Source organism: Quercus lobata, chromosome 3 (assembly GCF_001633185.2).
Source record: "Quercus lobata isolate SW786 chromosome 3, ValleyOak3.0 Primary Assembly, whole genome shotgun sequence".
In the NCBI taxonomy this organism is placed as follows: domain Eukaryota; kingdom Viridiplantae; phylum Streptophyta; class Magnoliopsida; order Fagales; family Fagaceae; genus Quercus; species Quercus lobata.
In genome coordinates, this window is record NC_044906.1 from 18,600,076 (window position 1) to 18,672,164 (window position 72,089).

At 32.8% G+C, this 72,089-nt stretch overlaps 5 protein-coding genes and 1 long non-coding RNA gene across 9 annotated transcripts; 5 read left to right on the top strand and 1 right to left on the bottom strand.

Moving 5' to 3' along the window:
• Positions 1–1,875: 1,875 nt before the first annotated feature.
• LOC115980062 (calreticulin) lies at positions 1,876–5,686 on the bottom strand. Its single transcript, XM_031102267.1, has 14 exons — positions 5,523–5,686; positions 4,492–4,599; positions 4,181–4,373; positions 3,819–4,077; positions 3,668–3,724; positions 3,543–3,590; positions 3,345–3,431; positions 3,205–3,262; positions 3,024–3,091; positions 2,818–2,913; positions 2,680–2,727; positions 2,487–2,516; positions 2,285–2,398; positions 1,876–2,192 (listed from the first exon to the last, which is right to left on the bottom strand). Exons 1-14 carry the CDS (start codon positions 5,626–5,628, stop codon positions 2,181–2,183), a joined length of 1,284 nt encoding a protein of 427 aa, XP_030958127.1. The 5' UTR covers positions 5,629–5,686; the 3' UTR covers positions 1,876–2,180.
• Positions 5,687–15,640: 9,954 nt separating this feature from the next.
• LOC115980480 (zinc finger BED domain-containing protein RICESLEEPER 2-like) lies at positions 15,641–17,083 on the top strand. Its single transcript, XM_031102721.1, has 2 exons — positions 15,641–15,915; positions 16,051–17,083. Exons 1-2 carry the CDS (start codon positions 15,641–15,643, stop codon positions 17,081–17,083), a joined length of 1,308 nt encoding a protein of 435 aa, XP_030958581.1.
• A 7,681-nt stretch (positions 17,084–24,764) lies between these two features.
• On the top strand, positions 24,765–26,615 carry LOC115979855 (pentatricopeptide repeat-containing protein At1g12775, mitochondrial-like). The gene has a single exon (XM_031101923.1). It carries the CDS (start codon positions 24,996–24,998, stop codon positions 26,331–26,333), a length of 1,338 nt encoding a protein of 445 aa, XP_030957783.1. The 5' UTR covers positions 24,765–24,995; the 3' UTR covers positions 26,334–26,615.
• A 4,398-nt stretch (positions 26,616–31,013) lies between these two features.
• On the top strand, positions 31,014–34,082 carry LOC115979856. The gene is made up of 3 exons (XR_004089208.1): positions 31,014–31,237; positions 31,601–31,842; positions 33,297–34,082. It is a non-coding gene; the product is annotated as an uncharacterized LOC115979856 (long non-coding RNA).
• Positions 34,083–41,402: 7,320 nt separating this feature from the next.
• On the top strand, positions 41,403–47,853 carry LOC115979853 (putative pentatricopeptide repeat-containing protein At1g12700, mitochondrial). 4 transcript variants are annotated; one of them, XR_004089207.1, is made up of 5 exons: positions 41,403–41,620; positions 44,391–44,658; positions 44,757–44,769; positions 46,344–46,406; positions 47,353–47,847. XR_004089207.1 is itself a non-coding variant. In XM_031101921.1 (5 exons), the coding sequence occupies exon 1, from the start codon at positions 41,617–41,619 to the stop codon at positions 43,480–43,482; it is 1,866 nt and encodes a 621-aa protein (XP_030957781.1). In that variant the 5' UTR covers positions 41,403–41,616; the 3' UTR covers positions 43,483–43,545; positions 44,391–44,658; positions 44,757–44,769; positions 46,344–46,397; positions 47,353–47,853. The 4 variants fall into 4 exon arrangements, 3 of the variants coding, with proteins under 3 accessions (XP_030957781.1, XP_030957780.1, XP_030957782.1); XM_031101921.1 differs by having other exon boundaries at positions 41,403–43,545; positions 46,344–46,397; positions 47,353–47,853; XM_031101920.1 differs by having other exon boundaries at positions 41,403–43,545; positions 47,353–47,852.
• A 1,938-nt stretch (positions 47,854–49,791) lies between these two features.
• Positions 49,792–52,029, top strand: LOC115978959 (putative F-box protein At3g10430). The gene is made up of 2 exons (XM_031100889.1): positions 49,792–49,958; positions 50,847–52,029. The coding sequence occupies exons 1-2, from the start codon at positions 49,889–49,891 to the stop codon at positions 51,968–51,970; spliced, it is 1,194 nt and encodes a 397-aa protein (XP_030956749.1). The 5' UTR covers positions 49,792–49,888; the 3' UTR covers positions 51,971–52,029.
• Positions 52,030–72,089: the final 20,060 nt, after the last annotated feature.

A 72,089-nucleotide genomic window follows, 5' to 3' on the forward strand; every position in this document is an offset into this window, starting at 1 on the left:
TATCATTTCAATTACCTAAATATGATTGGTCATTTATTTATTTATTTTAGGAAATTAAAATAATAGAAGGCATAAATTTAGCACTTAATAAAATAGATAGACATATGACATGTTTTTATTTGTGAAGTATATAGTGGAACAGAAAGAGTGGAACAGAAGATTTGAACTCAGCACAAAGTTAGTTGTTCTTTTCTTTTTCTTTTTTACCCTTACAATCAATGGGAAGAGGGATTTGAAACTAAAGTTATTTACATGGGATACATTGAGATACAGGATTCTTTGGTGCGTTGTTAATTATATTAGTCGCAAACTTGCGTGATGCGTAGAAAAGTTTGACAATTTGTTTTTTTGTTAATTGAAAAATGAAAATAATAAATGAGACTTATAAGTATTAGTCTCAAAACCTTCTTAAAATGATGTGATTATTTTCTAACAAAATGTAGTTGATACAATAAATTAGATTATCAAAATTAAGCTATCTATATTTGTTATTTGAAAGTGGTTTAAATTTAGTAAGTTTTTTTTTTTTTTTCCTTCCTTCAAGGAAACATAATGCATTTTAACTTCAATTATTATATAAGGGGAGGTATTTTTTAAATAATGTAATGTGTGGTTAGAATTTGTTTTTCGTACTCTTTACAACGATTTATCATCTATATGTATTGAATGGCCTAAAGATGAAGCAGATATAAGTAAATATATCATTTAGATTAGGAAAAAAATACAAGAATTTAATAACATTTAAAAAAAAATTTATCAAGAATCTACTAACATTACGTTGAGAATATGAAATAATTGTCAATGAAGTAATTTCTCTTTTTACATAAACCCCTCCTCTCAAAACAACATTGAAGTGGATCGAATGGATTAAAGTAGACTGAAATGAACCAATCTAAACCTAAAAAGATCAAATGAACCAAAATGGACCCAATAGACCGAATTGAAACAAAATGCTACACTGATGTAACTCAATAAGAACATGGACATAGTAACAATAAATGCTACACTTCAACTTTAGATAATTAACTATAGATTTGCCAAGAATGAGAGAGCAAAGTGCTATTTCATCTACTATTGTAAAGAAAGAATGTTCAATGGATCCCATTACTAATTTCCCTCAAAACATTAAGGCTGGCTATTGTCTATAGAATCGTCACACAACGTCTTTTGGAAAATTGTTTTGCTTTGTAAAAAGAACTCATTATAGTTTATTTCACTGCAGCAAACAGAATTTGTTTCAGCTATAATTTTTTTTTTTTTTTTTGGTGCAAATTGTTTCATTTGGGTGCAGTCAGAGCTGAAATTAGATCGTAACAAGGCCCCATTTCTTAAACCTACAGGCCTTGGCAGAAACTATTCCTTCACGGAGACTAGTGACGTACTATTTACCTCTGTTTATCATTGTATTCTCAACCGTAGATCATACGTTAAATAACTGTATTTGCAGGCTTTTTTGCTAACAATAGTTATCTACTTGGTTAAGATCTATTGATGTTTTGAGGTTGGAAATAAGAATGATTCATGTTTTCGGAATACCCATGATGGTCCAAATTCATCATGCGGTTGCCAGTGAACTCTTTAAGGCTAATGAAGCTTCACCACCCTCATGTAAATGTCTCAATTTTATAACAGTTCCACTTCCACTATTTGGGGCCATTAGCAGAAGTGATGGGGAAAAAAATATCAGTCCAGACTCCGGAGTTTATATTAATATAGTTTGAACCACATTGTCAAAAGACTCAAAACAACATCACAAAGCTTTTTTTCTTGAGAAAGAAAGGTATTTTATTCCAAGCAGGCAACAATTGGGTTCCCTGGTGGAATGGTTTGCCACATTACCAAAAATATAAAGCATTAAGTTCATTAGCAGGTTGATTCGTCTAAAGAAATTTAAATTTAATGGTAAATGTAACATAAATACTAGAAGCCAAAATCCAGTAGGACATTTTTGCCATCAAATGCCAAAACTACTTCATAATTGTGATGATAAAACACAGACATTATCCTCTTTGATCTAATGGCTCAAATAGTCTGAAAGAGTTAAAGCAATCAGCCATGAAGTTCTGCTTTAAGCCTTCAATCGTTTTCTAAGAAAAACCTCCTATTACTAAAAATAAACAAGGGAAAAAAATTTTGGACCACTTCATGGCCAACCTTTATGTCCAGAACCCTCAAGTCCCTTACAGTTCATCCTGCAAACATAGAGCACAAGAAAAAATATCAATACACAGTTTAAAACAAAACAAAAAATGGTACAATTTCATTAGGAGGAAAGAAACCCTACATGTTTCTCATCTTCCTTGGTTTCAACCTCAGCATCGTCTTTGCTTTCATCCTTGGATTCAACATCAGAATCTTCACCTGCTTCATCTTCGGCGTCATCATCGTCATCCTCAGCCTGAAAAAAAGATTGGCAGAATTAGGACCACAGTAAACATTGCAGTTTCATAATTTCCAAAAATCAGCTTGCTTGCGTGTAGACTTACATCAGAATCAGCTGGATCTTCCTTTGCTTCCTGGTAAAGAATTAAATTCAAGAGTTAGGAAGGAGCAAAGAAATAAGTACAAACACAAGTAGCATGGATGAAATACTCTTCTTCAGCATTTTGAACTGCCATGGGCAAATAAATTGAACTTTAAAAGCTTTCTTATGACAGAATATATGGGCAAAGAGTGTACCTCCTCCTCTCTCTTCTTCTCAGCCTCATCAAATGCTGCCTTCTCAGCCTGCAAAATCAATATATCTCAATCAAATTTCACCTTCAACAGAACAGATTCTAGTGTAGATTCAAAGATAAGAAGGAAGATGCAACTTACATCCTTGTACTTGCCCCAGGTGTCTTCTGCTAACTGCTTGGCATACTCTGCATCATCAGTAATCAAGACATTGCTGAACAAGGTACCAGATTTCACCTGCCAAGTTACACATCTTGCTTGTGAGAAAATAAGCTGGCGTGCAAACACAATAGTAACCCTCCCCTCCCCCGCCTTGCCCCAAAAAATATAATTTAAACATAAATTACCTGCCACAGTTCAATGCCAACATACTTCAACTTGGGGAAGACATATAGGTCTGGATCATCCTTGAAATCTGCTCAATAACAAAACTAATAAGTATTACTGAATGCCATTAACAACAACAAACTAATGGGCGTCACAGCACATCATTATGTGATTTGTAGATTTATATAATAAGTAACGAACCTGGGTTGTCAATCAATGGTGCCTTCCATTTCCCCTGGTAGTTGGGGTTCTTAATTTTCTGCATGGAGGAGGGCAAAGTTATCAATAAGCATGTTCTAAATCACAATACACATAAAAACTTGTACTAGAAATCTACAAACCTTTGCCTTCCATGGGCCCTTGTACTCAGGGTTGGCAATGGTTGGGGGTGTCCACTCACCATCTTCCTCATCATCCCAGTCTTCGGGCTGAAACAAACCATCTTGTTAGGAACTACACTTCTATTTCTTGCCCAGTAAAACGCAATCAATAACCACTACATCATAGATATTTTGAATAACAGGAAATTCAGTGTCTACCTTCTTGGCATCGGTATCAGGAATTTCCTTTGGGATGTCATCATAGCCCTATAAATGCAACAAATGAGTCAGATTGAATGTGATTTGTATAGAAATTAAGAGTTTTACGAATTTAGGATCAGTACCTCTGGCTTCTTGTCTTCAGGATCAGGAATGTACTCTTTGTCATCCCAATCTTCTGGCTGTCAACATTAATACAGTTGGGACAACATCAATATCTGAAACCAAAAGGAAAAGCTAAAGTAAAAGTCAGACTGAGCATGAATGAGTAATTACTTTCTTGGCCTCGGGATCCTTGATTTTCTTTGGAGGGAGAAGATCCCAATCAGAGTAGAGACTGCCGGTTTGCTTCTCCACATTGTCAATTAGGATGGTGTAGGTGGCATCTGGCTTGAGGATAAATGTATAGACATGAGTGAGTTGGTCGGTTTCACATGGAACATCCTTCTTGATCAAATGGTTTGTTTCATTGTAGTTGAGAATAGCATGCACTTTCTTGGTGCTGTAGCCACAGATATCTGGGCCAAACATGATACTGCAGAACAAACAATCATCGTATACCAAATCAGCAAATTTCAACAAAAATCACCAAGCCTTAGTCCAAAAGAAAATGCCAAAATGGGAATTTTATTATCGACCTGTATGGGGTGTCACCACCGAATTTCTTTTGATCAATTCCATCGCTGAGTAGTTTCATGTACCCACCACCACAGTCAAGCTTTTGTTCATGCTTGACGGCAAATTGGAAGACTAGAGTCTTATCCTTATTGCTGAATTCAGGGAACTCAGCTGAAATAGCAAAGAATCTATAGTCTTCGCTTGTCTGGATACCTGTAAAGATGTTTAGAAATCTTAAAATGTGACAGTATATTGAAAACGCTAAAGATCAACTTAACGCATCAAATTTTACTCCAACACACACAAACATCATTTGAATTTGAAAGGGTACCTTTGATATCAGGGTTTCCAGTCCACTTCCCGGAGGTGTAGTTCCATTCTCCAGCCATGTTCTCATCTTTCTTCCAATCAGATTTAACCCACCGACTTTCCCATCCGTCTTTAGTGTATACATTGCACATTCAACACATGGAAATCAGTAGCGAGAAATCTCAACATACAAGAGCAAAATGAAAACTCAACGACACCAAAGCAAATAGTTTTCATTAGTCATATTCCAAGTTTTCAGTATTGTCCCCACATATATGTGAATGAGAAAGAATATACAATTATACACAAGATACCAATCTTCTCATATCCCTAACAATGGAATAACTAAGATTCTTTATATCTTTTTTTTATCGACATTGACTAAGGCTTGATTCTTATGGTAGACACGATAATTGAGCTAGAGCTCATTGAAAAATATCAGAGATTCAATAGCTTCGTTCTCTTTTCTTGTAAATCTACCGATTATTTATTTATTTTTGGCAAATCACATATGCAACCTATGGATCTCGAACCCACATTTCATCAAAATGCAAGGCTTTTCTATGTTTATGAATTTTCTGCGTCTTATAATTCACTCGTACATACGCAATCTATATCTGTGTATTTATACATATAATTATCAATTAAGCACACTCAATTTTCAATTAAAACATATATATACACACACACTCAAAATCAATCTCATTCATTTCAAATATAAATATTAAGTTACAGAAAACAATGTACATGCAAATCTAGCTTAGATATACTCATAATCATTCTCAATCATTTCATTTCCAAGATCATGATCCTGATGTTGACCGAAATTACCGCATTTTGACCATTTCAAAATTAGAAAGCGAAAATGTGGAATTTTTTTTCACAGATCTAGTCCAAAATACTAATCTAAACAATCACATTTAAGCAAATTCGAATGCAAAACCACTAGATCGGATCGCACGGAAATTGAGAGCGAGTATCGAAATCTAGATAGAGAAAATATGAGCAGTGAAATGTATAGATAGAGCTAGAGAGAGAGAGAGAGAGAGGTACCGTCGAAGCGTTCTTCGAAGAAGACTTTAGCGGAGGCGATGGAGAGGAGAGAGAGGAGGAGGAGTAGAGAGAGAAAGCTAGGGTTTCTTCGGCCCTTAAACGCCATTGCTGTTGCACTCAGAGAGAGAGAGAGAGAGATACAGAGAAAGCTACAGAGAGAGAGGGCTCTGTGAGGGACTAATATAGGGGTTGAAATCCATGTTTTTGCCATCTCTGGCCGGGTTAAAATAGTAAGTTTCTATTTTGTAATTGCTGAGGTGGACACAAATTGATGACGTGGAAGAATATCTGTCTGACGCGTGGAAATGCTTGTCATTGCTTTGACGTGGCGGATTTGGATTGGTGGCTCCGCTAGGTGTGGAGGCTCTTATTGGATGAGACACGTAGGGAAAGTTGTTTTACTATGAGATTACGGAAATGCCCTTGGGTTTACGGGTGGCATATACTGCAACGGAATTTACACGTGGCGTGATTGTAGTGGTGGGTACGCAGCAATTGGACCCGATTTTATTGTGCGCTGTGACAACGGGTCACGCTTATTGGAATTTTTTTTTTTTAAAAGAAAAAGGTAAAACCATTATTTTAGTTCCTAAATTGAATTTTTTTTAATATTAGTACATAACTAGAAAAGGAAAAACCTTTATTTTACTTCCTAAATCATGTGGGGTTTAATTTTATCATTAAAGATTTAATTATGTCCATATAATTACTATTTAGCAAATAAATAAGAGTGATGAGTTTTTTGTAAAGAATTTATTATGTCCATATAATTCCTATTTAGCAAAGAAATAGGAATGATGGGTTTTTTTTCTCAAAAAAAAAAAAAATTGATTAAAAAAAAAAAAATTGTTTCTCTTTTATGCGGTGATTTTGGCTATTTTGAATGTGCCACACATAACATATGAATTGTGCCTCCTTCATTTTTTTTTTTTTTTTTTTTTGGTCTCAAACCTATATGATTAAAACAAATTACAAGTCAATTTACTTGGGTTTTTTCTTCTTCTTAAATATGCAATAAGATTTGAATTGTATTGGATCATTGAAGATTATTCTTTATCATTAGAGCAATTAATGACTCTTTCTCTTCCGCTGAAATTCAATTCCAATTCAATTATTTAATGAAAGTGACTTTGATACTTTAGCCACCAAATCAATTGACCTATAAATTCAATTTCACAAAAAGTACTCAACTTATAAAATAAAGTCAAACAAGGATAATTCTGAATCATTCTAAAACTTTTTGGACTAAATTGATAGATCCGATAATTTGATGACAAAATTGAAACTCTAATGCAAATTTGTAGGCTAAAATTGTAGCTTCATAATCTTGCTTGAGCTCATTTGTAATCCTAATAATATATCTATAAGAGTAGGTGATGTAGTTAGAAAAAGGAAATAATATATATATATATATATAAATATATATATATATATATAAATATATATATATATATATATATAAGTGGCTAATAGATTGTTAATCTTCTCCTAAGGACCAGGCTTATGACATGATCAGTACAACTATTTGATGATAATACAAATATGAAAAATTCTAGAATCATAAAAATTTTCACAACTTCTTGTCATAACTATACCGCGACAGAATGTGATTGTTAAATAAAAAATTGTGAGTTTATGTGTAAGTAATGATTAATTACTCATAGTTTGTCACGTTAGAGTTGTAACAAAAAAACTGTGAAATAATTTGTGATACTACTCAACAAATATTGAAATGATTCTGATCAAATAACTTGCTTTAACATATTATAATAAAATCAAACTTGAGATGTAATATTTTAAAAATGAAACAAGTTGAGTTGGTCTCAATTTAACCTTTGTAGAGTTTAAAACAATTTCAAGTTGCACCTAAATGTCAACCCATGATCGAATGGTTCAAACCTTAAACTCATCGTTTTCTCTCTTTTTCTTTCTTCTTTTTTATAAGAACCTTTGACGTTCACTCTTAATGATTGCTCTTTATTATCAGAGTAAGATACCAACCAGTTTTTGATGTATGCGAGAATTGAATCCCAAATCTCTTATACAACCATCAAAGACTTTACCAGTTTAACTAACTAAAACCCACACGTAGATAGAGATCTTTAAGTGTAAATTAGGTGTTCAATTAAATTCAAATACACAATTACATTAATGGATATATATATATATAGAGAGAGAGAGAGAGAGAGAGAGAGAGAGAGAGAGAGAGAGAGAGAGAGAGAGAGAGAGAGGTTATAAAAACAATGTTTAGGAAATGTTTTGCAATTTTGGTACTAATTGCCACGATAGAAAATGCAATTCTAATGAAGATATTTTATGTGATCTACAAAAAATAATGGTTTTCTCTACAAGTTAGATAGTAAAGATTATTTTCTTACTCATTTGCATAATAGCATTGCTCCTTTGTTTCACTATAAAATGTTATTTGAGTGATCCCTTCCAAATTATTTGGTCTGTATCCCATTTTGGGTTGTCTCAAAATTAAAACTTGTTTATTAACATTCTCTTTATGCTCTTATAGAATTTAGAGGTAATAGTATTAAAATTTGATTAGAAGATAAGGATTGAATTTGGATGAGGCTAGAGGCTATAAATTTTTAATTTGAAAATAAGTTTGTAATCTGTAGCCAATAAGGCTTGTAATTGTAGAAGTAGTAACCCAGTAGAGTTTGTAATTTACAATAACTTTGAAAATTGGTTGTAGTTGTCACCAATGTGGGGAAACTTTTTCTTTTTTTTATATACATAGGTGTTTAAATTTTTGATAAATTTGTTTAAAGGTAATTTAGGAAAATCATAAATTAAACTGAAAATAGTGAACCACATCGATTTTCCCAAACTTTTCTATCTCTTAAATTAGAGAGTTTATCCTTATTACAAAAAAAATTATCACATTTCAATTTTGAAGCTTATCATAAAAATAAATAAAAAAAGATAGTACATTAGTTTTATTCCCACACTTTAATTTTGAAACTTGTCATTATCCAAAACAAAAAATTAATCTACATGTTACTTTTGGTAGAATAAATAAATATAAATATATATATATATATATATTTTCTAAATCTCAAAGTAGAAATGGTCTCCCAAACATCATTTATATTTTGTTTTTAGTATTTTGAAAATTATTCTTAAAAGTAGAAGCCAAACACATATAATATAAAAATTATTCTCTAAAAACTAGTTTCACATTCAATTTTTTGAAAATTATTTTCATACTGTTTTGAAAACAAAAACAAAAATTCTCCTACCAAACATGCCCATAACAATATTCTTCTGAATAGTTGAGTTTTCTAAGGAGAAGTTATAGGTCCACAACATTTTCACAACAAATTATAGATGATAAATTATTATTGGTTCTAATTTTAACCTATCATTGAAATTACTTTTTTGCCTACTAATAACAATTTGCCATTTATGATTTGTTGTGAAAATATTGTAAACATAACTTTTTTTTTTTAAAGCAAGCTAAACAATTTGGGAGGAATTGAGTACAATTTTTCAAGCATAAACTACCAAAAATAATGTCTCCCAACTACCTCAAATTGGTGGTCTGGTCCACAAGTCTAGTGGCCTAGCAATCAAATGGGAGAGAGAACTACTGTGTTTTTTGTAAAATATTTTACTAATAAGGGTGTGTTTGGATACCGCTTATTTTGCTGAAAATTGAAAATATTGTATCAAAATAATTTTTAAATATGTGAATAGTGTCGTGGAACCCATTTTAAATGAAAGTTTTTTAAAAAAAAGAAGTTTGTGGGTCTCGTGAACAGTGCATGTGACCCACTGGAAAAACATGAAACACTCTTCTAAAAAAAAAAAAAAAAGGGCCAAAACGCAGAAGTTGCTTGAATCAGCTATATCCAAATGCTGCTTAAGACTTATTATTAACAACTTATTTTTACCCCCCCCCCCGCCCCCTTTGGAACTCATATTTTCATTAGCACCTCCGACCAAGATCCTTGACTCATCACTTTGATAAAAAACGGTCAAAGATGGAAATGTCAGTCATAGGATCTGTTTGGATAGAACTTATTTTACTGAAACTGAAAACTAAAAATACTGTAGCAAAATAATTTTTAAATGTGTAAATAGTATCGTGGGACCCATTTTTAATGAAAAAATTGTTGAAAAATGAAGTTTGTGGGTCCGTGAACAGTAAATGAGATCCACTGGTATGCATTTCACGGCTTATTTTGTTGTGAACAGTACATGAGTTGATGAAAAGTGTACAGTAAACCGGTTGAAAAGTCAAAAACAACGGTAGGGAAAAAAAGAAAAAAGAAAAAAAGAGAGACACAAAAACGCAAACGCAGAATAAGTTGAATCCAAACTCTGCCATAGTAAACAGTAGTAAATGCTAAGGGTGTGCTTGTATAAACTATTGTAAAACTGTGTTTTGAGGTTAAAATGAGCATTTGTAAAATATTATGAGAAGTTATTATTGCGAATTAGAGTTTTTGGTTATAAAACTACTCTTTCAGGCTTCTAAAATGTCTAAACAAACCGACCTTAAATAGTAAATAATACTTAGATCTCTCTCTTATTTCTTTCCTCTTCTTTTTATTTATTTTTTATTTTTAAGATTCAACACTTGGATCTTTCTATAATTCTAAAAAATGTGCAAAAGAATAGCACATATAAAGAATTAGACGGCCCAAATCAGATAAAGGGCAATCCTGATATTTTAGGTGTGCACGAAAAGTAAAAAAACGTGCCTTTTCGGCAACCATGCAGTAGTTGAAGAAGAGAGTGGAATCATGATATTGATATTTGATAATGATAGGCACTAACTCCATAGCACACGATAAACTCAAGAAGGCAATATTGTACTAGTACTTTTTTGATGTTATTCAAAGTGGGCCGGCAATATTATTTTTCTCTGTTTGGTTGTCTGCATGCTTAAATAGCAAGCCACTCGAGGCCTCATTACAATAAAGGAAAGTGTCAGCCAGCCTCTCTTTTTTTGTATGTTTCTATGGAGAAGGATTATTTCTAGAATTGTTATTATTATTATTATTATTATTTTAGATATCATTCAAACAATTGATATTGGGTGCTATGGACAGATTTGGTAGTAGATCAGTATTATGAAATTCTAAGGGGAAAAATTATTTTTAAACAGTTTTTTAATATGTTAATCACTTTATATCAATTAAGAATGGAAATAAATAGTCCAGAGTTATGTGACTTGCTGTTTGGGCCTTGTGGTAGAGAAATTGGATTCAGATTCCCTTTCCCACTCATTGTAAGAAGAAATAAAAATTGAGATTGGAAAAAAAAAAGTTATATGAAAATAAAGCTAAATTGTAAAGATCTTTCATGACAATTTTACTGGATCAAAAGTGCACTTTTGTTGAATGTAAGAATATGATGGATCAATTCTATTTAATTATCAATAATAATAATAATGGATCAATTTGGGAAGGCCGAAAAAAGGATTTTCAAAATGTAATTGTTGTGGTAATTATTTGTGTCGTTACGATAATGGTAGTCTTGATACACTTTCACGTAATGCAGAAATGAGCCTCGTAGTACGATGCCCTATGTTTGGATGGAGAGGAACACCTTTTCCAAATAATAATAAATATCAAAAAATTTAGTTAGTTGTCATGTTTCAAAACAATGTTGAAAAGTAGCATCTCGAGTGTCTAAAACTCGAGTTCCAAGAAAAAACTCGAGTTTTTAAGTCTCGATTTGTAAGCGGATGGGTCTGATATGGAAAAAATCCACGTCAAAATTGAGTTTTAAAAACTCGATTTCCATAAATTGCAGAAAAACGCCGCTATAGGATTTTAAAACGTCACTATAGGGCTTAAAAATGCCACTATAGGGCTGCATGAACCTGGTACGGGGTGATCATACTTATAAAAAAAATTTGCAAGAAACGTAGCTATAGAGATTTAAAACGTCACTATAGGGATTAAAAACGCCACTATAGGGCTCCCTGAAGTGTGGGGTGATTATATAAAAAATTTGCAGGGAAACACCGCTATAGGGCTTTAAAACGTCACTATAGGACTTAAAAACACCACTATAGGAACTCAAGTTTCTAAAACTCGAGATCTATGTGGCATTTTTCAGTCCAACTCATCCAACAAAACACTCGCAAAGCGAGTCTCTGGGACTCGAGTTTTAATATGGATCTCGAGTTTCTAAAACTCAAGATGCTACTTTCCATTATTCTTTCAAACCTTACCTAAATTACTTCATAGTTGCGCCTCACACTGCTAGTCTGCCCATTCCCCCGGATAGAGAGGGATGAGAGAGTAGAAAAACGGTGAATAAAATATGGCAAGAAGCTATTAAATATAAGTATATTTGGACCTATTCTCTTATACTCTTTTTTCTTTCTGAACATACAATAAATTCTACAAGCAACATTATACCGCCTCTATTTGATTCTATTGTGCCCCTTCTATAGACTATATTATTGAAGGAGCTTGAGCTAAGTAAACCTTCTCTCTAGGCTTCTCGCCCCACCAGCCTAGGCTAAGCCGCTGAGGTCCCTATGGACTACCAAACCAAGCCTATGGGGCATGATCCTTATTAAAAATAGCTCACTTGAGCAAAGCCACTACAATCATAGATGGATCAAGCAAAACACTACCATAAGAGCACTAGCAATAGTGAAACTAAATAGATATATTGCTATTTTAGTTTCACTAAAATACAAAAAGTGCTTTACAATAGTGAATGTATAGCTAAATATTTTAGCTTCAGAGCTATAGTACACAGCTACTTTTGGCTGCGTATTGTAGCTTGAAACTAAACAAAAATAATAATTTTTTATTCCCACTAGCATTAAAATAATATTTCTTCTTTTTCTTTATTTAATTCTTTTTCTATTTCCGTTTATCACACAAAGACAAAGCTCTCAACTCTTTTCTATTTCTTTTCTTTCTTCTCTTCTCAAGCTCTTAAAGCATAATCAGATTATCAGAATACAAACTCAAAAACACAATTTTAAAATTAATCCAATCATGATAATAAAAGCAAGAAAAAAAGAAGAAGAAGAAAGAAGCCATCTGATCCATCTGGACTGCGTTGGGGACAAAGATAAGTGACTGCACATTAAGCCATCTCTCTTGTTCTTTCTCTCTATACCTCTTTTCTTTCTTTTCTTATCGCAAATAGAGCTAGTGAATGTTTTGGAATCAAGTTAAAAAAGAAAAGAAAATGAGAGAGTTGGAGAAAGAAATAGAGAATGAGAGCTGGATTCGCTGGAATGTTCTTGAATGAGGGAGAAAAAGAAAATAAAAGGGGGGGGGGGGGATAGAGATAGGACATTGGACACGTATGGAGGAGAAAAACAAGAAAAAAGAAAAGAAAAATAGAAATGAAACGTATGGATGAAAATGAAATGAAAGAAAGAAAAAATAATATAAAGAATAAAATATCCTAATTGAGAAATGCTACCACAATATTTTCACAACAAATTATTTTCACAATAATTTGGTTTAAAAAAAAATAATGTTGTTATACTAGACGATAATAGGCTATCATGACGATTGAGAAATTTTGTTTAGTCAAAAGATAAATTTGTATATATATAATTTAGGGTTAAAGCAAAATATTATTGTTACACTAGATGATTATTTGCTATCATGATGATTGAGAAATTGTTTTAGTAAAGAAAAATGTATAAGTATAATTTGGGGTTAAAAAAATCACTTGTTAACAGTTAACACTAGACAATTATTTGCTATCATATGGTGGCGGCGGCGGTGGTGGTGGTAATAATAACGGTTACGGTGGTTGTGATTGTTGTTTATTGTAGTGGATATATTATTTTATTGTAGTAGATATATTATTTTATTGTGATGTTTATAGTATTTTATTATATTGAAAGCTAAATTAGATTCACTGCTGCTGGTAGGGATAGCAATTTTTGCCCGGTCCGGCCCGACCCTAATGGGCCGGATTTTACCCGATCAGATTAGAAATAGGGTCGGGTATGGGTTTCCAAAAAAAAAATCCGAAGCGGGTCCGAGTCAGGTCCGGGTTTTAATTAAAAAACCCGAAACCTAAAATTACAAAACCACCCCCCATATATATATACACCTTAATCTAACCCTAACTTTCTTCACTCTTTCACTCTTCAGCACTCAGTAGCCTCCCTCCCTACTCAGTCCGACAGTCCATCACCCTCACTCCCACACCCTCACGCCGCCGTCCCACACCACACTTCGACACTCCTTCACGCCTCCGTCCCTCAGTACCTCAGTCCCTCAGTCCCTCAGTCCGACCCTCAAAAGCCTCTGGCTTCGGCTACCCTCCCTCTACTCCTGGTTACGGCAGCCGTTCGCGTCTCTGGTACCGTCGGCGTCTCTGGAACCGATCTGAACATTGTCTCCTGCTTTAAGATCACCGATCAGGACGGGAGTGATCTTGGACTTTCGGTTTCATCACCTACTACAACCGCAATCACTGAGGATCTTGGATTTGAAGCAATCACCTGCAAGAAGGTTCGTCCTTCCACACAACAATGCCGCTCTATTTCCTTTCTTTCTATTCAAATTTTTTTTTTCCTCTTCTATTTTGCTTCGAATTGTGTTTGCATTTTGTAATTTCCATAATGTGTTTGTTGTGTATGATATTGATATGATCAGCCCTACGTTTCAACAACCTTGGTCTATGTTATGGTCTTGTTTGAACGCAGTTGAGGCTGCATTTGAAGCCATGAATGTTCTGTAGTGTAGTCATTTGCACTAATGGAAATTAATGGTTTCTGTTTAATCTTGCTAATTTTAGTTTAAACATTTAAAAAATGTTATTATGGACATTGCTATTGAATATTTTGTTGCTTTGGATTAACTTGTGATTTTTGATTTAGTAAAGCAAATGTTGAATTATCCAAAAAAATAGAATCAAATATTTAGTTTGTGGTTTTGGTTCCTTTGGATCAGAACTAATGCGTCATTCTTATTATTATGCTTTGGAGAGGTTGCGGTAGTTGGTGTTGATTATTGCTTTGTTTATGCAAATTGCGTGTATTTGATTTCATGGATTTGTAATAGTTGAGCTTGCTCTGTTTTCCGTGGCTGTTATAGTGATGCTTTAGATTGCATTGAAACTTTTGATACCATGCTACTTTAATTACCATTGGGTGAACATTTCTTTCCCCAAGTTGCTGAGAAACTTGGTAAGTATGGAAAGTTAGAACTTGCAACTAGACAAGAGAAACTGTGGTGCTTTGGGTAGACAATTGGATTATCGTGTGGTGACCAAGGTTGCATCAATTTGGGTGGTTTTAGTCTGGTACAAATCAAGGTTTCAACAAAGTTTATTTTCAAATTAACTTTGTTAACTTGCATTTCTTGTGAAACAAAGTGTGAAATATGGTAGTGAAATATTGTTTTTTGTGTTTGTTGGGAATGTAGAGCCTAAAACGGAGATGGAAGACACAAACATAAACACAAACAAATCTGATTCTTCCTCGCCAAGTGGCTCTCCTTTAAGAACCGGACATTGTCCCTTGCAAACTATGCGGTCTCCTTCGCCATTTTCACGATCACCCTCACCATTGTCGCCTGACAACTCACCTTCAGGATCACCATCACCTTTATGTCCATTAAACAACGAGTAAGTGTTTGAATTTGTTGTTAATCATGTTTAATTTGTGAATTTGTGTAATTATGAATTTGTGCCTATTAATTAATAAGTATGTGTAATAATAAATTTGTTTTGATTCTAACCTCCAAACTTCTGAACCAATTAGGAGTCCGAAATCCCCGATGGTGGACTTAGAGGTAGAGGAACAAGAAGGGAGTCGAGGAAGTCCAGGGACAGAGGAAGAGAGAGAGCAAGAGCCTACAAATGAGGACTTGGATATAAGTAAAAAAAGAAAGACCACTTCAGATGTTTGGGCTCATTTTACAAGGAAGAAATTTGAAGGAAAAGTTAAAGCCCAATGCCATCATTGTGGCAAACTTTACTTGGGTGATTCAAGCCAAGGTACAACCCATTTGCGTAATCATCTAGCAAGATGTCCATGGATGAAGTTTAAAGATATAAGAAAACAAGTCTTAATTAAACAACAAAATAAGGTGGATGGAACTATGAGTTTAAGTAATTATCAATTTGATCAAGTTAGAGTTAGGAATAAGCTTGCTCGAATGGTCATCCTACATGAATATCCCCTTTCAATGGTTGATCACATTGGGTTTAAAGAATTTGTGACGGATCTTCAACCGATGTTTAAACTTGTCACAAGAAATACTTTGAAGAGTGACATTTTTAAAATCTATGATAATGAGAAGGAGAAAGCTTTGAAGATCACGGACAAGAATGGAAGTAGGATGGCAATTACAACTGATATGTGGACTTCAAGTAACAAAAAGAGAGGGTTTATGGTCATTACCGCTCATTTCATTGATCATGCTTGGACGTTGTAAAGTCGGGTTTTAAAGTAATTTTTTTATCTATAAATTGAATGTTAAAGATTTTACATTTAGAATGTTTATTGAGTTATGTTAAATTGAATGTTTATTTAGTTATGTTATAATTATTCCTATTATTTTTCTAGGTTTGTTTATATTCCTTCTCCACACACGAAAGATGTTCTTGTCAATGTCCTTGTTGATTGCTTTTTAGAGTGGAATATTGATAGGAAGTTGTCCACAATAACCGTAGATAATTGTAGTACTAATGATGCCATGATAAGACTTCTCCTGAATAAGCTTGATACTAGTTCTCTTATGTTGGATGGGTCTATGTTGCATATGAGATGTGCTGCACATATTTTGAATTTGATTGTTCAAGATGGGTTGTCTCTTATTGGTGATGGTATTGAAAAGATTCATGATAGTGTGATTTATTGGACTGGATCACCAAAGAGGAGACAAAAATTTGAAGAAAATGCACGTCAATTGCGTGTTCAATGCACCAAAGAGTTAGTTTTAGATTGTAAAACTCGTTGGAATTCAACTTACTTAATGCTTTCTACTGCATTGATTTATAAAGATGTTTTCTCGCGTTTGGCTAAACGTGAAACATCTTATACTTGTTTGCCATATGATCATGATTGGGAGGTAGTCAAAGATATTTATGGGAGGTTGGAGTTGTTTTATAGTGTGACTGAGTTTTTCTCTAGTCGTAAGTACCCCACAACTAATATGTATTTTTCTTTGGTGTGTGAGTTGAAAATTGCATTGAATGAATGTAGTTTGTCTTCAAGTGAGATGATAAGTACGATGACTGAAAGCATGCTTGCTAAATTTAATTCTTATTGGGCTAATGTTAGTGTTGTTATGGCTGTTTCTGTTATCTTAGATCCAAGATATAAGATAAAGTTATTGGAGTTTTATTATCCTAGCATTTATGGTGTTAATTCTGATTTGGAGATTGAAAAAATTAAGAATCTTTGTTATGATTTGCTTAATGAGTATGGAGATGTAGATGAGTCTCCTGTAGATAATGAAGGAAGTTCTCATATGCCTGCAAGTACTTTAAATCAAGTGGCACAAATAAAATTTAGGTTGATTGGGTCAATGTCAAGGTTTGATGGGTTTGTGAACAATAGTTCAAGTAATTCAAAGTTATACTTGTTTGCCATATGATCATGATTGGGAGGTAGTCAAAGATATTTATGGGAGGTTGGAGTTGTTTTATAGTGTGACTGAGTTTTTCTCTAGTCGTAAGTACCCCACAACTAATATGTATTTTTCTTTGGTGTGTGAGTTGAAAATTGCATTGAATGAATGTAGTTTGTCTTCAAGTGAGATGATAAGTACGATGACTGAAAGCATGCTTGCTAAATTTAATTCTTATTGGGCTAATGTTAGTGTTGTTATGGCTGTTTCTGTTATCTTAGATCCAAGATATAAGATAAAGTTATTGGAGTTTTATTATCCTAGCATTTATGGTGTTAATTTTGATTTGGAGATTGAAAAAATTAAGAATCTTTGTTATGATTTGCTTAATGAGTATGGAGATGTAGATGAGTCTCCTGTAGATAATGAAGGAAGTTCTCATATGCCTGCAAGTACTTTAAATCAAGTGGCACAAATAAAATTTAGGTTGATTGGGTCAATGTCAAGGTTTGATGGGTTTGTGAACAATAGTTCAAGTAATTCAAAGAAACATGGAAGTGGTAGAATGGAATTTGATCATTTCATTGATGAGGGAGTGTTGAAGAGGAGTGAAGACTTCGATATTTTGGCATGGTGGAAAAGTAATGGTCTCAAGTATCCTACTTTACAAAGGATTACAAGAGATATTTTAGCCATTCCCGTCACAACTGTTGCTTCAGAAGTTGCCTTTAGCACTAGTGGGAGACTTTTAAGTCCACACCGCAGTAGGCTACATCTCAAGACTACAGAGGCAATGATGTGTGCTCAGAATTGGTTATGGAGTGAAATCAACAGTTAGCAATTGTCTAATTTTTATTTATAAAATCAAAATTGTGTTTTTATATTTGCTAGTTACAATTTGATGAGATTTATTACATTTTTTAATTCATTGTTGTTGTAGGTTTTTCAATTATACCTGGAGATAGTACATTTCAATCCATTCTTAATGATGGGGAGCCAAATGAAGATGATGGGAGTTGTGCCACAATTGATGAGAGTTGCATCACAATTGATGAAGATTAAATATTTTGTATTAATTTAGTAGTTTTTTTAATTGATGAAGATTAAATATTTTGTATTAATTTAGTAGTTTTTTTAATTTCTTGGACTTGTTGAATTAATTTGTTGGTTTGAAATTATTTTAAACTTGTGGCCTTAGGGGATTTATTTTGTAACTTTTTAATTTCTTGGACTCGTTGGACTTTTGATACTTATTTCTTAAACTTGTTGGATTTATTTTATTTTTATGTTTAGCTAGTGATTATGATTATGATATTAGTTATAGTTTATTGGTTTATTGATTTATAATTAACAGGTGATTTATTGATTTATTATTAGTAGCCTATGATTTGGCATTTGAGCCATGTTATTTATTGGCATTTGGGCCATATTATTTAGGCTTGAATTGCATTAGAACATGCAGGCTTAATGTAGGCAAAAATAAATTTGGGCTTAAATTTTTTTTTTTTTTTTTTTTTGGGATTGGGCCCAAAAATGCAGGCTTTATGTAGGCAAAAATAAATTTGGGCTTAATTTTTTTTTTTTGATTGGGCCCAAAAATGCAGGCTTAATGTAGGCAAAAATAAATTTGGCCTTAAATTTTTTTTTTGATTGGGCCACGAATTTAGCCCAATTCCTAAACGGGGCCTGCGGGGCCCGGCTGGGGCGGGTCTGGGCCCCTGGGAAAAAACCCGGTACCCTAAACGGGCCGGGTCCAAGTTACGGGCCTTGCCCTGCAGGTAGGGTCTGGGTATGGAAAAACCCGGCCTGAACCCGACCCGTTGCCATCCCTAACTGCTGGATGTTTTGTAAAGTGAGTAGGTAAAATAAATAAAATAACTTTTTGTGGTGCCAAATAGTTAAAAAAATAGCACCACTATTCTGGATGCTCTAAGAACTATACCCCCATATAAGAAACATTTTTGAGTTTGGACTTTGATATAAATTAAGAGTTTAATTTATTAATTTGCTACTTTTAAAATTATATAGTTTTTTTTTAAAAAAAAAGAAAAAGGTAAGTAAAAATTAGGCTAATGGCATGCCAAGTGGCAAGTAGGTCTTCCATAGGGTCGGACTCACATTTCAAGTATAAATACTTGTGGGGTGTGGGAGGTAAGGGCTAGGGTTCAAGTTTCCAAGAGAGAGCTTTACACATATATACACTTAAATTACTCTAGAGTAGAAGAGGACAATTTTTCTTTTTGAAATTTTTTGTGTTTGTTTCTCAAAAAAAAAAAAAAAGAACCAGCTTACGATTCTACCAATTTTTTAGTTTGAACCCTAGTTCACACGGTTCTCTCAAATTTCTTAAATGTCTAGTTCTTGGATATAAAAAAATTGGTTTCATAATCAATTCATAGTTAACCTAGTTAGATCGGTCGATCTGGTCCAAGTTTGAAAACCATGGGCTGAGGTCCATATGGGCTACCAATCCAAGCCTATGGGGCATGATCCTCATTAAAAATGGTTCACTTGAGCAAAGCCACTACAATCATAGATGGATTAAGCAAAACGCTAGCATAAGAATTGTACCCTCATATAATAAACGTTTTTAAGTTTGGAATTTGATATAAATTAAGAATTTAACTTATTAATTTATTAATTTGTTACTTTTAAAATTATATAGTTTTTTTAAAGAAAATAAGTACAAATTAGGCTAATGGCCTACCATTTGGCAAGTAGTCTCCCAACGAGTTGGACTCACACTTTATGAGATTTTCAATTTATTAGTTTGGAGCTAGTATTGGAGAGAAACCTTATACTACAAAAAAGGAATTTTCAGTGGATGATCATTTGTGATTTTTCATTTCTTTGGTTCTTTTTAGGCTTTTAGCTTTCTTGTTACCCATGTTAGCATTCTCACTTATGACACCTTTAGGTGTTGTCACCAAAAACCTCCTCGATTGACAAAACATTCATAATTCTATTTTTTACCTATTAATAAAACTAGCTTGTAATTTCATGTATATGCATGGATACACGTAAAGATATACAATAAGATACATAATATAATTCATATATATATAATTTAAATACTATTGATAGTCATTTTTATATTTTGTTAACTCTTTAAAAAAAAATTGTAAGGTTATTATTAGGTATAAAATGTAAATTATCTATTTTTTTTATTTATTTACTATGAAGTACTTTTTTTATTTTTTTTATTTTACGATTCATTTATTCTAGACTCTTTGGTTTTTGTACTTAATAACTTACTTGGATGAATATTTATGATGTGGTCCCACATTTGATTATAAAATTAAGAAATAAAACTCTTTTAGAATAAATAATTTAGGACACATGGCGCAAAATTGGAACTCTAATTTGAAATTTTAATTTAAGTTTCTCTCGACTTCACCTATTATATGTGTGTATATATATATATATATATATATATATAGATAGATAGATAGATAGATAGATAGATAGATAGATTATATAGTGGTCATTGGTCGGCCTTGGCCACCATCCAGGTTAATTGTCTTTGTCATATTTGATTGGGAACGTAACAATGTGATTGGTACTAAGAGAAATCACTTTCACGATAAGACCAAAGGCACTTTCTAAAAAGCTAAGCCTTTTAGACATTAAGTATGCGTTTGGATACCGCTTATTTTGCTAAAAACTGAAAACAATAAAAAAATAATTTTTGGTTACTATTTATTATTGTTCACTACTGTTCAGCACTGTTCATTGGCCTAAATACACTATTCATGTCCCATGAACAGTGCATTAAGCGTTGTTTTTTTTTTTTAAAAAAAAGCCTAAAACACGACGTGATCCAAACAAACACTAACAACCTCTCTCACATTAATGTTTAATGCGTCTCACACACCTCTAATGCCATTAATTATGCTATAAAATTTGTCCCCAACCTACGATGTAGTCGCCTAAGCGTGCCACCATGAAGATAAATTATTCACTCCTCTTGAAAGACCATGTTTTCAGTGAATAAATTATGCTAAACATGTGTTGGGTTTTTAGTTTTTAAGCAACATTACACGTTTTTTCACACATTTTTTTACTCAAACGTATTTTCAAAAAATACAAATAACGTTACTAGAATAATGTTACCAAATGACCTGTAAGTATTAAAAAATTAAAGATACAAATAATTTTTTTTGATATATTTCAATTTAATAATTTATGATAATCAAAATTTGAACTCGATGTTATTTTGTATCATTAAGTTCACCAATGATTAATTTTGTACTAAATTTCACCATAATTTACTATAAGGACTAGGATTGTGGCTCAACTCCACTTAGAGCAGTATAACCCAGTACAACAAGCCCAAAATAATAGATTTTTAAGAAAATGGGTTTTATGAGCCAACTACAATGTAGAGCAAATATAGATTTGAGAATAATTGGGCTAGTGCTATTAATATAAGTGCCAGAGACGCAAATTTAGCATAAAATCTTCCTCGGGCAAGTTTGAGGAGGAGTTGTTCATTAAAGATCAATGCTAATCCTTTTACAATGAGATTCAATATTCTCTTCCTTTCTCTTTCTTTGTGTCAGATGTGCCTGCTTTATTTATGTGGGATTCCTTTCCTTATATAGTCATTTTCATTGCATCTCAGTCCTTTATTTGTACGTTTCAGGAGAACCATTTGGATGCTTGTCCCATTAGGACCCTTCTAGAGGTGGTAGAGAGGGCTATGAGCTGTGAAATCACTGTTCATATGTCTTTTTCTCATAAATGTGGCCAGTTCAGTTTGTGCAATGCATTAAATGTGGAGGTGGTAGTCATCCTCCCAGATATTTCCCCCTTCCACTGCTTGCGTGATTCTATTCTCTTCCCTAAAGCTTTACTTTCTAGTGTAGGCAGTTACTTAAAGTATTCTTGAGGTGTCTTTACTCCTCGGGATCCTCGGTCGGCAGACCAATCTGCCGTTTCTCCTCTGACCTCTCATTCACAGCTTTTGTCTATTTCTGAATGATCTTGACGTCTTCCCTCCTCGGACTTGGTTCACGTGTCAGACTTTGGTTAACATATATGTTGATCTTTAATCATCCTTGAATAGGGCCCATGGCTTAAAAATGTGCTGGGATCATTTACTCCCACATTTACCTTTTGATGTACAAAATCAAATTGTACATTAGAATATAATATTTCTTTTTGTTGTGAAATCTAATTTTGACAATATTTATAATTGAAAAAAAAATTCATTCCATAGTTATAATAAATATTAAAAGAATAAGTATAAGTACAATCATTCTCTAAACTAATAGGTAAGTTACAAACATTGGCACAATTTAAAAAAAAAAAAAAAAACAATTTTTTGAATTTAGTGACACCACCTTACTTCACCTTCCCTTGCATGCATACCTAGCCTATTTCCTCCTACATTACACTTAAGCACATTAAATTGATAGACTAATAATCTAGCCTCTGAGCACACGCGTGAGCGCGTGCACGCACGTGTTTAGAGGCTCTTCTATTTTTTGTGTAAAGATTAATAATTTGCATTTATTATAATTTGAGATTTCTACTTTTTCCAATCACCAAAAAAAAAAAAAAAAACCCTAAGGGTATGATGAAGAAATTATTTCCTCCATAAATGCATAAATCAATACTACCAAGAATTTTGGAAGAAACCTGTTTGCTCAACGAATTGTTTGAGTCCTGATTGCATTTGCCAATCTTAATTCTAGATCCCGTAAAATGTGTCCCTAACATAAAATCCATTGAAGTCATCAATTAGTTGCTAAAGTTTGGCTTAATTTTAAAAAATAACCATTGAAAAGCACAAATTGTCAAAAAAAATTTACAGAGAAAAAGAAATATGAGATTGATGAGAATGAAACTTGGCTTTCACAAATATAAGATAAATATAAAATTGACTAACAAATGTGGAGGTTAGTGATAATAAGGAGATCGTGAGTGAGAAAGTGAAAAACAAAAATAAAAGCGTGAGAAATTATGTAGCAATAACTACTTTTTAGTGGGGATGTTGGGATGATAAGGATGGATAGAAGTTATAGTACCGATTTTATAGTTGGAGTCTTTTTTTTTTTTTTTTAATAAAAAAGAAGAGATTTGGGAAAATAAAAACGTGAGATTAGAGTAATGAAATTAAAAAAAAAAGAAAAAAAAGGGGACAGAAGAAACAAATATATCGTTATGAAGTAAAAAAAAAAAGAATACGTGGGGTGAGTTTTGTAGATTGGAGGAGTTTTAAAACTAACAAAAGAGCGATCCTATTTTGTAGGGAGTTAGTGAGTAGAAGTGGAAATTTAAATCAACGTAAAAGTAGGAATTTATTAGAAGTAGAAAGACATTTTAATGTAGAAATAGAAATTTATTATTTTTGTCAATTTACTATTTTAACCTCATTTTTAAGTTTTAGGTAGGGGTATTTTTGACAATAAAAAAAACAATAACTAACTTTCTTTTGTCAATTTACTATTTTAACCCCATTTTTAAGTTGTTGGTTAATTAATTTAGGGGTATTTTTGACAGGAAAAAAAGGAATAACTAACTCTTTGAATCCTCTTAATATATACAGATATATACAGAAATAAGAACTTTGATCTTTCTGTTATCAATTTGAGAATTTTAAATTCGACTAACACACCAACTTCTCACTTATCATATTAAACTTCCATATCTTTTTCAATAAACTTGTCAACTTATTATTCATCAAAATATTAAAAATATAAATTTAATAATAAAATACTCTAATAGAAACGGTTAGGCTTGGGTCTAGTGTCTAGTGGCATTGGACCCGTTGATATGATGATATATGTTCAATTTTGGACACGTGTCACCATCTAACTGGGTCCAATGCACTAGACCTAAACCAAAATCCAATAGAAATAAACATACAAATATGAGATTATATAACAAAAAAGAAACACCACAAACTCCACTCAAAGGGTGTGTTTGTTTGGAGGTGAAATATGGTAGATAGAAAACTTTAAAGAGAAAATTAAAAAGAAAACTTTTTTGGAGTGTGTTTGGTTGGGTGAGAAGGAAGATAAATAAATAGTGGGGGCTGAGTGTTTTTCTTTTCGGGTCCACTAAAATGTTTTCTCCTTGAAATGGGGAGAAAACTGGATGGGGATGCATTTTTTTAGATGGACAAAAATGCCCATGTGCAAGTGCACATGGGCTACATCTAGTTTTTTTTTTTTTTTTTTTTTTTTTTTTTTTTTTTTTTTTTTTTTTTAAATTTTTAAATTTTTATCTTGATTTTTTTGGGCTTGGAGTAATAGTTGTTTTTTAATAACTAGACTTGATTTTTATTTTTAATAAATTTCGGTGATTGTTCTTTTTTATGTGTGGTTATTTGTCACTATTTTTTTTATAAAATATTTGTCACTATTTTGTTTTAATTGGGTATTATTTTTTAACAACGTATGTGAGTAAATTTATTATTTAAACTCATTTTTTCTATTTTCTCAATTTTTCATCATCTCATTATTTTCTATACTCTCACTTTCCACCCTTCCAACTAAACAGACCCAAAAGTTGTGGCCTGTGAGAAGAAAAAAAACCATCTTTACTTGTTATTTCAAAAACTATATAATTTAATTTATTCCAATTTAAATGATTTTTTTTTTTTAAGTTTCTTTTATACAAATTAAATTAATTTAGGAGTTTAAACTTAAAGTATGATTAAAAAAAAAAAAAAACAACAACAACAACAACAACTACTACGGTTGTGCACTTGTGTTACAGAGGACAGCACCGTGTGCCTCTGTCTGGTTATTGTGTGGGTGGGAGGCAGCAAGCCAGCCAAGTCAGTCAATCCAACTCTCCATGTATTGACCACCCATCAGTCTCAAAACGAAGCAGCCTCCTTCCTTTGAAGTACTCGACCCACACCGACATCTAAACCCGACCCGAATTGTTTGCTTCTTCTCCTTCTTCTTCGCGTTCTGCAAAAAAAATGGGTACGGCTTCTGCTAAATCAAGAAAAGCTCTTGTGTTTATATTCAATCGCTTGATTATTAGAGTGACTGTTTCATTTCATGCTCTAACTTATTATTGTTATTACTATTCCACTCTTGCTCATGCTCAAACTAGTAGTAGTTGTTATAGTAGTAGTGGTAGAGAAAATGTGGATAGTACCCATAATCAGAATCAGAATCTGTTCCTGAAATCTGTGAGACATCAGTGCAAATCTCGAGCCTTTAGGAATCTCGATCACGCCTTAAACTTGTTTGATACAATGCTTCACATGCGCCCTTTGCCTTCCATTGACGATTTCAATCACATGTTGGGTGCAATTGCAAGAATGAAGCATTACACGGTAGTCGTTGCTCTAATTAAGCAAATGGAGTCATTGGGTGTGTCTCCTGATGTTTATACTGTGAATGTTTTGATTAATTGCTTTTGTTGTTTGAACCGGGTTGATTTCAGGTTCTCTAGTTTAGGAAGAGTTTTGAAACTTGGTTACCAGCCGGACTGTATTACTCTAAACACTCTTGTAAAGGGGCTGTGTCTTCAGGGTAATATTGCTGGAGCCGTGAGGATGGTAGATGAATTGGAGAAGAAAGGTTATGAGCTTGATGTAATTACTTATGGAACGATAGTTAATGGTTTGTGTAAGGCAGGTGAGACTAGTGTGGCTATTGGGTTGCTCAGGAAGATCGAAAAAGGGAATGTTGAACTTAATGTGGTGCTTTATAGTGCAATCATTGATAGTTTGTGTAAGGATAGATTGGTAATTGAGGCTTTGAATCTTTTTTCGGAAATGTTGAGTAAAAGCATTCGGCCAGACCTGGTCACTTACACGTGTTTAATCCAAGGTCTATGTAGTTTTGGCTGGTGGAAGGAGGCTACTTATTTGTTGAATGAGATGACACAAAGGAAAATAACGCCAAATGTGCAAACCTTTAGCATATTGTTGGACACGCTTTGCAAAGAGGGGATGTTGGCAGAGGCAAACAAAGTTTTTGATTTGATGATTCAAAGAGGCATTGAGCCCAACACAACCACTTTTCAGTCTTTGATTGATGGTTATTGTTTGCAAAACAAAATGGATGATGTAGTCAAAATATTTAATCTGATGATTGAGAGGGGTTGTTTGCTAGATGTTGTTAGTTATAACATATTGATTAATGGATACTGCAAAAATAAAAGAATTGATGATGCAATGAGTCTCTTTCATGAAATGTCTAATAAGGGAGTGATTCCTAATGTTGTAACTTACACGACTCTTATAGGTGGGTTTTGTCGACTGCAAAGAACTCAGGATGCACTTGAGCTGTTCTATAAGATGTGAGCTTATGAGATACATCCAACTCTTCAGACTTGTGCTGTTTTGTTAGATGGTCTTTGTAAGAACAAACAAATTTTTGAGGCGATGAAATTGTTTCAGGAGATGGAAGACAAAAAGTTAGACCATAATATTGTGATTTACAGCATCTTGATTGATAGTTTGTTTAATGCTGGGAAATTTACGACTGCAAAAGAACTCTTTTATAGTCTTGCCACCAAAGGGTTGCAACTTGATGTTTGGACTTACACTATTATGATCAAAGGGCTTTTCAAATATAGAATAATAGATGAAGCATGTGAGCTGTTGGAAAAAATGGATAAGAACGGTTGTTCACCTAATGATCGCACATATAACACACTCATCCAAGGATTACTGCAACATAATGAGACATCAAAAGCAATGAAATATCTACAAATATTGATTAACAAGGGTTTCTCGGCTGACGCAATCACTACAACCATGTTGGTTGAATTGCTAGCATCTAATAAAGTAGATAAGAACATTCAAAAATTGCTTCAGGAGCTTGTTTGAAGGATTTGAAGTTCCTCAAGATGAAGACAAATTTCATATTTTTACCCATCACCAGTCAGTATATTTGCTTCAAGTAAGTTTTATACTTTTACAAGATGATATTTCTTTTGTGCACAATACTATTTGTTCCTTTAACTGTTTGATCTTTCATTGCAATTTTGTTGTGTCTACTTCAAATTTGGCTGATTTGAAGGTAATGCTAAATGTTATTCTTAGAATGTCTGGCATTTTTTTTTTTTTGCTTACACAGCCAATGGCTGGTTGAATTGAATTTCAAATGTTCCATCAAATTAAAATTAAATTGAATTTAGGAGTTGTATGTTAAATGTTTGATGTAGGACAAATTAGATTTGTCTAAGTTTAGTTGTGGTGGATTTAGGGTTAGGAAAGAAGAAGAATTAGAGAGAAGTTAGGGCTGTTTAGGGGCTGTGTGAATATTACTTGTGAACAGTAACCTTAGAAAGAAAGAAGAGAAAGAGAGAATGAGAAAGAAACAACAAAGGCCAACGTGCCTATTGCTCAAAACACTCAATTTTATTAATCAACTCATCCTATTTTCTTTGAATTCATTGAGCACATAAAGACTCTTACTTGTATTCCTAGTAATAGGATCCTACTAGTATTAGGACTACTAAAAAACCTAATAAATACTAACTTGGACCCAAAGTAAATAAACCCTAAGATACTTAAAACCCTAGAAGATTCTAGACTCAAGAAAGTTACCAAAATACCCTTAATTCGCAATAATTGATGAAATTACAGATTTGCCCTTCAATATAAAACTGACCATAACTAATAAAATAAAATCCCAAATTAAAAAAACTGTTTTAACCCTAAAAGACTCATACTTAGACCAATAAAAGGGCACAACTCTCACTTCATGGACTTCATACGAGGACCCAATAAAATAATTCTTGAATAGACAAATTTGCAAAGTAATAGCATGTTAATCTTCCATGACTCCATCAGTGTTCTTCAATAAAAATATATGTTATGCTCGAAAGTTATATATTGCCCTCTATGATAAGGTGCAGTGAATATCTTTCTCATGTTTCTGATTTGAATATGCCATAGTATCATAGGTTGTCTTGGACTTTATTATGATTGGACTTGGAAATAGTTTGAATAACTTAAATTGCTTCTCCTTTCATTGACTAGAAGATAAGCAACTTAGGTTGTGTTCTGATATCGAAGTAACCTCATTGTTTTGCGATCATGATGTCCAATGCTTTTTTCTTTTCATGTAGTAAATGCTTTAAATGTTGTAATACATCTACTATTTTATAATAGAAGAAAACTAGTTCTGATTTGGTCTGGAACAGAAAATGGGGTGATAAGGAGCTTGAATAATGGTAAGATAATATTCACTAAGTTTATTATTTTGTGGAGCGAATGAGTCATCTTGTAATATTGAAATTTAAGGAAGACTAGTCACTTAGTCAGCCTATTGAAAGGGTTGTAACTTATAGCCAGACTTGCCTGTGGGTGTGTAATACATCCCTCTTGGGTTTTATACTTAAGAATACTTGTGTATCTTCTTCTTTCTCACTCTAGTCACTTTTACAATGTTCCAACCATTATTCAAAATTCTCGTCATTGCACAACAACAACAACAACAACAGCAAAGCCTTAGTATTTAATTTTAGGGTTAGTTATGGATCCTCAACAAATTAGTTAATGTCGAACACATGTATTTTTTTCCTCCATTCTATTCTATCTGAAGCCATGCTGTTTGTTAGTTCCTTAATTAACATGTCCTTTTTTACTACTTTTACTAATTTTATTTTTGGTCTTCCTCAATCCTTTTTCCTTCCCTCATTTTGAATCAACTCACTTTCTCTTACTAGTGCATTGGTATCTCTATTTTAGAACATGACCAAACCATCTCAAGTGACTCTCCCTCATCTTTTCATCAATAGGGGGGCCACTTCTATCTTTAAGTGGATTTCCTCATTTCGAATCTTATCTTTTCCAGCTACACTCAATTTATGAATATGTTAAAATAGTTTTCAATATAGCCTAAATATCTAACCTGATATAGATTTGCGCCTAATCTGTTACCACTACCTTAGCTGATCTTAAAAATGTTAATGATTAGATGCTGGACCAAGTAAGATCATCAATGAGTTTGTTTCTCATGCTCCTTGTCCTACATCTTTCTTACTTATCCTCATTCATAACAAATGTAGTTTGGTTGCAATTTGCTAAAAATCAAATTTAATGTTAAAGCAAGATATATGTGCTTGCTAGTTAGACCATTGTTTTAAAACCAGAATGGATTGAAACAATGTAGTCCTTTAAAATGTCAATCAGTCTAAGTTATGTTCTGTTTCAAATCTTTTGATTCTTTTCAGTCAAAACCTAGTATGAATTTCATAATTGTGTCCATCCTTCACAATTCTGATTCTTGTCTTGTTTGCACTTAGTGCTTTTTCACAGTTACTATGGATGTTTGAACCTTTATTCATTTGATGGTAAATAAGATAGCATTTTTTTTATAAAGCAATAATACAATTATTATTTATTTTAATTTATTTTTCTATATTACACAACTAAATGAGTTTATCTTTGAAATTTATAGTAATTAGTTTTGTTTCTTTGGTTCCTTCAATCCTCAGCCCCTTCCATTCAGTAGAGGTCAATTGAGTATAGTAGATCTATTATTTTTCTTGTACTATCATATACCCAAAAGACTTATATGTGAAAATACTATAATATACCAATGTGGTAGGTGCGGAGCTTTCAAAATCTACAATTAGAAATGTTTAAACCCCATGTTGGGGAACCTGATGTCCCTCCCACCAACATGTTTCAAATGGACTAGTCATACTTTCTATTTTTTATCTACTTTGAGTTTCTCTCAATTTTAGGCTAGGAAGCATAACCCCATTTGAAGATGCCTGGCAATGCAGAGAGTTCAACAAGATCAAAGGAGATTGTTCAGGAGAGATTGTGTTAATTAATGGGTCAATTTGCAAGTACCAGCTATATTTGCTGCAAGTCATTCTTATACTTTTACAAGGTGAAATATCTTTTCATGCATCTGGGTCATATGTTGCTATTCTAATTTTGCGATCTTTCCTTCCAATTATATTTTGCACTAGTGCTGTTAATTTGAACATATTTTTTAAAATATTTATCTCAAACCTCAGCTTATGCAAAGCTTTTGCAAAATATTTCTTGTAGAGCCTGGGATTGTTGATAATTTTTGCTTGTTTCTTATTGAATTAAAGTTTTGAAGTGTTCAACTCAATTAAACTAAATTTGTGGGTTGCATGTTAAAGGTTTTGGAATAATGACCCGGATATTATGCTCAAAGTAATGTATCGGTTTTTTATTTTTATTTTTATTTTTATTTTTTTAAATTTAATAAATTTCTTATGTGTGTTAGTACTGTTAGCTTATATATTTCATATGTTTTCTATCGTTGTACAAATATTGGACTTGGTAACCCATTTGGAATGGCGTAGTTTGGTTAGCTTGTCATCCTAAGGAAGTTGCTGATAGTTTTCTAGGCTTCATTGTTCATTGGCTATGAGATAGGCAACTTAGATTGCTGTGTAGTAGAATGTAACATCATGGTTTAGTGATCGTGAGTCCACTCTCTTAAATGAATAACATAGATGCTTATTAACCTTACTAATCACAAGAGGTCTGATGTTTGTTCTTAAGTCATGAATCACCCGGATCCAAGGAGATCTAATTTTTTCTTATTAAAAAAAAAGATCTAATATTAATTTGTAATCACATTCAGTGTTAATGCTGATCTTGAGTGTTTCAAATGAAGGCAAGGTGAGTAGGGTTATCTGAAGAATCAAAGATATTCCTAGATAGGCTTGCTACCCTTCCAGATGTAGGGAAAATTAATAAAAAAACAAAATCAAAAGATAGTAGCTGTTTCTGTTGTATATGCTGCCTTAAGTTTTATAAGCCTTGCAATAAATGAAATGCAGCATTACTAATTAATGGGGATGCAATGTAGGTTTATTAATTTTAAGCAAAAGAGTTTTAATGGAAGATATTTTTGCTTGCTGTTTATTTTTCAATTGTTTATGGATAATAAAAATGGTTTTATTCAATTGTTTTGACAAAATATGTTATCCATAGAAATTTGCCCGGGATGTTATAATGAAATTTACTTTGGTGACCAATTTTAGGCAGGGAAAGGAAATGCACTGTTCTAGGGGTATTGGAGAATGGGTTCACTGTGGTTGTGAAACGGGTGACGTTACAGAAGATGGATCTTATGCCGTGGTTGTGAAATGTCACCATTTTGATCCAGGTTAACAAAGTAGGATAGGCAAATGCAGATGTCAGAGTTAGACAGAAAAAAGAGGCGCATGGAATGAACACAATTTTGTTGGGCGATTCTCATGGTACTCTTTTTTCTTGGTAGTTTAAAATAACTTATTTTCCATTTCTTCTGTTGATATTTTTATATTGATTATTTAAGTCTGAATGCGTATGACAAATGACATTGAATTCATTCTTGTTGTGTGTTTAGCCATTGATTGAACTTACTTAAGGACATGTTCATTAAAGCATCTAATTATTTGCTAAACCGCACACGTCAATTCATACTATATAGTTACACGTAAAATAGGGAGAAAACATAGCGGGATGGATGCAATACATATGTTGTACATGCTAATAGCTGAGAATTTGAACCTGACATTACCAACAGAAGATTTTCAGATTGGTATATTGATTTTGAAGTCATAGTTCTTTGGTGTCTTCAGATGATTTGCTTCTCCACAGTCTATGTTTCTAACAGGCTAATTCCCAAATCCACCATCTTGCATATGCAATGTATTGCACCCAATGGGTGTGAAACGCTTCTTATGCATGTCTTTTCCAAGAATTGTAAAACGAGGAAAGACATACCAACTACCGAGGGTGACGGAAGTGAGGACTGAGGAGATTAGGAAGAATGGTATCTTCACCATGCTAGAACAGAATCCACACATTTGGCCAAAGCAAGGTCGTTTTATCTTTTCCTTCTCTTAGTTTCAAATTTATAACCAATCAATCCATTTTTTTTATGAACCAACTTAGATATATGATGCATGCACTTATTTCAGTAATTGAATTTAAGATCCCATACCAATGATAATTTTTTAAGGTCTTTGATAAATCATTTTAGGGTGATACTATTTTTGCACCAGAAAGGATTATTTCTGCACCATCTTCCCTCACGTGGAGGAATCTGTTAAAACAAATTATGACAGAATTAGTAATTCTCTTCATTTTTTGATGCATAATAATCCTAAAATGCAGTTTAATGTATTTTTTTTTATTATAATTTTTATTATTTCAAATGGTAGAAGAACTCCTAATGCCTTCAATCTTAGATCTCCTCTAAAAGAAAAAGATGTAGTTAATGCTAGTGGTGTGTTTTAAATTTTTAATAGCTTATCCTTTGTGATGAATTTTACAAGACTATACTTGATGCACTGAAGATACCAAGTGTTCTGTTTCATTGAATAATTACCATATTGCATCTGTATGGAATAGGTAGGAGAGCTGGCTAGATCATTATTGTGGGATCCATTTTTTCCTGTGCACTTAGACCCATATTGCATCTGTATGAAAAAGGTAGGAGAGCTGGCTAGATCATTATTGTGGGATCCATTTTTTCCTGTGCACTTAGACACTCTTTCATGTGCTTAGCATCTTTCAAAACATAGTGTGCAATCCGTAGAGTGATCCAATTATAATGGCATTGGTTTTATTATACAGGTATGTATCTGAAGACAAACTTGCATTGTAAATTTTTTTAATAAGTAACTGGCCTTCTAAATTATACTAGAAATTTAAAAAGCCAGTTAGCTGCAATACACAAAATGCAAATCTTTGTGGTTTATCAGATTTGTATATCATCAAATGATCAAGGCAATTGTGAAACAGCATGATCTTTGGATGGTTTAGATTGAAGTCAAATTAATAAGTAAATTCTTCAAGATCTATTGATGCCTGGATGGATAGTTAATTGCTTTTGTGACAGAATGCCGTCATCGCTTCTTCAATCAAGTGGACTAAAGTGGTTTCATTGCATGTTTGAGAATGAAGAGTATGTTTTTCATGTAAATGGAGACCAAAGCATAGTAAAAGCTCTTGACACTTTGTGAGAAAGTTGAAATGGTGCCATTGCTGTCATAAATCAAGGAACTAAGAGGCTCATAAGGAGCAGTGACATTCATCTTATTGAATAGAATGACGATCTCCTTCATAACAAAAAGTTTTCACTTCCATCCATTCTATTTTCCAGCATTAGATTCCAAAGTTCAAATCACCTGAGTTTGGTAAAAAGTTTCAGCCCACTAACCCATTAGTCATTGTAGATTATAAATTGTATGTATATGATATGCTATCAGACCACTGTAAAGCAGATCTTTGTTGCCAGTTAGAACTAATGATTTTTTTATGTAACCGTAGGAACCTAACTGTGGAGGAGTTTGTTCACATGGAGACCACAACTCTGATGCAACAAGTGAACAAGACCTTGCTCATTGCTGTGAACTAGACCTATGATCATGTGAATGGGGATACTCTATATTATCTTCTAGATCATATGGGTTTTGGGGAGAGATGGAAGAGGTGGATTAAGGCTTGTATTTCTACTATTCGCTTCTCCGTGTTGGTAAATGGTTCCCTGCAGATTTCTTTGGCAGCTCTGAGGGTTTGAGACAGGGCGACTAATTGTCACCTCTCTTATGTCTTCTGGTTATGGAGGTAATAAGTCGGATTATGAAGAGGGGTTTGCCTTTAGCGAATTGGTATTGCATGTGTCAAAGAAATGGGGAAACAATGGAACATCTTTTATTTCATTGTGAAGTTGTTTATGCTTTGTGGGGGGAGGTGCCCATTTATTTGGTATTCACTTAGTCATGCCAGGATCTATTGGGAGCTTATTGTTTAGTTGGAGGAATTGGTTGGGGAAGCATGGCTTGGTTGTGTGGAACTTGGTGCCAAGTTGTTTAATGTAGGTAGTTTGGAAGGAAAGGAATTGCTATTCGATTGAGGATATTGAATGCTCTTTGGATCAATTAAATTAGTTATTTGTTCGAACTCTTTTTGATTGGTCTAGGGCTTGGGGTTATTAACATTGTTCTGATACTTTTGAGTTTCTAAATTCACTTAGCCATAGCATTTGATTTATTTGTATTTTTATGATCCTTTGTGTTCATCATCATGAGCACAAGGTTTTCTTTCTTTATCAATAACTAGTACGTTATTTGTGCAATGCATGGATAATATTGTAATGTTTTATGTAAAATAGTTTTGGAAAATGTTGTCTATATATATATATATATTATAGTATAATTATTATAGAACTTTATTCGTAATAAGTTTATCATAAAAAACAACAATTATAAATTGCACATGATTCCATTATAGTTATTCAATTGAAATAATGAGAAGTAAAATATAAAAAAACAACTTTAGAGGAATGTTATAGAATAAAAGTTGATATAGAATGTGTTTTTTTCTTTCTCTTTAATTTTAAAACACAATATACATCTCAAACATCCACAGTCAATCACTTCATTTACAAAACCCACAAATCCACAACGTCCGACCTTAACATCAAAATCGTAATTGTCGTTGTCACTCTATAAAATGCAAGTCTCCCTTCCTTATAAAATGCAAGTCTCCCTTCCTTGGTTGTAGCCAATTTATATGGGTTAGAATTAGATGAAACAACAATGTTAGAGCTAGGTAGGTGTTGTTGAAAGATTGAAGGTAATTAATATCGTTTTTGGTTTGTATGTATTTAACATGGGATGACATGAATGACTATGGGTAGATATATATAAAAAAGTAGAAGTAAAAGAGGTGAAAATAGTGAGTTAAAATGCAAAGAGTTTTTTGTGTATATGTGATGGATGAAGAGTCTTGAAAGTTGAAACATTGAACTAAATGATACAAAGAATATTTATTTTTTAATTAGAAAAGTTTTGAAACATTGAACCAAATGAAACAAAAAATCAATATTTAATTTGTTCTTATCTCTAATGTGGTACTTAAGAATATTTCAATTTTCTTTAAATAGAATGCACCACTTAGTAGAACTTCATGCTCAATTATTTTACCCATGATTTCTCAATGGCTAGTTTACTTGTTAATTTCCAATGGCTAGAAAATAAATAATAATTAAAGTATTTGGAATACACACCCACACCAACACACTTTGCTAGCAATTGTAGAGTGTCACTAATCTTTTTCTATCTTTCTTTGAATTTCCATCTTTGGATTTGTGAAATTTGAACATTTTTTTTGTAGGCCTATAGGAACGACCTTGGAGGTTCATCTTCTAATAGGATTTTTCCTCGTCCTTCTAGCAATGTAGAGAGTCCAAGCACCCCTTTACAAGACATATATCCTCATTTCCAGCAATGGAAATACCAAGTGACGAATCTTGATGGAACTACTAGTGACATAGTGCTTGGACAACCTGATCAGGCTTCGAATGTTCCTTAGTTTAACCTAGTATATTTTGAGTCATTGTCATTCCTTTTTCTTTTTTTTTTTTGGTAAAAATTATTCATCTTTGAAATGAGTTTGAAAATCATCCTTTAAATTGGAATTGACATTTTGGAGGAAAGCATGAGGATGATCATGAGTTTGCAACATACAAAATCATGTTTATGTTTATTATTATTTTTATTCAATATAATATTTAAATATAGTAATTATTACAAGATTTGCAATGCAGTTACGGTGCCACCACAATTGGTGTGGGAGCAACTGTGGCTGCCATGGACAACATGACTCAAATAGCGGTGTCCTTCTCATTGAGTACCAATGCATCAACATCAAATTTGATCTTTTGTCTTGGTTGTGTGCATGATAGTGTGTTTGTTGTTCGGAAAATTTTCCATGAAGATTGTTTCTAATTTCTTAAAACACAAATAGGTTTCAATGTCTATTTTAGGGCCCATCTAGGCTAGCACTCTAACTTTGACCCATTTGTCCCTCTCTTTTCTTTGAACATCAAGAAGAAAGCTTATACATATCTTCTATCTTGATTGACCTATGCAATGAAGGTCAACTTCAATTGAGTCGCAATAGCAAAGTCCTTTTAATTGGATATTTTCTATCCTAATTGGGTTTTTACACAGAGGTCAACTTCAGTTGGCTTCTGTATTTCTAGCTGATAACTTTTATGATAACTCTATAATTTTATATCAAATTTTGAAAATTTTCATCCCTTTTATCTATTTTTTCCATATAAAGTGACTATTATTTCTCCACGTTACTAAAAAGAAATGGAATGCTCCGAACCAACTTATTCGCTAGTGTGCATTTGGCACAAATGTTTTAATTTATCTTTTCAAATCATTACAATGTTTTTAGTAATTCATATACCATTTTGGGGTCCATGTACAAAAGTGAGAGTAAAAGGAGTGTTGTGTCCCAAGGATACAAGGAAGTTGATGACTTAGCCTCACATTGAGATTGATGGATTGTGTTGAATTTATATTTTGATTTTTCTACCCAATGATAACATATGTTTGTTGTATATTTGAACGTATATGTATGTGCTTTGAAAAACACTATTTCATTCCCCTCAATATTTCATAATATCAAGTAGATATGATGTCTAAAATGAAATTAAAGGGAATCTATAATATAACTCAATTAAAAAAAAAAAAATTCTCCCTAGTTACTTGTATACTCTCATTTGCTTATTTGTTTAAAGTAATGTTAGATAAGTATTAGGAGTAATTTAGAGAATTGAGAGATCGGCTAACTAACTTTCCAAATCTTCTACTCCTCAAAAAAAAAAAAAAAAAAAAAAAAAAAAAAAAAAACCTTCTTAGAATATAAAGATTTTGATTTTTTTTTTAAATTGAATGATAAAAAAAATATACATGCTCATGTTAATGTTATAAAAAAAAACTTATATTTATGTTTATTATGCTTTTATTAAAAATGTTATATTTAAAATAATAATATTAACTTTGATGTATTTGTAGCTTTTTCATAATTTTTAAATTATATATATGAAAATAAATAATAAATTAGAATTCAAGGTTTAGTTTAAACATCAAAGGCTGTTTTTTAAGGTTAACTTGTTTTGTATTGTCCTATTAGTTGTTAACCCGTGCTTTGCATGGTTGTATTTTTGTTTTAGTTCATAAGCTTGTAAATATCAAAAATAAAAATAAATTTTGTTATTGTATAGGGATATTTTTTATTATTATTTTGTGTTGATTAATTTTAATTCATAGGTGAAATTGATTATAAAGATTTTTTAAATATAAGTTGTATATATTAGAATGCATCTTGCATTTTTTGTGAAATTATCTGCTGAATTTGAAGATTATGCCAATTATGTCCAATAGTTCTTCCACTCAAACGTATGATGTCATGTGTGCAAATTAACATCGAGATTCTCCATTATCCTCATTAAATTAGGCACCATCCTCATAAGATTTAGCACATTTATTGCTAGATTGGTTGGCATCCTCATAAGTTTTGTATTTTGTATTTTTCTTTGCTTTCCCTAAAAAAATATGTTCTAAAAGAATTTGGTGTTTGATGGGAATGATAATTGATAAGGCTTGAATTGAAGACTTTTTGTTGAGTGTAGGTATATACTCTTCAATCATAAAATATGTTTAGCAGCATGGTAGTTTCATTTTTATTTTGGTAGTTTCAAACTAAAAGGAATCATCCATCGTGCTCTTTACACGTTATGTGTAGCTTTTGTTTAATTTAATGTAATTTTTATAGTTTAAATCAATTTTATTTTTCTTTTCTTCTATAATATTGTGAATGTAGTGATGGCGGATTTTGATTTTTTATTTAATTTTTTTTTTGGAAGAGGATTTTTTATTTAATTAGGATGGCTTGGTTGGTATTGATTTGCATACATGATATTATAATATTAGGTTGGAGGATCGCTGGACTGGATATTGCTAATGTGGTCATCCAAGTGCATGTAATTATAAATATAATAATAATAATTTTTGAGATTCTACCTTTCTTTCATGTTATTGTGATACTCAATGGAACATTTTGCTACGTATTTTTGCAATGAGTGATAATAACGGTAAAAGAATTTGGGTGATTTTGGTTCTTCTTCTAGAGACACTAATCTTATGCAACTCTTTTTTTCGTTGTAGTGCATTATTATATTTAGAAATATCTCTAAGCCTCTAAGTAATGTCTGTTATAGAGCATTATGGGTTTTGATATTATAATTATTCCATTAGAGATTTACTACTATTAAAATCAAGTGGTAATAGTGCTGATTGACTTTCATCAATTAGTGTAGTTTGAATTGCTTGTCGACTTAATGAAGTTGCTTCTTTGTCCATTGACTAGAAGATAAGCAACTTTGGTTGCATTGAGGTACAAAAGTAACCTGATGCTGTGGTGATCATGAAATCCAATGTTTTTGTGGATGTTGTGGTGCTTTAAAAAGTGTATAAAGGAAGAAAACTGATTTCTATTTGGCATAGAATGGAAGAAGGGCCGACGTAGGAGCTTGACTTGTGGTAGAATCATATTTACTAATCTTAGTTTGTTATCTTGTGGAACAAATAAGATATTTTGTAGTCTTAGAATTTAAGGAAAACTGGTTGCTTAATCAGTAGCTTATTTATTGTAGCAAGTTACTTAGCCATTTAAGTAACCTCCTCAGTTTGTCTGATATAAAAGGGTTGTAATTTGATATTTCTGCATAGTTACTTAGCGATTTCAGTTGAGCCTGCTACAGTTACATTTTAATATCTATCTCTTGCTTTTTTCTGCAGTTTCTTATATCCTTATTAAAATGTATATTGAAATGTAAATGTAGCAGGATCAACTGAAGTCGCTAATAGGTATTTTGGTTAATTTCAATATTTAATAATATGTCAAAGGATAAAATGAAATTAATGTAATATTTAGCAATCATTCTGAAATATATTGTAATGTGACTTCTTAGTTGTGAATTATTCCATGAAAAATATATACCAATATTTTGACGCTTAGGAATATGTGATTGAGTGGAAATGGTGGGCTTTTTCTTTTTGTTTTTAATTTATAGGTCCATATTTACACTTAAAAATATGATCAATTTTGTGTGCTTATGACTTCAGCAAGGTCTGAGATGGAGCTCTGGTAAAGGATGTGACGTCAAAATTTGGGGTGAGTAGTGGCGACCTACACTCACCACACATAAGGTTATTTCTCTGGTTTAAGTGCTTTATACGGATGCAAGGGTGTCTGAGTCGATTGATCCTCCAAGAGTTTCGAAACATTTTTCTGTGGAATACATTCTGTTCCTTAGTCATCCCTTCAAAAAGTCAAGATATTCATGTGGAGAGCTATGAGTAATTATTTGCCCCCAATGCAGGATTTGGCTTGTAATGGAATTCCTGTTGACTTGATGCCATATGTCCAGTGTGTTATGTGTTGCCAAATGAAGAAACTATTTTCCATTCTCTTTTGTCTTGTAATGCTGCCAACGATGTTTAATCTGCTTGGAAAAATGTTTTTCATTAGCATAACTGGTACGAGACTGATTTTAAGGAGTTGGTTTCCAAGCTAACATGTAACATCTAAACTGGACAGATCTGATCTTAGTATTTTTGCTATTATGGCTTGAAATATATGGTATGGATGGAACTTCTCTATTTTTTTTTTTTTTTTTTCATGCTAGGAGAGTTGTTGATTTTACCTATTTGATTCAGTCCAGTGGACAGCTTTTCCATGATTTTCAACATAAGATACGAGTGCAGGGGCAAGTGCAAGGTTTTAACCTCTGCCGGAGATTTCTCAGAACTGGCAACCTCCTTCAGATGGTGTTACAAATTGAACCTGGGATTTGGTTTCTTCTAAGAACTTAATTGTGTTTCTTCTTGGTGTTATTATCTGTGATTCACAAGGTCTGGTTATAGCATGTTGAAGTTCAAGATTATCCATGGTGGATTCCTGTCAAAGCTTGAAGTTGATAGGTGCAATTGACTCCAACTTTGCCCGAGACTCTGGTATCCATGATTTTATCTTTGAATGTGCAGACGAAGGATTGTATGGTTTTTAACAAGAAAATAGTTCCTCTAAGGCCAATTTATGGACATTTTGGTTTATGAAACCTTGCAACTCACGAGAAGTACTAGTATGTGCATGCTCTCTACCTGGTGGCTATTGATGGCAATAATGTGGCTATGTTAGCTTTGTATGCTAAGGAGATTATTGATCCTATTGTATGGCTTGAGTATTCACCTTTTTCTTTTAGTACCATTTGAACGGTTGATGTGTCTTTTGTTTAAGTTATTATTATCTACAAAATTTCTCATCTTTCTATACAAAAAAGAAAAAAGAAAACCCCTCTTGCGATCATATCTAGTGCAACGTACTGAAGCAACTGTCAAAGCCTTTTTATTATATGCTTTCCAACATACTCAGGTAATTACTACCAAATAAAACTGCTGAGTATTACTGGCCACGTGAATTTATTCCAATTCAGTTCATTCGGATTAATTTGGTCCATTAAATCTATTCAATTCATTTCGGTCCATTGTGGTCTACTTTGTTTCCCTTCTATGTAAGACTTTGTAACTTTTGAATTTATCCCAAAAAAATTAACATATACTTTTGTTGAGCTATATCAACAGTCCACATTAGTTCATTAAGTTCCTTTAGTCCATTTGATTCATTTTAGTTCACCACTCTCTCTCTCCAAGACTGTAACTTTTGAATCTATCCAAAGAAAATAAAACATACACTCTTGTTGAGTTACATCAATGGTCCATATTAGTTTATTTGGTTCACTTCGGTCTATTTAATTTATTTTAGTCTGTTCGATCCATTGCAGTCTATGCTGATCCCCCCCTCCCCCCCTCTCTAACTTTTGAAGTTATTCAAAGAAAAAGGGGGAAAAAAAAACTTTCTAAGCTACATCATCAGTCTACTTTAATTTGTTCAGTCCACTTCGGTTAGTTCAATTCATTTTGGTTTATTCAGTCTACTTTAGTTCCTTTCTCTCTTTAACTTATGAATTTATCCAAAAAAAAGAAAAAAGAAAAAGGACAAAATTTAGTTACAAAATTAGTTGTAGCCTTAGGCTACAAACTTACTTAATATCTTTTTATTGGATGTAAATTTTGACAAATCTACCATTGGATTACATCTTCTTCTTATATCCTCCATGCTTGCAAAATTTCAAGAAAATTAAAGATTAATAGCTATGTCATCAATAAATTTTTTAAATTGCAAATTTTTGTAATTTAAAATTATGTACAAAATATAAGCTTATAGATTATATAGTAAATGATATCCGATTGAGACAAAATTTAACATGTGTATTAAGAGCGTAAAGAACATGCAATTCAACGGTTAGATTTTCAAAATATATTGTAGTATTTATTTTATTGAGTAAGTTTGTAATCTTAAGTTATAGCCAATTTTGTAACTAAACTTTGTGAAAAAAAAAAAAAAAACCTTCCCAATTAATTAAATGTTATTTTTTTGAGATATTTAATTATTTTTCTTAAAAGACCCTGTAACCTGTTAAATTCATAAATTGTTGAAGTAAAAACTCAAAAAGACACAAAAGGAAAAAGCTCAAGTTCAAACCCGGCTTTTGCTTCTGGACCCGGTTCTTCTCTCACTGATTCAATTGTGATATCACTTTGTTGTTCCTCCCCGCCACCACGCTTTCTCCTTTGAAGAGTTTCGGAGCTCCACTCAACCCAAACCCGACCCGAGTCTATAACCTGAATACCAGATTTGCTGCTGCTTCTTCTTCTTCTTCAGGAAAATGGGTACTGCTACTGTTAAATCAACAAACTCTCTAGTTTTTATATTCAATCATTTCATTGTTAGAGCAAGCTTTCCATTTCATGCTCTTACGTATAATTATTCTACTCTTACTCTTACTCATGCTCAAACTAGTAATAGTAGTAGTTGTACTTGTAGAAGTAGTAGTCTTAGAGAAAATGTGGAAAGCCTTAATCAGAATCAGTTCTTGGAATCTGTGAGAGGACAGTGCAAATCTGGAACCTTTAGGAATCTTGATCATGCCTTAGACCTGTTTGATGAAATGCTTCACATGGACCCTTTGCCTTCCATTGTCGATTTTACTGGATTGTTGGCTGCCATTGCAAGAATGAAGCATTACCCAGTAGTTATTACTCTATTTAAACAAATAGGGTCATTAGGAATTGCTCCAGATCTATTTACTTTGAATGTTTTGATCAATTCCTTCTGCCATTTAAACCGTGTAGATTTTGGGTTCTCGATCTTAGCAAGAATTTTTAAACTTGGTTATCAGCCATGCCAAACTACTCTAAACACGCTTGTTAAGGGGCTGTGTCTTCAGGGTAAAATTAATGGGGCTGTGAGGTTGGTAGATGAAATGGAGAAGAAAGGGTATGAACCTGATAGATTTACTTGTGGGACGATAGTCAACGGTTTGTGTAAGATTGGTGAGACTAACGTGGCTATTTGCTTGCTCCGGAAGATGGAAAAAGGGAATTTTGTACTTGATCTGACCACATACAACACAATCATTGATAGTTTGTGTAAGGATAGATTGGTAACTGATGCTTTGAAACTTTTGTCTGAAATGATAAGTAAAGACATTAAGCCAGACCTTGTCACTTACAATTGCTTAATTCAAGGCGTATGCAATTTTGGTCAGTGGAGGGAGGCTACTACTTTGTTGAATGAGATGGTGCAAAGGAAGATAATGCCAGATGTGCATACCTTTAGCATACTGGTGGACACATTTTGCAAAGAGGGGAAGCTAAAAGAGGCAAAGGAAGTTTTTGATGTGATGATTCAAAGGGGCATTGAGCCTAATATAGTCACTTATAATTCTTTGATTGATGGTTACTGTATGCAAAACAGAATGTATGAGGCAATCAAGGCATTTAATATGATGGTTGAGAGGGGTTGTTCACCAGATGTTGTTAGCTATAACATATTGATGAATAGGTATTGCAAAAATAAAAGAATTGATGATGCAGTGAGTCTTTTTCATAAAATGTCCAACAAGGGAGTGACTCCTAGTGTTGTGACTTACACCACTCTTTTAGGTGGGTTTTGCCGGGTGAAGAGACCTCAAGCTGCACTAGAGCTATTCCATAAGATGCAAGCTTGTGGGAAACGTCCAGATTTTCAAACTTATGTTGTCTTGTTAGACGGCCTTTGTAAGAACAAACAAATTGCTGAGGCAATGGAATTGTTTCAAGAGATGGAAGACAACAATTTGGACCATAATATTGTGTTTCACAATATCTTAATTGATTGTATGTGCAATGCCAGAGAACTTTTGACTGCAAGAGAACTCTTTGATCGCCTTCCTGCCAAAGGATTGCAACCTAATGTCTCAACATACAATGTTATGATCAAAGGGCTTTGCAAAGAGGGCCTGATAGATGAAGCAAGTGAACTGTTTGAGAAAATGGATGGGAACAATTGCTCTCCTGACGATCGTACGTATAACAGAATCATCCAAGGGTTCCTAAAACATAACAAGCCATCAAAGGCAGTGAAATATCTCCAAATAATGGTGGATAAAGGTTTTTCAGCAAATTCGACCACTGCAACTATGTTAGTTGGCTTATTGTCATCTAATAAAGTAGATAAGAGCATTCAAGAATTTTTTCAAAAGTTTGTTTGAAGGTTTTGCAGTTTCTCAAGATCAAGGACAAATTTCGTATTTTTACCCATCAAAAGTCAATCCGTAAGTGATGTGTATTTGCTTCAAATAAATTTTATACGTTCTACAAGATGATATTTCTTTTCATTTATGTGTGTAAGACTATTTGTTCTGTTAAACGTTTGATGATTGTTCGTTCCTCTAACTATTTGATCTTTCATTGCAAGTCATCATGCAATCATGTTGTTTCTTTGAGCCTATTTTCATATATATATATATATATATAAATATATTTGTTTCAAAATTTGGCCAAAGTGAAGTTAATATTATGTGTTGTCATAAAGTGTGGCATTCTTTGTGGTTGTATTTATTTATATATATGTTATATTTGATTACAAAATTAAAGCAAAAGTAAAAAACCAGATAGTCTCTTGAAGTTAGTTTCGTGTATTTTTATTTATCCATATCTTTTCTTTTCCCTCATCGTGGGTCATATGGATATCGTATGAGTAACTTTATCCCTACTTGCAGTTAAAAATGAGTGTTGAAATCATATGAATTTTCCTCTTTTGAATGCTTTGACATTGTAGTAGTAATAATTAAAGTTATCTACAAGTCATTTATATGATTTGTAAAATCAGTTTCCCATAAATTAGGAACAACACTTTTACTACCACCCTTCAACACTTTTGGGAATTTGCCTCTTTCAAATTCTTTATAATAACTTTGGTTTATGCATTATTCTAACTTGACCTTTTTGTCGAAATTAATAACATATATACCCTTGTTCATCTTATAGAATATAAAGGACCTAAAATTGTTTGTGTTACATTGCTAATTGTAAGCAAGTAGCACATTTAGTTACTCACCATGTCAGAGTTTTGTTGAAACTTTCTTGCCCATAATAGTGTTGCTCAATGAATGCCTAGGTTGGATTGAGGAATGCTGTGCTGCTTTGCAAACAAGTAGGATCTTCCAATTGCATGAATTTTGCTGAAATCACTCATACGCTTGGTCTTCACTCCCTCTGTCAACAAAACCACTAGCATATTCACATTCTCTCATGTTTTACCACATATGGAAAATTTGGTATCCACTGATTGAGGCTATTTCAGAAGGGTCTATTTCCGTAGCACATGTGCCAGCAAAGGGCTTGTATGAGGGCTAGACTGGCTTTCCAACAATATTGCTAACAAGGTTAAGCTTTAATGCTATGTTTGCACTCATACCTGATAACCTTCTATATCATTATGTGATTGTTATCTAATATTCGCTCTATTTCTTGGTTCTTGCAGGCTTGGGAGATCGGTAAATCTTCAGTAACCTTTTTATTTATTTATTATATATTATTGTTAAATTTTTAGTAACTTTTTGGAATGTAGTCTATGTCAAAGGGGATATTACTGTTGTTATGTGGCATTTATGTGTTGTAAATTAATAGTGTCCCAAGGGCTGAAAATCTGTCTATTTGTTTAGATCATTGTCAATATATAATAGAAATTGGCTTTTGGCCATGATTCACAATTTATAGATGATTGATCCAACCCTTTTTATATTGGGTTCCTCTTGTTTTTGGTGCCCCTTCATTGGATATGGTTGAGATATCTTGTCTCCTCCCCTAATTCCCTATTTATGATTAAAAGGTAATTCTTATGGTAAATGCTATGAGTACTGGAAGATCAATTGGTGCTTATCTTTTATAGGCCACCAATATCTTTGGCTGGAATGGTATTTATGATAGGTAGTAGTGGTACCCCAGTTTCTTGGGCTTCAAAATAGTGCTGTTGGCCTAATTTTTTCTTCCATTGTGGTTCATCTTTTAATGCATAAAGACATTCAAAAGATTTTCCATATTAGTTTAGAGTAGTGATTTTTAATCTTTGTACAAGCAACTCACTCTTCTACTTGAACCATTCTTGTGCTTTGAAACCCATTAGGATTTTGGTGAATGCTTAGGGTATTGGCGTGCTAGCCTTAATTAACTAATCAGTAGTTGAATACATCTAAATGGTTAGGGATCTTTATTAAATTTCTGATAAAAATAATTATCTCCCAAATGTGGGGAGAACATGTTTCCTACAGCACCAACTACAATTTTTTAATACTTGCACTTGCTTTTAGTATTTGATTCCAGTGGTGGTTTTCAGTTACATCTAGCATGCATCACATTAATGTGTTAGCATAGATGTGTTAGCTGTAATTTGGCCTTTTCCTTGATGATGCAATGTTAAGCAAAATTTTTCTTGAATAGATGGGCCATTATGCCCATGTGAAACAATAATGCATCTATGAGAGAAGTTTAAGTAAACGGTGCCAACGGTGATCACCCATTTAGAGCTAAAATGGGATAAAATTGGTTACTTTGATCTCTTATAACTAGAGTTTTGCTCCTCTTCTTTGTAGCTCATAGTACAAGAATTTGACAAATATCTAAGTTGAGGCACGAAGATCTGACCATCTGATATTGATGGCTGACACTGTTGAAAATGTGACGTTGATAGCCATTGTTTAGCTTATGTGAGACAGTTATTATTCTACTGTTATAAGTATGAATATTTTGAACCAAATTCAATGGGTTGACACCATTGAATCGTAATGATATTTAATAGGATTGATCACCTAATGTAACTATATAACATATGGTCAGTCTTGAGCTTAATTTAGTGTTGACTGTTGATATGATTTAAAAATGTACGCAGTAATTTTTCAGTTGTTATGCTTGGAGTTTTAATATCATTCAACAATTTCCTATTCCTTGACATACTTGATGTTAAGCTCTTTTGGAAAGTAAAACATGAAAATTTGATGATTTTGGATGCATTCATTTGTCTTATGCATTTATAAGTGGTAACATAATCTGAAACTTGTATCCGTGACTGTAGGAAAATGAAACTGGGTTGCTGATTATTTCAAGAAACAACAAAGGCTCCTTAAAGGTTGTTTGGGTATGCCCTGTTCTAAACACTCAGCAAATATGCGGTTGCTGTTTTAAATCAATATTCTGTCCTAACCAGGTTACAAACTTATTCATGAATGTTGTTTGCGTATTAGGCTTTAGCAAATGAGAATAGTAACACTTTGCACAGATGGTGCTACTATTTTTAAATTGATTATCACTGGCTATCGGTTTAACTTTAGTTTAAATTAATGAACAGTTCGATTGCAGTGAGTGATAGAAGCCAGTTATAATGAGTTATTGAAGCAAGCCATGGATCTCCCACCATGCCATGGTGTCATAATTTCAAATAGTTAACCGGAGCTGACTTGGGGTCATTCAGTAGTATTTAACTTCTAGTATATTCCAAAATGATATCCAAGCTATTTCACTCTGTCTCTACAAGAGGGTTTTTTCCTTATTTTATACATTGTGTCGTGATAAAAAACATGCATAAAAGCAGTTTTTTGTTTGTGGAAAGAAAATTAGAGTGGAATGACAAAGATATTAGAATGAGAATCAAGAAGACTATTTTGTGTGACAATGTGTTCAACAAATTGAGGAGTGAGACAAACTAGGAATCACTTTGGACAGACTTGTATGGCCTCATGTTTTGGAGAATTTTATAATTATATTAAAATTGGTTATTAATTGAATTATTGGGATTCAAGTATGAAAATAAGTCTTTATAAAGTAAAATAGCGACAATTAGTAGCATTTTTTTATGCTAAATATATCTGAATACTAAAAACTTTTTGTGTTTGGTTAGTATTAGGTGTAATAGCTTTAAAGCACATTATAACTGTAGTTTGGTAAATGCTCCAACTTTCTAGCTCTTTAATACAAAAGTTCTATTATGGTTAAACCTCTGTAGCATGAAACTCTAATTCCAACAGAAATACCAAATGAGCGCTTACTGTTAAATGCTAATGGAATAGCTCATTCCTTGACTGCAGGGTTAACCTTATGAGTTCTGGCGCTGGAAGAGTATAGGGCAAGGATATTGATCTTACAGAAGCAAAATGGAGAGTTGCTAAGGGTGAAGCCATTGCTAGTAACAGTAGTGCTTGGTGTAAAGTAAGAGGTAAAGGCATATTGAATAATTTTCCTGAATGATCTGATAGTTCATGCAAGCAAGAGGTGGAGAGTGGATTTAATTAACAGAAGCAAACCTCGAAGTGCTCAAGAAATCTTGAAGATTTCACTGCCTAGAATGTGGCCTTCCAAGACAAGCTGATCTATCCTAATAGAGCTCATGATAATATGAAGTTTGGAAGAGCTATTTCCTTCTCTGTAGACAGAAATTTTTCTTCTTTTTTAAATTTGAAAGGTTTGTAATCAGGCACTGCTTGTTAGAGCTGAACTGACGGAAAAATTCTATAGATACCTACTGTCCTTTATGCGATATTGAAAATGAAACTCTTGAGCATATCTTCATTTCTCGCCCTTAGCTAGAGCTTTATGGTTTGACTGAGATATTAATATCAAAGCTATCACTTCAAAAAAAAAAAGGAAAAAGGAGAAGATATTATTATCAAAGCTATTGTATGAAGTCTATATATCAACGTCATTCATAGAGCAGTGGGTAATAAAACAGGTTACTGGGGGTAATAATGATAATTGTGAGGAATATCTTGATTGTCATTCTTTTTTGCAGGAAACTTGTGAGACCTATATATGGCATTTCAGGAAAAAAAAAAATATATATATATATATATATATATAGAGAGAGAGAGAGAGAGAGAGAGAGAGTCTATTTTGTTAAATAATATATATTTTTGAATTATTTTATTAAAAAATTCTTTTGAAAGTTATTTAGTTAAATAGCCTTATTTGGAACTCGACTTTTGAAAATCAAGCTCCGTTTAAAGACTCATGTTTTAATCCTTATTAAATTTGCAAAAAAAAAAAAAAAAAAAAACATAAAACTCTAATTTTGGCATTTGTGAGAGGCTTTGATAACTCACAAAGAGACCTACTTAAAAACATGGGTGGCTTTTCTAGTTAACATGTTTATGTATGATGTTAAAATAGGGTTACAATACGATTACATCTCTATTTGATTGTATCAATAGTTTGTAAATATATGATATTATTGGACAAGTGCGTGAGCAAGATGAATGAAAAATTATGATAATTAAAAAAAAAAAAAAAACTCCAAGCACTTGTGAAGTGTGTGCCATGAGGCTAGTATATGATGTCAAAATAGGATTATGCAATACAAAAGAAACAAACAAGGAAAACTTACAACCGCCATATTTCAAATTATTCTTAACTCCTAGTAGACTTAATAATTTCTCATTTTTAAAACTAACCAATGTAATCACCGCACATCCTTGGTGCGATGGTCACTCCACAAGTATAAGTACTTGGAGAGTATGGGAGGCAAGGATTGGGATTTAAGTCTCCAAGAGAAAGTTTTACACACATATACACTTAGATTATATTAGAGTAGAATTCAATTTTGTATAAAAAAAGAAAAAGAAAAAAAAAAGACCTAACCAATGTAATTCCATAATGATATTCCTAAACTTAAAGGGATGTACTGATATTTTCCAAACCAAATTCATGGCTGCGATTGTGCTCCTTATCAAATTTGCAGCGAACCAAAAAAAAAAAAAAAAAAAATACTTGGAACTTCCATACAAAAATACACTACTTAGAAATTTACTAAGAAATCGGGTTTTCAAGAGTCAAGTTGCCAGTTGCCACACAAAATGAGCATGTAATCCTAACTGTAGATTTGTGGCGTCAGATGTATTTGTTGACACATGCAGTTATTTATTTATTTTTATTTTGATAATGAACCTCATCACGATAGATTTCACTAAAAGTAAAATAATTTGTCAACCACCATATTAAAAAGGATAAGACAGTAGACTATAGAGAGCTCTTTGTGGATCTGATTAGGAAATTCCCAAAATTGTAGGATTTGACAATTAGCACCAAAAAAAAAAAAAAAAAAAAGGAGTTATATGTTAGTGAAATTACAAATTTTATTATATTAATCTTTCAAAATCGAGAGTAAATTTTTAAACACAAGAAAAATAAATAAATAATTTCTTTTATTATTTAAATTATTATGTTGTTGATGTAACACTAATTATATTCATTATAACATGTGTCTTTAATTTTATTTATTTTTTAGCATAGAATTTGATAATAATTTTTTTTTTTTGAGAAAGTAGTAAATTTGATAGTAGTTTGAACCCTTTTTTTTTTTTTTTTTTTTTTTCATATATAATTTCTCAAAGTTAGGAAATATTCTAAATTCAATGGCATATATATACGCTGTAGTCAAAAGCCCTTGGCCTACTTGCAAGGGCGTTTCAAACTCAGCCATATAATCTCTCTCTCTCTCTCTCTCTCTCTCTCTGGGATGTAGGATCCCCCTATAAGTACTTTGTTTGATAAGTCTTAGCTCAAGCTTTTTCATTTCACACACTTATTTGAGGTGCTGTGGAGCCAAGTCTATTATCCATCTCTTTCCTAATGATTTCCCTTCTAGACAGAATTCAACTAATATGGACTCGTATCAAGAAAATAAATCAAAGAAGAGAAGGTATGTCTTTTAACTTTTCATGGGCTGTAATTTATTTTCAGTTATGATTTCTTGTTTAGTAAAAGAGTTAATGATTGTTCTGGCCAGGGATTTTATAGCTTAATTAATAATGGCGTTACCAGGATTTAAAACCCCCTTCATTATTTATGATTCCAAGATTATTTTTCATGTGTTCTACACCTCTCTCCCTTGGTAATTAATTTTCAACCAAACATATATACATATATATATATATAATTTTTTTGTTTTGTTTTGTTCTGTTTTTTATTTTTAATTTAAATTAAATTTATATATATATTCGATCATTTGCTATTTACACTATAAGAATGTTTTACTTTGGGAGTGTTCTTTTGGGATTCTAAAGATTTTCCATCTTCTAAGAAAATGGTTATCATATTTGTTATGCTTGTTAATTTTCTCTTATATTTATTTTAAGTTAAATAATTTTTCATAAAATTTTATGTCAAATGGATAGTTCTTAATTATTTACACTATAAAATTTTCTCTTATATCATATTTATTTACACTATAAGAATGTTCATTATAGCCTACAAATGAATGGTTCTTAATTAATGACGGGTTCATATCTATCTTAGAGGTTTAAGTGATAATTGAGTGGTAATGATATTTTTTATGGTGTCTCATGCCTAACCTCACCCTCCCCCATTATTCAACCATTTTTTTGGGTGCTTTTTATTACACATACTCTCAGTCTCACTCACACAATCAAAATGCACATAAAACTTGATTTGAAGTCATAATTTATGTGCAATTTGAGTGTGTGTAAGGACGTGTATAAAATGGTGTGAACTAGTGTTCAGTCTTTTTTTAATTTATTAGAGCATTCTTTGTAACTCATGTAATTTTTTTCAACCTTTTAACCTGCAGTGAAAACTTCAATAGTAAAGTTGATCATAGAAAATGAATCACATTCTCACATAGTAGATGACCACTGCCCTTTGGATGAAGATGTCATCGCGGAGATATTAGCAAGATTGCCAGCAGAAAGCCTTATCCAATGTGAAAGGGTTTGCAAAAGTTGGTTTAGAATGATTCATGATCCAATCTTCGTACGCAGATCTAAGCAAGTATTCATCACTTTAAATTTTTTACTTAAAATATCAGACAATTTATGGTTCAATTATTTTGATATTGAAGATGCCTATGATGGGCTGATAATGCTTAAAAAATCTATTTATAATGGCAATCTCCGCATCTATAATCATAGCACTGGCCAGATGAGCACCATCCCTCATGTGCCACTAACGAGTTCAAGTTCAAGGAATTTCTATTCATTGGTATATGATGTTTCCATCCGAAAGTACAAGATAGTTTGCTTTTGTTTGAGTAAGAATATGGTCAAGTGTTATATATATGTTATGGATAGTAATGATGATGAAGCTCCTGCTTGGAGGGATTTGAGCTTTTCTTTCATGTCAAACTTTCCGATTCATCCCCATCACACACAAGCCCATCAAGATTTTGATGGAGTTGTGTGTAACGGGGCATTGAATTGGATGGAAAAATATGAAACAAATAGGATGCAATATGTATCATCATTAGACATATCAAGTGAGAAGCTTAGGGAAAGAATTAAGTTGCCATCCAAACCCAACAGGTGCAACAAGAAAAGACTCAACTGCAAGTTGTTAGCTTTCAATGGATTTCTTTGTTATGCTAATCCAAGCTCCAAGGATAGGTTTGATTTTTGGGTCTTGAGGGATTGGGTTAAATTTAAACCTATTTGGACCAAGCAATATACATTAAGCCTTTCGTCGATGATCTGCAAGCCCAAAACTTTGAAGAGTTTCCTTCAAGATAGTTTTTTGCCTCTTGCAATATACCAAAATGTCAACTCTTGTTCGGTAGAAATCATGATACTATTTTGCCGCAGGTTGTTTATATACAATGTGAAGAGTAAAGAGTTGAGGGCTGAAGAAGAAGGATTACTGGATTCAAGCTCTCTTCCTTGTTTTTCCAAGTTTACTCATCTTTTGTACTGGCGATTATAGCTCATACCAGTATAAGAAGATAAGAGACATTTGTTTTCAAGTTTAATTCAAATAAAGTAGATAGGATTAGGATTGCATTCTTTTTTTTTTTTTTTTGAGAAAGTAGGATTGCATTCTTAGTTTCAAAGTTGTGTTGCATTTACCATTAAATTCAAGTCCTATTTAGTGTAAAATAGGAGGTTGATCTTGGTTGTCATGATTCATGAGGTTACATCTTCATTAGTATTTAATATTTACTCTTTAACTATTTATGTACGTGAAAAACCCAAAAGATCTCTCTTTCTTTTAGTAGATTGGTTGTCTCAAATAAACTAATTAAACTCAATTTATTATGTCTGTCTATAACTGTATGTATTCATTTATGGTTTGTGGTAAAAAATAAAAAATAAATAAAGAATTCTTTGGATAGATGTGCGTAAAGATAAAGATTTGATTTTTAATTTTTTCTTAGTTTAAATGGCTTAATATAGTATGAAATGACTGTTTTTGTTTTTTTCATATATCAAAATTACTATTTTTTTTCATTTCAAATTTATAATATCACAAATTATTTTGATTGTTAGCAAAATTTTTAAAACTCAAATTATCACATGTTGTTAAATTTAGTAACAATGCTTTGTAGGGTTTCTCTTTAAACTGGTTTAGAGAGAAATTATGTCCTTAATTTACATAATCACTTTTCAAAAATGCTTACATTAGATTATTTATTATATACTCTATTTTATTTAAATAATTATTTTCATTATTTATTATTATTATTTTCATTTAATCTCTCTCTCCTCTTAGATTTAAAAACACCCACATAACTCTCTCACCTTCTCTCAACCCAAACCCACAGCTTCTCACCTCTCTCTCAATTGCTTCTGTTGCTATGCTTATTCCTGTATGTCGGTTCTTTGATGATTTATATGGATTTTGTATTTAGGTTTAATGAGTATGGGATCTAGATTTAAGATAGGTTTGATGAATTTGCAAAGGTTGCTGGGATTAATTCAAGAGGAGATAATGAAGGAAGAGAGCTAGAAAAAGGGAGAGAATTAGATGGGAGAGGTGAGTCTAAAAAAAAAAATTAAACATGTATCCAAATTCCAAAACCAAATTCCCCCACCCCAAAAAAAAGAAAAAAAAAGGAAGGATTTCGTCCATTTTCGGCATACTGTTTTGTTCCGTGATGTAATTCTTTTGTTTAAAAAAAGGAAAAAGAAAAAGAAAATTTAAGTGCAATGATACATTGATACGTACATACAAAAATATTTTAAGGGAGAAAAAGAAAATATTTAGAGAAGATAAAAGTAAAATTTTGGTTGCTTTTGAGGGAACAACTATCGTGAAAACAAAAGATAAGAAGGGATAAATTTTGAATTTACCTAAAGAAATCTTAACCTCTTAAATCTAATTTGAATCAAAATTCTCTGATACTCCCCATTCAAAAGATTAATTGATATAAATTTAGTATTTTACAGCAGAGTTTGTAACCTAATAAACTAATAAGATTAGGATCCATAAATCATAATCACTCTAGGACTCCAATTACAAAATATGCTGTAACAATGAGTTACTATAACATACTCAAACACTTAAGCTAACTAAAACACAAATATTGGAGTCCCAATTCGTTCCCATCTCCACTTAACAATGGTATAAATTGCACAATGCACCATGCACCAGCCATTAAACACTAGTACTATACACCCTTTAGCCATGAAACCCTTCACTCTAATAATCTTCTTCGCCCTGTTAACTGCTTATGGCTCTTACATTATTTCTCCTCCTTCGGCATCGCTGTCCCTTCCGCCACCATACTCGGTCGCGTATGAGTCTTGCAAGAGAAGCTACGCTCTGGAGCGTCATGCTCAGGAGTGCCTCTCACCCCACACTGATGAAAATCTCATCAACCAAAATTTTGAATTGCAAATTTGTCCGTCTTACAGGATCTGAACTTTAGTTTCTTACTTAAAGACAAAATATTTTTCTGCTTGAGCTATAAAATAATTTATAAGCATGTAGTGGGTGAAGTATCATGAATGCAAGGACCTTCTTAAAAAAATTCATACCAACTTACCAAGCAAAGGCAAAATGTCACTCATTGACTAATATTATTTGAACTGTGTTGTAAATTAACCTGAATATCTTTCTTTTCATATTTGTTACAAATTTGGCATTAATAATAATAATAATAATAATAATAATAATAATAATAATAACAACAACAACAACAACAATGTTTGTTAGTACTTAACTTTAAAGTGAGGTAATGAAAACTTATGATAAATATATCTCACATAAACAATTAGAGTTGTTGCAAGGGCTACGAGGTAATCACAAATTATTAAAAAAAAAAAAACTAAATAAAAAAAAAATCTTACCAAAAATATCCATACAAAAAGTTGCAAGGCAAGGCAACGATTGTTTTTTTTTCTTCATCATACATAGCAAAGCAAAGTACATGAGTTGGGTAGAACTTAGGTAAAATTTCTTAAATAGAACCATATTTGCGCTTGAATTCAATTAGAAAATCTAATGTATTCTATAGGTCGACTTATAGAATACATTAGGTTTTCAAATACAAAAATGTATTGAATTAATTTTTCTTAAAAACATAACATTGTTTGTGATGTATTGAATAAATGGAGCCATGTGTTTTAGTTTAATTGTGGATCTAAATCTAATATACTACATCAAACTATATCTAAGTTTTACCATATAATTTACCTATCTAAAAATGTGGTTTTAAAGTCGTGGAGCTTTTCCTTAATTAAAGTCCTTTTGAATGGAGAGAATCAAAACATCATTTGCTGCAAAAATAAAAAATCATTAAGCCGAGTAAAAGCAAAAGAATGATTTTTTCGTGACCTAAAAAAGAAATTCTTGAATATTTTGCTTAGAAATACAAAATATGTGTTTAAAACTAGAAGTTTAGTACAACATAACTGTCCATAGGATGCACATAATTCATAAAGGAGTTCCAATATTGTCTATGTAAAAACAAGGTAACAAATATTGGGGTATCTACCTTTCTTGTTTGTATCCTACACTTATCAAAATGTCCACACAGTGATTCACTTCTTAGATATGAGATATGCTAACTATCATCTCTCAATGTCTTCCGAAGATGTTCTTAGAATCATGCACATGATTTGATATCAGCTCTGCAGTCGAGTATTACGTTATTAATTAACCAAGAAGCAACAAAAAGGCCTGTTTGTACTTTTACTCCTTTATATTTCTTATTATCCCATGTTATAAATAGTCCATGTCTAATTGGTCACAATTTTGCTAATATGTTGGTTGTCCAGAAAGCCTATACAAAGAGAACACACTATCCATTCATCCATTCTTCATTACTATCCTTGAGAAGGTGGTAAAAAAATTATAAGTAAATGCATAATTATTGTATAAAAAGAAGCATAGCAGACCATGAAGATGCCAAATAAAAGTAATAAGCATGAGGGTAAACTAACATACCACCCACATAGTATATCCTTACCATATAAAATTATCATGTGGCTTATTTTGTGATACTAATTACTTCTCTTGTGGTTTGCTTTATGAAACATTTACTTTCTTGATGGTTTGCATTATAAAGATTTGCCATTAATCTTAAGAGAAAATTGATGATACGGCAAGTTCTAACATCACAAATAGAGAAAGAATTGAAGAAAAAAAAATCATTCTACCCTCACATTTACGATTTTATCTCTCTCTCTCCTTCAATTCTCATTTGGTTTTGTCTATGTTTCCAAGGAACAATTTTAATTTAGAATAACTGTTTTCTTTAATTTGTCCCTAATAGGATGTTTTCCCAAGAGGAATTGTTGGCACTTGTCAAATTATCTAACCTTAAGGAATTCCTCGTCAAGCAAACCATAAGAAATGTAAACGAACACAAGATACCTCTATATATGCTTCAAAGAGAATATATTGTACAATGTGATATATTGTTAAAACCAAATTTGCAAAAAAAAAGAAAAAAAAAGGCAGTATGTTCAATTGCATGATGTGATTCTTCTGTTTAAGAAAGGAAAATAGCTAGGTACATTCTATTACACACTCATTTTTATGTGGGTCACCGTTTCAGTTCAAAAAGTGTGTATAGATATTAGCCTTTGAGCTAGGCTTGAGATGGTCATCATTACTCAATGTGAAATCTACTGGTGCATAGTCCAAGTAACAGATCTGTCAATGGGCCTACTGGGTTTGTGGCCCAACAAGAGACCATGCCCCAAATTACCTATAAATTGGCAATTTTGCAAGCTAGCATTACCAGTCGTTCCTCGTCGAGTTTTGGTCAAACACAATCCCATCTATAAGACTATAACTATAACCATGAGACCCTCCACTCTAATCTTCACCATGATAGCCACTGCTTGTACCTTTTACCTGTTTTATATTTTCATCTACAACCCTTATCATCATCTCCTAGTGGTCGTGAAACCACCACCTCCTCCCCCTCCTCCACCCACTGGTGGAGCCAGAGGGGGGCGAGGGGGCGCACCTGCCCCCCTGACTTCTCCTAAATTTTTTTAGTAATAGTAGTCTAAAGTAGTTACATTCTGAGGAAAAAAAATTGAAAAAAAGGATTTCTACTTGGTTGAAAGTCACCAAACCATTGCTTTTGTCTTGTCTTACTGCAACTTGCACCTATTTCACTATTTTTTATTTTTTATTTTATATCATTATTTACACCATTTTTAATATTTATGATACTTTTCATGGCATTTTATTCTTGAATGATGCTAGAAATATTACAAATTTTATTACTTATATCTTACAAATTGGCATGTCACCAATTACAAAAAATAATTTCTAACATTTATTCATTATATTTTTTAAGTTACACTAATCACATTCTTACTCCATCAGTTTATAAATTTTTTAGTAACTATGGTTTGGTTATTTTTGTTTATTTATTTTAATAATATGAAATATATTCATATTTGGTTACAACTGTTTATTTATTTTGTTATTATTGTTAGTTAATATTTTTTAGATTAATTTCACTTTTAATATCATCTTTTAATTTTGCCCCTCTAGACTAAAATTCTGCCTCCGCCACTGCCTCCACCACCACCGCTTCTGCCAGCGTATGAGGCGGTGAATGAGTTATGCATGCATAACTACCATCCATCGTCGCTCGGAAACTGCTTCACCAAACTCATGCAAATCCCATCAACCAAATACGCCGCTGACTCGACCGAAGTCATCAGAATCATAATCGACAAGGTTTACAGTTTGTCACGCAGAGCACGATTCAAGTTCGACCACGCCGCAACTTTTAACGCTACCCATTTGAGCAGCGACTCTATCAAATGTCTACGAAAGTGTCAGGAATCATCCGACGCCATTGTCAACTATTGGTACCATCGCTTCGAGAAGGATGAATTTTTCCCTCAGATCCGCTCTGGAACAGTGCACCACTTCTGGCGGCGAGCTCGGACTCACGCCCGACGTTGTCTTTACGGACACAATTGTAGCGGTGACAAAGCCGTGAGAGCATTCACACACACCGTTTTCGATGAGGTCGAAGCTCTGGTCAGGCTCGGCAACGCTCTTAGAAACAGGGTCGGGAATATTAGATCGATGAGACTGACGGAGATTAAGCCAATGCCTTTGGTGGTGCGCAGATGGTACGTGGGTGAAACAAAGCGTTTTCGGCGAGATAGGGCTGCCCTTGGAGCCAGAGCCAACCGGCTAGGCTCACAAGTGTTTCGTCCAGCAAATTGTTTGTAGCAATTGGATTAGATGATAATAGTGTTTTGTTTTATTCAAATATATTATTTGGATTAAGATTAGTTAAATAAGTGGATTTGTTTTTATTAATAGATTATAGTATGTTGGTATTTATCTTTATCTATTTAAAATTCTGCCTTGTATAAATTTTTAGATATTGAATATTTATCGATAAATTAAAAAAGATTAGTATTTATCTTAGGCTATAATAAGTTCACATTAGTGTAGTGAACAATTCTAAAATTTGATCCCTTTAGATGGGCAAATGCTATCGATGTGATTTATGCTTTCAATTCCTTATGTAAGTTAGCATTTAGCTATCTTTTTTTTCTGTCAACTTTTATATTGATTTTTTTGAATTGTGGTTTTACTTGCCGAGTTATAGTTCAACTGATACTTAATTACCGCCACTGAGTTATAGCTCAACTGATACTTTATTTTTTCATAATAATTTGTTAAAAGGTGAAGTTGATATTCAAACCATCTGGTTACGTAACCTCTACAAAAATAAAAAAGTTGTTTTTTTAAGGGTCAAAACTTATGAAAAAAGTATGAAAAACTTACATTATTAATTTTAAGAGTCTTGATAATTACCCTTGACGACCTTGAAATTTGAGGATCGTCAACCCTTGAAAAATAACAAGGGTAGAAAAATTTAAAAGTACAACCAGGGATGGAGCTCACAATCAAGGATGGACCTAAAAATTCAAAATTTCGGATCCCCTCCTAAATTTTTCAAAAAAAAAAAAAAAAAATACTAGTGTGTGTATATATATATGTATGTATATGTATTAATTTTAGCAATTTGCTTCAATAAAATTACACTTTGTCCCCTCAACAATATTATTGATCTTTTTAAAGGGCTATAAAAAAATTATTAGTCTAAAATTTAAAATAAATTTAACCAGCTCAAAAATTAGCTTTAGTCCAAACAATGCTCAAGTAGACACACACCCAAATAAAAATAAAAAAGAGAGAGAGAGAGAGAGAGAGAGAGAGAGAGAGAGAGAGAGAGAAAGGGTTTAAAAAGAAAAAGACACCCAACACGCAAGACACTAAAAAAAAAGAAAAAAGAAAAAAGAAAAAAGAAAAAAGAAAAAAAGAAAGAAAATCTAAACTAAGTGTGATTTGGGATTAGGAGACAGGGAGAGGGAGGCGCTAGGCCTGGGCTAGTGGGCAACAACAGCACAGGCTGCACAGCACAACACAAATAGACTAGCACCATGCCATTGCCAATACGCCACTCTCAAATTTGGTATTATATCTAATCTCTCCTCTTTTGGGGATGTGAATATCTTATCTCTTATCTCTGAATCTCTAGTGCCAAAAATTACTAAAATTTTGTCAGTTAATTAGCTTGATTTGATTATCTGAGTTGTGAAGAAAATAGAAAGAGAGGCAGAGATGAGAGAACACTCTCCACAATTTACACTCATCAAAAATAGAAGAGAGAGAGGGGGTAGAGTGGATCCGGATCCTCTCCATTTCCCTTTGAAATGGAGAGGGTCCAGTACACGAACAAGATTTCTTTGAAAATTATCAAGGGCCAAATACCTGCCACGTCATTTAAAATGAAAACACCACACTTAACCGGGGTTAAACTCTTAAACTAGAGGATTTGTTCAACTCAACCGGACAAAAAAAACCTTTTTGGAAAAGAGAGTGAGAATCTGATCCAAACCACCCAAATCCTACCTATGGACCCCAAATTCGACCAAAAACCATAGCCACCTCCACCACAGCGAACCCATCTCCACCACCATCACCATCAAACCCACACATCCCACAACAAAAAATCAGCCACAAATCAAAAGCAACCACCATCGGCTACCCACAAATCAGCCACAATACCCACAACAAAAAATCAAAGCAAAAAAGGAAACCCCAGCAACCCTACTCCATCACCGCTGCACTACACACCACCACCACTAGTAAACCCACTGCCAAAAAAAAAAAATATAGACCCAGTAAACCAGCACCACCACAGACCACCATAAACCCACCACGCAAAATACCCATACCAAACCCACCACCATAGCACCGCCGATCTCCACGGAACAAAACCAAGCCACCGATTTGATAGAGAGGGAGAAAGAAAGCAAACCACTGAATCCACAACACTGCCGATCTAAGAGAGAGGGAGAAGGTTTGCAGATGCCATACCCATTTGCTTCACAAAAAATGAAAAAAATCAAAACGTATGGGAAGCAAACATTTTCTGTTGATTTGAGAAAGAGAGTTTGAAATATTCAAAATGGGTTTGGTGAGAGAGATTGTGGCTTGTCTTTGTCTGGTTGAGTTAAAAAAGTTGAACCCCAGTTTTTTTTTTTTTGTCTGGTTGAGTTAAACAAATCCTCTAGTTTAAGAGTTTAACCCCGATTAAGTATGGTGTTTTCATTTTAAATGACGTGGCAGGTATTTGGCCCTTGATAATTTTCAAAGAAATCTTGTTCGTGTACTGGACCCTCTCCATTTCAAAGGGAAATGGAAAGGATCTGGATTCGGGGCAGAGAGCATCTAATGCTCCATCTTTTTCTCTCTCTCTTTATAAAATTAAAGTAATATTTTATTATAAAAAATACTACAGTAGTGACTAAAACATCAACTATGCCCTGTTTTGTAATTATCAAGGGTAATTATCATAGGCATAGGTTCGCGGCTGAGCAAGGGGGTGAAATGGAAAGGATGCCGAGCAAATCTCTCAGAAGCAAAGATCCAGGTGTTCAATATCAGAAAAAAAATTAAAAAAAAAAAAAAAAAACCTATTGCAACGAGATTTTCAAAGTAAATCATTGCAATATATAAAATTTATTGCAACGAAAATCTAGTGTTGCATAAACCTATTGCCTTTTTTTTTAATAAAAAAATAACCTATTGCAACGAGATTTTCAAAGTAAATCATTGCAATATATGGAATTTATTGTAACGAAAATCTAGTGTTGCATAAACCTATTGCCTTTTTTTTTTAATAAAAAAATAACCTATTGCAACGAGATTTTCAAAGTAAATCATTGCAATATATGAAATTTATTGCAATGAAAATCTAGTGTTGCATAAACCTATTGCTTTTTTTTTTTTTTTTTTTTTTAAATAAAAAAAAACCTATTGCAACGAGATTTTCAAAGTAAATTGTTCCAATATATAAATGGTTGCAATATATGGAATTTATTGCAACAAAAATATAGTGTTGCATAAACCTATTGCCTCGGAGTTTATTACAATGGCTTGCATCGATTTTTTTGTCGTTGCAATAACACTTATTACAACAACATTAGTTGTTATTGCAATGACTTTTTATGTTGTATTAAGTCTTTTTTCTTGTAGTGAAAGTATTGTTGAACTTATTGAATGTTGGTGTGTGCAAGGTAGACAGCTCCTTTTCAATTCAATATAGCTCTCCCAGAATGATGGTGGTTTGCCAGTTTTCACCAACAAACCGAAACTTGGGCAAACCAGGAATTACTATATGTTCGTTGTAAATCCCAGACTTGATATAGACAACGACTGCAGTCATTATACCCAAGGGAGCACGTCTAATGGCCTCTCTATTGGTTTCAACGTCCCCTGTGCCATAGCCACCACTATGTCTGGAGTGACCTTGCTCTTGCTAAACTCGTTGGGAAATGAATGAATCAACCAAGCTTTGGTTAAGTCATGAACTTCATATCTTGTATTAAGGAAAGAAGAAGTGATGAAAAGTGCAATAAATAGACCCCTATGTTCCTTCAATAATTTTATCTCATTCCTTCTGATAAATAATTTAGGATCACTCCTAACCAACTCATTCATACAGTTTGACTGAAACAGCTCACAGTTTACCAACAATATTTCACTCATACCCAAATTTGCCCCAGCCACGGAGAAATTAGCCTCTAGAGATGCAATAGTTTCAACAAGCAGATGTACATTCATACCCAAATCATCTTTGCAAGATTGAACATTTGATTGGACCTCTATAGACAAATCAGAAAGTTCAATATCTTCAAGACTCCTATTTACCTTTTTGGCCATATTTGCAATATTCTTTAGGGCAATGACAAAGAGTTTTTTCTCTATTGTTTACTGGTTTTGCCACTGTGCCAGTAAACAACACACCGCACCCGGAGATAAAGTTTAGAAACTGAGGCTTGGCACATATTTCTTCCACATAACAACCAGCATGCCAATACTTGGTGTCGGTAGTCACCACAAGAAGCTTAGTTGCCATTTTTGGCATATGTGAAAACCACAGAAAATAGAATGTATCGGCCAAGAGATAGAGACCGATTAGCCCAATTAACATTTTTCGAATCTTGAAAAAATCGAAAAGAACATGAATATGGGTTCTGGCCATTTTGAGAGAAGAGTGGCTAGAGTTTGGTATAGGGTTTGTAGCTAGAAAGCATGGGTGTGGCTCTAGGGCCACCGCACCCGCACTAGACACTCGATGACACGCTGATTCACATTCTCACTTTTTTCTTTTCTTTTCCCGATTTGTGCCAGTTCAAGCCGATTCGTGTCGATTCTAGCTGAGTCGCGCTGGTTTGGGCCGATTCGCACCAATTCAGGTCGAGCCGCACCAGTTCAGCGTCGATTTAGGCTGAGTCGCGCTGATTATGACCAAAATTGGCTGAGAAACTGGCCAAAATACATGTTAAGAAAATAAAATAAAATAAAAACTTGAGTTGATTTCTTATTTAGTTATTAACTTATTATATATTTGTCAAATTATTTTTACATTAAACAACTTAAATTGAAATTATTGAATTATTTGTAGTTATTATTGCTCTTAAATTGGTATATATTTACCATTATATGAAAATATATTTAATAATTTGTAAATAAAAATATATTTAATAATTTATTAGTAAATGCATCCTGCCGCACCCGCACCCTACTTTTTCAAAAATTACCAAGTCCCGCACCCGCATTCGCACCCGCACCCAAACCCAAATCCGCACCCGTGCTTCATTGGTTTGTAGTAAGGGTAACGATGGTGGGAGAGAAGAGTAGAGGTAGTAGCTAAAGTGTGGTATAGAGTTTGTAATAAGGGTAGTCAATGGTGGGAGAGAAGAATAGAAGTAGTAGCTAAAGTTTGGTATAGGATTTGTAATAAGGGTAGTGGGTGGTGGCAAAGAGGAGTAAAAGTAGTTGCTAAAGTCTAGTTTAGGGTTTGTAATAAGGGTAGTAGGAATAAGAAGTGACAATTGCTTTATTGAAGGGACAAGAATAAAAGGAAATTGACTATTTTCTTATTTTGCTCTAAAATATCTAGTTGTCTTATACTCCAGCTCTAGCAAATTTAGTGTTTCCATTTTTTTTTTTTTTTTTTACAGATTTAAGAGATATCTCAACAGTTAAAATTGAAGGCATTTTCTTATAAGTAAACTTAGCATGCAAATTAAATGACATTAACTAGGAAATTATGTCCCATCCAAAAAAAAAAAAAGTAGGAAATTGTGTATGCAATAGTATGTATTTTTTTAATAGAAAGAGAGTATATATTACAGAGTAATGATATATCTTTAACTTACTAATTACCTTTTCAAAAATAATTACCTTTTCAAAACAAATGTTATGTCTATAATAATTTCAAGACAAATTATAGGTGTAAGGTTTTTAATGATGGATTTAAAAAAAGTGATGTCATTGATGATCCAAATTAAAATCAATAACAGCTTATAACATAAGAATTGTTGTAAAAGTATTATAAACATAGCATTATTCATATATTAAATCACACATTAATTATAATAAGATTGAAACAATTTCACTAAGACAATTTAGAGAGAATAATGCTAAAAGAAATAATTAGAGGTGGAATAAAATAATAGTTTTTAAGAAAAAAAATGTTACTACTTTTGCATTTTGCATCATAGGGTGTTGGAATTTTTTTGTGAATATGATTCTACATCAACATCTAGAAAGATAAAAATGCATTTTATTCACATATGTTTAGAGCATTCCCATTGGCAATTGAAAATGGTATATGTAGGGAAAGTTTAGCATAAAGGCATAAAAAGAGCCTAGCAGCCGGACTTGTAAAATCTTACAATTGCAAATTTTTTTTGTAATTGTAACACTTTAGTAAAAATTATAATATATTTTAATAGATAAAGTGGAAGAGAGATGGGGGAGAAGAAAGAGAGAGAGAGAGAGTTGTATTGGAATATATTATACTATTTTAGTGGGTAATATATACTATTTTAATGAGTAGAATAGGAAAATAAAAGTTGGGATGTTGGTTGTGTTGTAAAATGGTATGGTATAATTAATAAAGTAACTTTTTGAGATGGTAAAATAGAATAAGATGGAAGTTATGGATGTGAATGCACATATTGTTCAGCTAAAAAAAAAAGTAGTATAACATAACATATTGATTATTGAATAAATAATTGATTAATTTTTCAACTTAATTAATTAGCTCGCATAATTATGTTGGCTTGCTTTTATTATAACCAATTTTGTAATTTTAAGGTTGTAGTTTTAAGTTACAACCAATTTTGTAGTTAAACTTTGTCAAAAAAAAAAAAAAAGCTATTTTGGACTCTACATATTGTAATGCACCCTATGCCTCCATTATTATTGTGAGGATAAAAGGCTCGAATAAGGATATTGGGCCATGGGCCACGCCCGAGGATGCCAAAGAACTCGAGGACAAACAAATATTAGTAAAGGCAAGTAGGTTATTGGGTCGAGGACGAGGGCTGGTCACAACAAGCAGGTGATGTTGTCTGAGGAGCCAAACCTCCTCGAGAAACAGAGTCGAAGCCTGAAGTCCGACCATCCAACAAGTACTAGGCAATGGACAACCATGCTTGAAAGGAGTATAAGCTTTGGAGAGAGGTGAGTCAACAGAGAATTGAGAAATATTTGGAAAGAAAGCTGCTATCAACACATTGAATGCTCTGCACCTAACCAACTGACCGCATTAATATGGAGGTGATACTTAAATAGTGACTTTTAGCCTTACAGCTACCCACAAAGATTTCAAGAAGGTTCTGATGGGATAAGTATCAAGAAGATTAATTATTTGATCAATAAGTGGAAGGCTAAGATGAGAGAATGAGAAGGAGTATAAAAGGGAAAGGATTCTATTACAAGGGAGGCATCAGAAAAAAGGAAAGGAACCATTTTGTAATCAAGAACTGGAATATTTGTATAACTCTGAGAGATATATATAAAAACATACCAACACTAAACTAACCCATTGTGATTCACATTTGACTCGTTAAACATTCAGCATTAAATCCACCCTCTAACAAATTTATTGTTGCAGGCTTGTTAAGCCATTGTCCAAATCTTTTGGGCTGTGGATCAATTTGTGTCCTTACAATTATTTTGGAAAATATTTATTATACTCACGTGCCACTTTTGCACAAAAATTTTCACAATCATGACTTTTAAGTAAATATTTTAGTTCAAAATAATGTATGTAAGAGATATTTTCCTATTATTTATAAAGCTTTTTTCCGTAATATTATTAATTCAAGTCTACTATTAAGCATCATAGTTCAAGCACGTTCGAAATTTCTTGTATTTGGATAGAATCCTATATATTTGACTCTGTGACTTGTTAAAACAACAGCACTGATAGTGGTTAGGTGGCTGGGATAGTTTGAGAGCAGGTAGAAAATACAATCATCAGTTTATTTTATTTAGTCTCTTGTTTAGGCTTCATTTCCACAGTTCTATTCTTCTTTGCACAGTATAATCAGGTGAAATTACTGAGAGAAGGAAAGGCAAAGCTAAAAAGAAAAGAGTGTTTGTGAGATCTTAGACCAGTGAGGAAGATGAAATATTGAGGGTGTTGACAATAAAAAGACGTTGTGGTTGTTTTTCTGGTAAGTCGTTGGAGTATTATTGAATGGAGTTTGATAATTAAGGATTTAGGAAAGTGAGGAGGTCATTAAAAGGAGGGATCTTGACTGAATCTTGAAGGAATTTGATGCTCGTGTGGCATTAGTTATTAACACAATGGATTTAAGTAAATCTTACTACTCTCTCTGCCTAGTTGTTGCATGCATATCTCACTTGTTTAGCTTTAATTTGCTTATTTTTATGATGAATAGACGAACATGCATTATTTATTTAACTATTATTTTATTTAAATAAAATGTCCAACCAACAACCACCTCAACACTCTTAGTCCTAATACCTAACCAAATATATTCTTTGGATGATAATGATTCTTGTCTTAAAACTTTAAAAAAAAATTGAAGGAAATTTTAACTGAAACTTTTGTATTGAGTTGGGCGTGACAAAGTCCTCAATATCAAATATCAAGGCCATAACCAATCTATCAAATTCCACTACTCAATGGGCCGCTGATTTTGTAGCCCAACAATAAGAGGCAATAGCCGCAAGAGCAAAAGTATATATGTATATATATATATATATATATATATATTGTACATTCGCAAGCAAGCGCCATAGATAGGTTAACACTGTTTATGAGAAAGAGATAAAGACAGTCTCAAACAATCAATGTTGTCATCTACTATCAAACCAAGTTGTAGACCCTTCATTCTCATCTTCACCGTCCTTGCTTATTTTTTCAGCAATATTAACCCTTTTCATCATCTTCTCTTCCTATCACTTCATGCTCCTCTTAAATCCGCAATACAAGTATTGAATGAGAATCATACACTAGCAAGCTCACCGACTCCACCACCGCCACTTCCTCCAACGTTCGCATTGGTGAACGATTTTTGCAATAAGAGCAGCCATCCGGAGCCTAGGGTCTGCCTTGCTACACTCATGAAAATCTCATCAACCAAGTACGCCACTGACTTGACCCTACACGTCAGAATCATTGTCGACCAGACTTACAATTGGTCACTAACCTCGCGCTTTAAATTCAAACAGTACTTGGCTGTCCAACCTAGCAATTGGAGCGTCAATCTGCTTATGTGTGTGAAAATTTCTGACAACATTGTCAATTATTGGGAAGATGGGTTGTCACGCACTGATCCCAACTACAAAGATGGGCATATAACAACTGTCGCACGTTTATAAAGTAAGCACCCTATAAGTGTACAAGGCCTTCTTAGCAACTAAAATTTATCCTCAAAAATTAAATCAATTAAATCCAAAATACCTTAACAATTTTTTTATAAATAGATCTCCAATAATTTAATAGGAATAAAAATCCAAACCTTACATATATAATGCCAATAGACCAATAAAATATAAAACTATTAGAAGACCATTAAATCCCAAAATCACTAAGCTTCTTTTCTCGCTCACAACACAATCATCAAAACTCCCAAAACTTGTTATTCTTCATAATCTGAAATTGGAAGGAAAAAAGAGGGGGGGGGGTGAACTGACAACTCAATAAGTAACCCAAAATCCTAATAAGTTCTATCAAGTAATAGATCTGCAAAGTAATAAGATGTAATATGAGCCTTCAAAAGTTATAATATGCTATAAGTTTTCAAAAATAACTAAAGAAGTTTCATAGTCTTAAAATAGTAAGTTACAAATAGATCACATACTTTAATCTTATAAATGTATCATAGATAGTTTAGAAAGTAGTCAATTTTTTTCAGATATCAAAAGCTATAACTTACAATAGGTTCTAAAAATACATAAGCAGTTTTAATGACTCAAAATAGTTCAAATACTCAAACATTTTCAAAATCACATATGTAGTTTTAAGGACTCAAAATAGTTCAAATGTTCAAACGTAATTTATATTCTTAACAATCTTATGACTATGATCACGCTATATCCCCGTGACTGGGTATCAGAGTACCAATAAATAACCCCCATCAGTTTGAGTATCAGAGTACCAATGAATAACTCCCATTGGTTTGGATATCAGAATTAATTTATAGTCAGATTATCCATAATCATATATAAGAAATCATAGTTTCTACCAAAAAATATATCTTATTCAAATACATACATACATATATATATATATAATCATATATTCAATATTCAATATTCAAATCTATTTGTGATATTTCTATATTCTTTACTTTAAATCAATATAGCTAAAAACAATTAAATAAAATACGTCATATATTCAGTAATTATATATATTTGTGATAATTCTTTACTTGAAATCAGTAATACAATAGAAATAAAATTGTAACAACTATAAACAATTTTCAGTAGTTAAAATTACGCAAAATAAAATCAATTGGGATAAGGTTACTTACCTCAATCCAAAGCCTATTCAAAAATCCTTGCAGTTTCCCAAGACCAATCCAATGTAAACCTTTTAGCAAACTAAATAAAGAATTTACTCCAAACAAGTTTGTCACTTAGATCCTTGGACCTCAAATCTCAATGCCATCCAACACCACATAGACAACAAGGCAAAGATGCTTTACACGTGAAAAGACTAAATCCTTGGAAACCTTCAAATAATTGGTATTGGCTTCATCTTTTATCTATCAATAAGGAACCTTAATGACAAGTCAGTACTGCCCATAGTGGCCAACACACATCTAGTTACATTGCCCTCAATAAGAATCATGGAATAAAAATGATGTGCTTTTAGTGGTGAAATTTTGCTTAACTGGACATATACTGGTTGGCTTCTTAGATAGGAGAAAAGATGAGGAGGGGGGGTGGACGGCAACTCCTCTTAGAAAATCTTTAGGCGTAAAAAGCAAAATCCATAGGGTGGCTAGGGTTTACATGATACAATTAGGGTATAAATATTGCTAACTTCAATATCAAAAATTACTAAATTACCCCTAAAATAAATCTCCTTTTTTTTTTTTTTTTTTTGGAACCGGGTATTACATGGGCTCATTGGGTTGGGTGAGTTTAACCATAAGTACATAGCCTACGGAACCTTGGACCACTTCTGGACCCAAATTCTATATCAGGTCCTTGATTGTACTGACGAACTTGATTTCTTTACTTCTGAGGAAGAGAAGAGGACAAAAGGGTATAAACTCGTGAAGGAATTCGTGGACTCCATTTGCTATGAGTTAAGTAATCTGCTCCATCTGGGAAGTTCTCTTATAGACATTGCTGGGATTTCATGGATGAAACTTACAGAGTTGAAGCCAACGCCTTTGGTAGTGGCTATGCATAAGCCAGATCCAAAGCATTTTCGCGAGATGGGGTTGCCCTAGCCCTTCAAGCCTGGGCCATCTCTGTCACGTCCCAAACCCGATACCCGGATTTGTGACCATGACCGGCATGCTAATATCAAGCCTAAACCTGATATTAACAAGAACCAACTTAACTTTTTGAAAACTTTTACAAAAGCTTTCCTCATTCTTTTCATTTTGTTTCTTTACTTAAATGATATAACCTTTCACTTGACATTCAGAGCATCTACATTGTACTCCAAAGAATAACATAATTCACCACTTGGTCAGATTCGGAATTTCACATAATACATCTCTTAATACTTTAAGGTATACACTTTCATTAGATCCTAAAATAAACAATGCTACAAATCTAAACATCATATTGCTAGTTTAGGATCTATACATATAAAACTAAACCAGCTCCTTCCAAAACTCGACTAAGGCTCCCTCTGCTCCAAAATAAAACCTACTAACTAAAAGAGTGGAAGGGGTGAGCTACACAGCTTAGTAAAGGTAAGATATATGAGAATTCAATAAGGATGCATGTAACCAAATCATTTCATTCTATGAATAATCGAACAGGAGAACATCTTTTCATGCATAGTATTTTATACTATTCATAATAATAGTTTATATGCTGACCATAGAAAATAATTGTTCTCCTTTTTCTTATTAGGTTAACATTACCAAACCTTTCAGATTAAACTTCTTTCATTTCCTACAAAGTCACCATATATATATTCTCATTACAAAATAATTATTTTAACTTAAATCAGATAATCGGCAACTTTGTATTAAAATAGAAACGTCTTGACTAATAAGAAAACTTTTCTTTATAAACTTCTTCTCATAAGTTACTATAACTTTCATGATCATAAAATTTAACGTCTCATAAAAACACATATCTAATAACTTTTAAACATAAACTTGTACTTTCATCAGAAACTTTATCTTTATAGCACAACAGAATTTCAGAAACTTTTATCTTTAATGAACAACTTTTCTTTTCAATAGAAACTTCTTCTTGCCATGAGAGTTTTCACTTTTTACAATGCATTTAAACAAAATAATTCTCTCATGATTAATAACATAACATAGCTGTTCATAAATAACTTATTAATTAGTCCATGTCTGATAAGTCCATACAGAGAAGGCCTCATCACATTTGGAAAAACTCGTGTGCATGATATTGTCCCCTTTGAGAGGCCTGATGGCACATCTCCTCCAGGTTTTGTTCCTCCCCGCCGTCCGTACACATTGGGGAGAAGGCCTTATTCAGATTAGAGTTACGGGCAACCCCATTTCCTCTACTTTAAATGGCCTAGAGTTACGGGCAACCCCATTTCCTCTACTTTAAATGACCAAACAAATAACATTTTTCCATGGAAAGCTAGTAATTAACCCCTACTAGCTGAGTTCAGATTACCAGAGGATATAACCTGAAAACATTTCATACTTTACATCATACTGAAATTTCTTATTTTGTATAACATTTCATAATAATAGCATTTCCATTCTTTTCATTGAACATCATGTTCGTGGAATCAATAATAGCATCAATATGCTTAAATCATATACATAAGTTTTTCGAAAGCTCACGAACATATCTTTGTCAGAATAATGATTACATGCCATATCTCTAATCAAAAACATTTTAATGCATAATATACTTTAAAATAACCTCATGACTTACCAAATGCTCATATAACTTATCCCTTACCTGAAAGCAGTGGAATCGAGAGCCTACAGTCGAAGGAGCTTAGACTTGGATACTAGTAACACCTAAACCATAAATCAAAACTTATTACTATCTATAATTTCCTTGTCATAGACTTATACATTCATCTCAAAGCCTATCTCTTAGAATCAAGGAAGTCCTAATCCCACCTCAAAGAGGTTCCCACAAACACAAAATGCAATCATCAGACCACATGATGAACTAAATCATAGAGAAACCAATTCATAAAATTTATATATGATTCTAACATACCAAAGGATGAGCATATAAAATTATAGCTCAAAACATTGACTTTAACTTTAGAATTAAATCCTCAAAGTTAGGCATGTCCCTTACTGTTCACTGTGCTATTCCAGCAGCATATGCCTCATTTGTAAAATACAAATGGGCTGTTCACGCATATCCAATTGTCATGAAAATTTACAGAACTACTCCCTTGTATGTCCAGTATATACCATAAAAATTTCGGAGTCAAAGAATAAACCCATGATTTACTAAAAATCACGCAAGACAGCATACTCAAATCTGTCCTGTCAGAAATTCATGCAACTTATAATTTAAACCATTATTTTTATGTTCATCCAAAGGCTGTGAGACCAATTCAATAACAACCACAAGTGTCTTAGGTTTCATAAAAACTACTCTTAGAATCCTAATTCACAGAATATGATTTAATACATATTTTATCATGCATAAACACAGAATCTGTCACAGTGACAGCTTTGCAACGTTTTATTCTAAATTCACAAACAATTATCAAATGATGGTATTTTCATATGGAGATTTTTATACACTCATCAGACATGTTAGAAAACACTTATTTACAGTCATTTAACCATTTAGAGCAAAATACACACAACCAAAAATCCCAGCAGCAGCATCAAAATACTCATCCTAACTTTTTCTTACTTCCTTAATCATACAAAATCATTAATTAATAAAAACCCTAATCTACCTTCAACAAATCATCAACACAACTTCAAAGCTTCTTAAAACAGCATATATATATATATATATATATATATATATATAGACTTACAAGCTTTCCAATTTTACAAACCACAAAACCAACTTCTTAAGATTCCATGAAGAAATTATGGATTCTAAGGTGAGCTAGACCCTTACCAAATTTCTGATTCCAAGGAGAAATATAATCACTCTTAGCATGGAAGAATTTCCCCATTTCCTAGTGGCTGGACCCAAAATTATGAGAGGTGGAGAGCTTGAGAGAATTTTCTTTCTTTTGGTGTGTGAACCCTTGGACTCAAGAGAAAGACTCAAGGGAGCTTCCTAGCACTTTCCTTAAGACAAAAGAGAGAAAAGTGAGGTGCAAATTTCTGATTTGCATTGATCCGTGGGAAATGGGAGCAAAAGAGTTTCTTGAGTCTTCTTTCTTTGAGAAAGTCAAAGAAGAGATAAAGGTGCAACCAATAAGAACAAAGAAGGAATAAAACAAAGAAGTAAAGCAAGAATGACCAAGGGAAATTTCTGGTGCAGCCAAGAAGTCCAGCAAAATATCTTGGGTGAACTATCTTGGGTGACATACGTATATTGCAAAGGAAAGGGAGGATAACTCATCTTTTCAACTTTCTTGCATTCACACTCACTT

What these genes read in the sequence shown, in the direction of transcription:
- LOC115980062 (XM_031102267.1), bottom strand. Translation starts at nt 5,628, where the DNA reads ATGGCGTTTAAGGGCCGAAGAAACCCTAGCTTTCTCTCTCTACTCCTC. An exon ending in CTTCGAAGAACGCTTCGACG is followed by an intron (nt 4,600 to 5,522) that starts GTACCTCTCTCT and finishes TATACACTAAAG; the next exon opens with ACGGATGGGAAAGTCGGTGG. An exon ending in CTGATACCGATGCCAAGAAG is followed by an intron (nt 3,432 to 3,542) that starts GTAGACACTGAA and finishes GGTTTGTTTCAG; the next exon opens with CCCGAAGACTGGGATGATGA.
- LOC115980480 (XM_031102721.1), top strand. Translation starts at nt 15,641, where the DNA reads ATGGTCATCCTACATGAATATCCCCTTTCAATGGTTGATCACATTGGG. An exon ending in ATTGATCATGCTTGGACGTT is followed by an intron (nt 15,916 to 16,050) that starts GTAAAGTCGGGT and finishes TTATTTTTCTAG; the next exon opens with GTTTGTTTATATTCCTTCTC.
- LOC115979855 (XM_031101923.1), top strand. Translation starts at nt 24,996, where the DNA reads ATGGGTACGGCTTCTGCTAAATCAAGAAAAGCTCTTGTGTTTATATTC.
- LOC115979853 (XM_031101921.1), top strand. Translation starts at nt 41,617, where the DNA reads ATGGGTACTGCTACTGTTAAATCAACAAACTCTCTAGTTTTTATATTC.
- LOC115978959 (XM_031100889.1), top strand. Translation starts at nt 49,889, where the DNA reads ATGATTTCCCTTCTAGACAGAATTCAACTAATATGGACTCGTATCAAG. An exon ending in AATAAATCAAAGAAGAGAAG is followed by an intron (nt 49,959 to 50,846) that starts GTATGTCTTTTA and finishes TTTAACCTGCAG; the next exon opens with TGAAAACTTCAATAGTAAAG.